The sequence below is a fragment of the Phocoena sinus genome, chromosome 12 (genome assembly GCF_008692025.1).
Source record: "Phocoena sinus isolate mPhoSin1 chromosome 12, mPhoSin1.pri, whole genome shotgun sequence".
Classification (NCBI taxonomy): domain Eukaryota; kingdom Metazoa; phylum Chordata; class Mammalia; order Artiodactyla; family Phocoenidae; genus Phocoena; species Phocoena sinus.
In genome coordinates, this window is record NC_045774.1 from 69,458,083 (window position 1) to 69,515,089 (window position 57,007).

Genomic DNA, 57,007 nt, shown 5'->3' on the forward strand with positions numbered 1-57,007 from the left:
GTTCCTTAGCAAAGTGCTTAACATCTGTAGTCAATAAACATACGCCACAGGGTGCAAGAGAAAAAAGGAACTGAATAAAACAACTTTAAAATAAATGTCAGCAGGCCTCTCATAAGATTAAATTTTTAAAGCTAAAATAAAGTTCTACTCACCACTGACTAAATATACTTTAAAATCTACAAGCAGTAGACTATAATTCACATCCACGTGTATATATATATATATATATATATATATCCATAAAATACTGAAGAAATAAAAATTAATAAAATTGGTACATTCTAAAAATTAGAATCAGTGGCTATAGGATCTGCATGAAAAACGCAGAGCCATATATGACTTGTGATCTCATTTCTGTAGGGATGAAAAATAAAAATAACTAACAGTTACCAAATACTACTTGTTTGTCAAGAAGTCTTTTCAGGCAATCAGTCTCATGTTGATGACTGAACGAGGCAAAGAAAAGGCCTGGAGATGAGACCCAAGGAGTGACTTGGTCACACCCTTCTAGAGTGTCATTCTCCCTGAGCAGCTTGCCTAAATTCCTCAGCAATAGAACAGTGAGGTTTATTCCCACAATGGTCCCATTACTTGGGGGATGCTCCCTGGCCAAAGTCCACTGAGTGTATCTGTGAGACCAGAGAGTATGAAGCCAGACCATGACTCTGGACTCCCTGGAATGGGTGACAGCAGTTGTAGCATTGTCTTTTGTGTCTTCCTGAGGCCTCTGACAAAGAGGCTGGAATTTCCTTGTATTCCAGAAAACTCAGAGATGGTATTTTGTCAAGTAGGAAGCTGTTGGCCTGAACCGACAGGGGAAACAACCATCTACTAGTGGCCACCTAACAACCTCAAGAAGAACAAAACCATATGAGAACTAGGGAAATTTATCTTTGAGATTGTAGAACCCACTTTGCTGAAAAAAAAAAATTTAAATCAAGCTGTTCCTTCACAAATGTGGACAGGACTAAGCACAAAGCAAGAATACCAGTTTGGCTAGCAGGCTACTGATGGCAGATATTACTGCCTTGGCAGTACAACATGACATGACGTCAGAAAATGATCTGTGAGCCCATTATTGCTACTTCTCCAGCCCTCGACAGTGTTATAATGCATGTACTCACTATCCTTCTACCCACTTAGCTGACTTCTCTAAGAGTAAGGACCACTACCTATTTCATGTACCAAGAACCCGAGCATCTAACACGGCACCTGGTATACAGTAGGTTGCTTCCTACTGCATGTTGAATAAACAAAATCAATAATTAATATCCCATACATCTCTATGATTTCTAGAGATGTAGATTCTTTAGAACAGATTGTAGAGCTTCTAGAGATATGTAGATTTCTAGCTGAAATGCATAACTCTATGGATACGTTCTATTATGTAATTAACTGATAATCCTTCAAATGGACCAATAATAGAAATAGCTTTCCTTGGGAATACTGAGTGGGGGGAGAGGGGATGGGAAATACTTATGCATAGAGTGATATGTCAAGGATACTACCTGGTCCTGGAGTTTGTTATGGGTCCTCAGCAGAGAGAGTCCAGTGGATCTTAAAGTCCAGTGGTAGGAAACAGACAGCCAAAGCAGATGGAAAGAGTGCTATGAGAAATAGGAAATATCACATATGGTTAAAAGTAAGGAAAGGCAGATCGCTAAACTCGAATCCTTGCTAATTTTAAGACTTAACATGCAGTTGCTATGTAGAAAAGGATAATTTGAACTTCATTCAATTCAATATTAAAGTGTTTCTATTTAGAACCAACTAGAGTAAAACCATTTGTTTTCAATCCTGCTAGCTGGAATCAGATGGTAATGCGTTGAATGCGTCTGCACTTTTCAAATGGAGTGACGATGCGGAATACCCAACCTCGATGTGCTTGAATTTTTTTTTTTTAATGTTAAACCCCACTTTACTAGAGTTAGTTTCTGGACACATTAACTCATTTTTTTTAGAGAAGAGGGACAATGAATCTCAGTTTGCTTACAAGCTAGGAGGTCACTTTGAATTCTGCATTTCTTAACTGCAAACAGATATAGCACTTGTAACAGGTTATAAATAAACTGGTTTTCAAGCACAGAGCCAGCCCCAACAGTAATAGTACACTATTTAAAAAGACCTAAGGCAATGAATTCCATTTCCAATGGAAAAAAAGAATCATATGGTCTTGGACAGACAATTCTGATGGTTTACTTAACAGTCACTTAGTAGTTCTTCCTTGTTCGTAGAACTTTATGATTTTTTTGAGGAGTGAAGCATTCCGCTTTAGTGGATAAATCCTTGTTAGGCTGAGGCAATCATTATCATATCCCTCTTTGCCATGAATTGTCTTATGAACGGTCATATCAATCTGTTTTGGCAAATAAGTAATTAGGGGAAGGCTGTTACTGTGCTTATGAGAATGATATTTTTCTCTGAAAAAAGATAAATATGCATTAGGAAAATGACCATTTGGGCTCTTTTTCTGCTTCCTCCTTGTTTCGTGAGAATATGATACTTGGTTGCCGTGAGGCAGGAGCTGAATAACGCAGGTGAAGCACTCACGCATGGCCTGGCTTCCAATAACTGGACACAAAAGGCAACGGTTTCTTCTTTCCTCTTCTGAGTGATCTCAGCCAAGCAGAAAGGAGAGCTTATTAGAGGCAGTAGAATGTCAAAACCCTCTGTTCTGTAAACAAACCTGTTTTGTCAAATAGTGTCTACATGATGTCAGTGAAAAAAAGGCCCCCAAAGCTAGAATATGCAGGCTGTAAATAGGTCAAATGGAATCAAGGTTAGAGAAAGACAGTACCAGAGTGCCTTCTTTGTCACATAAATGCCCAGTGATTACTAAATAGCCCGACCTGTGCTTTGTGACTGCTGTGGGGGTGAGGTAGCTTCTCCATCTCACCTAGGGATGCTAGGCACCTGTTTCCCAGCCCACAGGTCTCCCGTCTCTAAAAACAAGGTTCTTTTCTTGGTGGAATGACTTCTATAAAATTTAACTACAGTAATTTCTTAGGGTCCTCAAATTAAGTTCCCAGATGGCCTCCAGGAATTAACATAGCTTCCTAAATATCAGAAACCATGGGAGCTGCACAGACTCCTACTGTACAGGAAGCCTCTAAGACAACTAAGAAAAATGCACTTTAAGCTCTTTGTTTGTTTGTTATTGGCCGCGCCTCGCAGCTTACCGGATCTTAGTTCCCTGACCAGGGATCGAACTCAGGCCCCAGCAGTGAAAGCACCGAGTTCTAACCACTGGACCGCCAGGGAATTCCCTAAGCTCTTTTAAAAGTAACTTTCCAAAATGGTTACAATTTTAATAACTTGCATGGGGCTTAGTATCTAAGATCTAGAGTGGCTTTTCTAGGTATTGTACTCAGTAATTGGTACCAGGAGAGTTACTAAGTGTTCTCAAGACAAGTTATACTAAAAATTGGTTCACTCAGGGAATCTTTCTTTTTGAAAATAGCCTGACTTAGTCTCAATCAGATTTTGTTAGAAAATATAAGTGTCCCACTGAGATTTCAAAGACATACCTCACTTTCAATTTTTCACTTGACATTGCAATTCTCACCTTTGAGCTTCTGTCTCCAGAACCCGCCAGGGACTCTGCCCTTCTCGACACCTGCGTGGTGAGAGGGAGCTCTGGGTTATGCCCCTCCATAAATTCTTCCCTGGGCTCCGCATCAGGAGGGTTCCTCAAGCACATTCAGGGAAGGCTGATCAATTCTTGGCTCCCAGCCCATGCCCACTGGAAGAGCAAGGGTACTGCACAGTAATTCAGACTTGCCTGCTACAATTCCAATGTGTTTTGAAAGCAGTGCACCCCTGACGCCTACTCAGTGTTTACACAGGCACTAAATTAGGCTCTGTGCTGTAGCTGTGGAAAACACATGGCTCTGCAGTCAAACAATTTGTCATTTTTCAACAAGCGACTTTCCTTCTCTGAGTCTCAGTTTCCTAATTTTCAAAATGGGGGTAATAGGAGGCATCTTACAGGGTTGCTGTGAGATTTCAGTAAGACAAGGTTTAGTAAGGAATTTAGTGCCATAGCTGATACATAGCAGATGCTCAGTCAGTGGTCGTTGCTGTATTTTCCATTGTTTCTTTTTTTTATCCACAAGGATCATCCTTATCAGTGTCATGGAAACAAGAGACTGCTGAGGGCTTCCCTGGTGGCGCAGTGGTTAAGAATCCACCTGCCAATGCAGGGGACACTGGTTCGAGCCCTCGTCCGGGAAGACCCCACATGCCACAGAGCAACTAAGCCCATGCGCCACAACTACTGAGTCTGAGTTCTAGAGCCCGCGAGCCACAACTACTGAGCCTATGCACCTAGAGCTTGCGCTCCGCAACAAGTGAAACCACTGCAATGAGAAGCCCGCGCATCGCAACGAAGAGTAGCCCCCACTCACCGCAACTAGAGAAAGCCTGCGCGCAGCAACGAAGACCCAATGCAGCCAAAAATAAATAAATAAATAAATTTATTTTAAAAATAAAAAATAAAAGAGACTGCTGAGAGGCTCCGTACATGGGACTGTGGAAATACGAGGGAGGTCTCATTTTTAGTTTACTATCAGCTTTTTCTGCCCTTTAGAGCAGATTAGCCATTCACTTTGAACTTTAATTCTCAGGGGTATATCATCTTGGAGACATTCAAGCTAGAAAGAACTGTGCCTTGAAGTGATCAAGGTTTAGGATTTGGGTAAGAGTAAAGATACTGTTTCTTCAAATTGGCCTTGGGGCAGGCAGAGCAGAATGAGAACAGAGGACAGAAGAGGTCCCCTCCCCTCCGTGGTTCGTGCTGACTCTAGGCTCTAAGGCAAAAAGCAAGTGGGGTTCTGGGATCAGGTCAATCTGTCCTGACAGAACCCCCTGCGATCACCCCTACAACAAGAGGGCTGATTAGCACTGTGGGGAAGCAGAGGGAGGAGTCCTCTGGTGGGCAGGTCAAGCTGGGATCAGGACAGTAACAAGATCTCTAACTCTGCCCTTATCGGAAGCATCCACATTACTTTAAAAACCCTAACAGAGCTAACGTTGGGATTGGGGTGGGAGCTGAGGGTGAAGTATCAATATAAACAAGGAAAATACTAAAAACACGGATAATTTATTCCAATCTGGTTGAAGCCTGAGAAACTAGATTCCTTTTTCCAAACCAAAACTAAGTCGCCTGCTTTCTTTTTATGCTACGCACTGTATCACTGATACCAAAAGACACACCTTCACTGTGGCCATGAAGTGAATGTCTTCAGAAGATGCTTTCCTTCTGCTTTCCTTCCTTGTGCTCAGCTGCGAATCTGGTGAATGACTCCAATAACTCAGACACACAATCCTAGGTACAACTTCCTTTCACTTCTACAAGGGACAAAAACGATGCCTGACGTAGAGGACAGACCACGTCCTTCCAGTCCTCATTAGAGAAGCCACGAAGACACACACCTGCAGAGTCAACCAACCAGGCACCAAGGCCTTTACATCTGAACAAAAATAATGACGGAAGGCGTGGGCTGAAGACTGACTCTGTGGATTTGAAAATGGCTCTGACCCTTCCTCGCTGTATGACATTGAGAAAGTGACTTGACCTGTTTGTGCCTGTGTTAATGGTTCCTACCTTTCACAGCCTGCTGCGAACATGAATGAGTCCACTTGTGTACGCATGGCTGGTGCATGCTAGCACTCCCCAGTGCCAGCTGCTGTTCTTATCTATTCAAGTCTGCGAAACCCAGGTCTCTCTCATGTAACCATCTGCCTGTGCCTTGTCATATTCTGAATTCCCTCTCTGTCACTAGCTGTGTGCCCTGGAGAAAGTTACTGAATCTCCCTGAGCCTCGGTTTCCCTCCCTATAAATTGGGGGCAGTTATAATTACTTTCAAAAGTCATTGTGAGGATTAAATATTAAGGTTTTTAAAGTGCTTCCCATGTAGAGAAAAGGAAACCCTCCTACACTGTTGGGAATGTAAATTGATGCAGCCACTATGGAAACAGTATGGAGGTTCCTTAAAAAACTAAAAATACAATCACCATATGATCCAGCAATTCCACTCCTGGGCATATAACCGGAAAAGATGAAAAGCCTAATTTGAAAAGATACATGCATCCCAATGTTCACTGCAGCACTATTTACAATAGCCAAGACATGGAAACAACCCAAGTGCCCAACAACAGACAATTGGTTTAAGAAGATGTGGTATATACACAATGGAATATTACTCAGCCATAAAAAGAATGAAATATTGCCATTTGCAGCAACATGGATGGACCTAGAGAATATCATACTGAGTGAAGTCAGTCAGACAGAGAAAGACAAATATTATATGATATCACTTATATGTGGAATCTAAAAAATAATACAAATGAAGCTATATACAAAACAGAAACAGACTCACATAGAAAACAAACTTATGGTTACCACAGGGGAAAGAGGTGGGGGGAGGGATAAATTAGGAGTATGGGATTAACATATACACACTACTGTATATAAAATAAACAATAAGGAATTACCATATAGCTCAGGGAACTGTATTCAATATCTTGTAATAAACTATAATGGAAAATAATCTGAAAAAATATATATATATAACTGAATCACTTTGCTGTATACCTGAAACTAACACAATATTGTAAATCAACTATACTTCAACTTAAAAAAAGTACTTCATGCATGTAAATACGTACATAGTAGTTTTCATGTTATCATTTGTCAAAATGGGCTAACAACCCCCCCGTCCTGCTTATCCCATTGACTGCTATGAGAAGAACGTGCTGGAAAAGGCAGTGTAAAGTACTGTATAAATGTTCTGACTTCCAGCCCCTAGGCAATCGATTAGTATGGACCGCAGTAGTCCTGCAGAATCAGGAAGCTAAGCACTAGGAGAGAGTAGTCCATTATGCAGTTGTAGACAAATCACTACTTTTATCATTAGGAAATCCCAGACCAGTCAATGTAAACAAATCCACCTAAGGCCTGCTTGACAATAGCACTTTTTAATTTACTGAAAACGGCTTTCCAGGTACTTAATTTTAAAGCCACCAATATAAGTTGGTGATTAATAATTTAAGGATGCTACATTAAAGTGGATAGATTTTTGGGGGGCAGTCTTTATGGCTTGGGTTTTCTTCCATTTTAATTCAGTAGATGTTGACATTTGTTGGCCCTGAGCATTGCGGTACAGAATGCTTTTCTGCATTTTGACCTAAAAGAGATGAGTTCCAAGCACTCCTGGGCTTGGGTATAAACATAAGGGGACTCCCCATCCCTGAGGCAAGGAATCTGACCTCTAAAGACATATTTTTCTTTCACAAATGGCAAATATAAGATAGTCCTTTCTGAATTATTTTATATAGGCTTCCCAGAATTTAAGTTTTATCCTATTGAATCTGAGAAACACTGCTTTTTTTCCTACAAAGCTATTGCAGTTCACAAAATAATAATCTTTAGACTAGATTACTAGACATACTGGATTACTAGACACACCTCTCCACAACGGAAACCATCTAAGAACATGTCCCTTTACTGTTTTTTAACTGCAACAAATACTAAAATAGTTAAATGTCTGATGTAAACGTGAGTAAAGCCAGATACAGAAGTATGTTTAGACTTCCAAGAAATCTTTTTCCCTCCTAGTCAGTTTTGACCCCTCTCACTGTTATCTCTCCTCCATCAGACTTGGAACCTCAACGTAGCCTGGAATGTGCTTTTGCATATTTTGGTTTTCCATCAAAATGCTCACAGCTCACTAGTCCGCTGCACATAACCGGGGATCGATAAGTGGTTTTTGAGTGGATTTATTTAGTCTTTAGAACAATGTCTTTTGTAGTGCCATTTCAGATGAAGACTTCTAATCAAGAGTTGCTTGGCTCTCCTGAGTAATAAGACTGGAAGGTATTTTCTTTCTTTCTGGCAGAATAAAATCTGCATGTCCCGGTGAGAGCTTTGGAAACGTATAATTGATGTATTTTTGAAACGCTACCCTGGTTTCCTGTAACTCCTCCTCCAGGAAATCTTTCCAATTTGTCATGATTTCCAGTTGCTTCGCCATAGACAGCAGCTTCCCCTGAGTGCTAAGCAGTTTGTCCATCACATTTCCAAGCATGGCCTGATGTGTTTTCTCTGCTTCTTGAAGCACTTTCTGAATCTCTTCTTGCTTCTGTTTCTGAGCCATGCAATAGTAGACGTTCATTTCATGTTCTTTTTCCTTTATCAGTTGGCTCACACTGTTCTTTTGATCCTTCGTAACTGTGACACCAGCTCTCCGAAGTTCCTCCATGGCCTTTCTACAGAGAGGAACAAGGGTTGAATATTAATAGTTAGATGGATTAGCCACCAAAAAAAAAAGATTTTGTCTTTCACCGCAGATGTAGGAGAAATGCTTTCATGGTTTACATGAGTCACCAGTCTGAGACAGGCTGGTAGAGATGAGCTTTGATTAGATGTTAACAATAAAAAAATATTTTTCAGAGCAGGGAAGGTGCACATTGATTTCCCCACTGTGGGCTAGGGCGAGGCCACTAGTCTAGCGTCTAACGCTAACTTTAGGGACTCGAGTCCACTGTAGTCAGAAAAATATGAATGCAGAGTTCTAAAAAAAAATGAAGAAATAGGCTCAGATTTCCAAACCCCTAGAGAAAGTATTTCTATATATCAACCCAGCTACTCATCTATAGCCAGAGGGGAGGAAACTGTCTCACAGGGTGAGTTTAGCCCTATTCTTGATTCTATCTGAGCAATACTCTAAGACAGAAGTCTCAAACTTTTTGGTCTCAAGATCACTTTTCACTCTTAAAATGACCAAGAAACTCAAAGAACTTTTGTTCATATGGGGTTATATCTAGTGACCCTAACAGTTTTAAAAGTTAAATGTCAGACATTTAACAAACATTTATAAATTCATGTGAAGTATCGATAAATCCATTAAACATTAACATAAAACACTTACCTCGTAGGAAAAATATTTTTGCTAAATCAAAAAACTTTTGGTGAGGGCTTCCCTGGTGGCGCAGTGGTTAAGAATCTGCCTGCTAATGCAGGAGAGATGGGTTCGAGCCCTGGTCTGGGAAGATCCCACATGCCGCGGAGCAACTAAGCCCGTGAGCCACAACTACTGAGCCTGTGCGTCTGGAGCCTGTGCTCCGCAACCAGAGAGGCCACGACAGTGAGAGGCCCGTGCACCGCGATGAAGAGTGGCCCCCGCTTGCCACAACTAGAGAAAGCCCTTGCACAGAAACGAAGACCCAACCCAGCCAAAGATAAAAATAAATAAATAATAAAAATTAAAAAAATAAAAAACTTTTGGTGAGAAAAGCGGCATCATTTTACATTTGTGGCAAAACTCTTTACTGTCTGGCTTAATAGAAAAAAAAAGCTAGATTTTCGTTTCATTTCAATCTGTTGAGATATCACACATAAAACCCTGGAAAACACCACTACATACTCATGAGATAGAGTGAAAAGGCAAATCACATCTTAGTACTATTAAGAAAACAGCTTCGACCTTGGGGACCTGCTGAAAGGGTCTGGGACCATACTTTGAGAAACATTGCTGAATAAATTCATAGGCCTCTGGTTATAATGTATACAATTATATAGAATTTATAGCAGCCAACTATAAACGCAACAGTAACTCAATGGTTAATATATTAACTCAAGGGTTACTCAAACAAGTCTACGAGGCAGTTCAGTCTATGAGGCCCATTTTATAGATGAGGAACTGTGGCTCAGAGAGGTCAAGCAACTTGCTCAATCTCACTTAATTAGAAAAAGTGGCAAAACAAGTGCTACAACCCAGGCAGTCTGGGTTCAGGGCAAATCTCTTAGCCACTGAGATACACTTCTGGTGGATATCTCCTCCTGACACCTAGTTGGAATAGAACCTCTAAAGATTTGAGGATTAAAAAACCTACAAATGTTGAATTCGAGTATTTATGGTTGTTAATAAAAACCCTCCCCTCTCTGCCTCCTAGTCTAATACAGTCCTTCCAAGACTTACCCCAGCTTCTACCCTCCAAGGTGCAGTTTTCTCATTGTCTCTGATTCTTTCAACTTGACTTTCAAACCTGACAGATTTTCCCAATCTGGAGGTAAACATCATTTGTCCTGAGCCTCTCCAGCTGCTATGCTAGTTTTCTCATTCCCTCTCCCACCAACTAGGCTATATCCGTTATTAATAAAAAGGGTCACCATTTATTGAGTACTTACTGTGTCCCAGGGACTGTGCTAAGCAATTTACATGCACTATATCTCATTTAATTTTCACCCACTGAAGCCGGTTCTATTTGTATTTATTACCTCTTATTATTCCTGTGTAACAGGTGAAGAAAGTGAGGCTTGGGGAGACAGTTATTGTTCAATGTCACACAATGGAGCAAATCGGAGAGTTCCTGCCCTTCAGTAGAAAACACTGCCTGCTTCAATAGCATAAGAGATCACTATACATTTCTTATCAGGAGGGCAACACACTGAAAATAACATTTTAGAATTGTTATTCTGATAATATCAGGTAAACTGAATCCGAGTTGGGTGAAGTAGAGAGACCAATTTGTACTATTTTGTAACATTCTGAGTGTACAATGATCTAAATTAATGATGAAAGAGAAAGGGATAGGAAGAAGGAGAGAAAGGGGGAAATCCAAGAAATATTACAAAGTCACAAGTGCCAGAATCCGTTATTGCTAGGATTTAGGGGCTACAGAAAGAAGAGGAATCAAAACCAAGTTCCTGATTCTCAGCCCAGGTCACAGGACAATAGAGGCATAGATAGTGTTCAGAAGGTGCGTCTACACAACCTTAGGATTCAGGCTGATGATTTATAACTTTAGGATGTTGGTGAGATTGTGGAGATGATGATCAGAGCCCATGGGGCTTAGATCAGAAGGCACTGGAAGGCATTTCCTTGAGCCGGCCCCAAATCCCCAAGGAGGAAGTTACACCCCTTCTCCAGAACCACGGCTCCATCACAAGCAGGTGTGAGCTTCCTACTAGGTCAACCTGGTTTTCTCTGGACCCACACAGAGGAGGTGTCCATCTAAGGGGCTGACTAAAAAGCTCCACCAGAGCTGATCTCAGGTACATCTGCTCAAAGTGTACCTTAGATGACACCAGCTCCCACCCTCCATGACAGCCCCCTTTAAACTCCTTACTACCGAAATCTGTTCTCGCTTAAAGGGATCTGATATTTTTTTAAATGTCCTTTCCAACTTTCGCCAGTTATTTTCCCAGTGTCGGTACAGCAAAAACCAACACTTCATTTCTCCATAGGCAATTCCTAAGTTACGCAGGGATCTGTTTCCAAAATTCATTTGTGCATCCAATGTTTGGAGAAACACTGAACGTAGCAGATCATTTGCCAGGTGAGCCCACAATGAGCTATTTCACTTGAACTACAGGGCTCTTAGCACTATTTTAATTAGCCATAACCAGTGTGCTTATAAGGAAAATATATTCTGATGTTCCACCCGAGACGCTGGGAACCTACTGCACCTGGTCTGCGGGAGGATTAGTGCTACCCAAGCTGGGGCGGTAGACATCAGACGGGGCGGGGAGGAGAGGAGGCATCTCCAGAGTCCAACCTTCAGCAGCGCGTTTGTATCTCTGGGGTATTAATGCTCCCAACTTCCCGTAGCTCCGCCTCGTTAAACTCCCCACCTTCCCCTCCATGTGTTTGCTCATGCTGTCCCCACTCTTTTCAGTCCTTCACAAATGGGACCTCCTCCCTTCTCTCTAGGGCCCAAACCAAGACTAACTTCCTCCAAGAAACCCATCTCACCACACAGCCCACACACTCTTTGCTTGATCTTTCCAGGACCGAGAACTCCTCCAGCACCCATGTGTTCTTTGCACAAGTCCCTCTAGCCTTGCTCAAAGGGGACAGCTGTGCTTTAGTTACTTCACATAATATTGAGGCAAGAGCCTTATTCCTCAGTGCCCGAGCTCAGAACCACAGCCCCAGAAGGCACTTGAGGAACCCTGGTGAAGCGAGCAGGGTGGCGTAAGGGAAGGTCACAAGCTTCGGTATCATACACACCAGGGTTTGTATCTTCTCCAGGTGACCTTGGGCAGTTGCTTAGTCCCTCTCTAAGACTCAGTATGTTCATCCGAAGATACGAAAGATGACTGAATCCCCCAGGAAGGGATATGAGGATTCAATGAGAAGCATACAAAGGGCCTTGCATGTTCTAGTGTGGAATAAAGGGCAGCTGTCACCAGGAATTACAGCCATCACCACACACATTCCTGAGCAGCCACTTCAGTCATGCCTTTGCCTTGGGCAAGTAAATACTTAGAACCTTTCCGAGCAAGATGTTTATTTCTTTTTTCTTTTTTTTACCTTTAAGAGAAAGAGTACAGCGTCTCCTAGATAATCTGTTTAGAACTCAATCACCTCAACCCACAAAGAAAGTTTTGAGCATTTAACAAATTTGTCACAATATGTAAGTATTCTGAAGTCTTGAGTGAAAGTTTATAGCCAAGTAAGAGATCCACAGTGGAATTCTCAACAGTGGCCCTTCTCCATATATTAATTTCTGCAAATGCTCTAAAGAACACTGGAATCTAGCAATGTCTCGAAATAAGACCTGGTGTGCTGCAAAGTGGGTTCAGCTGACTGGAACAAGCTTGAACCTTTGATAACTATTTAAAGAACACCCACCATGCGCTAGGTTCTCCATCAGGCACTTGGAACACATCAATAACAAAATGGACATTCTAGATGGATATACTTAAATAACAGGCATGGCAGTTCCCTAATCTTAGTCAACTGGCTTAATGAAAGGTGGCTGTTGAACCTAACAGAGGAAAGGGCCAAAGGGGGACAAAAGCGAAAGAGGGAAGGAGGAAGCAGGAGGCTGCCGGTGTGTGTGAAGAGAGGACCCAGAGGCTTCTTCAGGATGGACAGAGCTCCTGCAGATGGAGGGTGGGAAGCAGAGGGAGAGGAGAGCCACCTTCCACTGCTTTGGACCACAACTCACACAGGAGCTACCGCCTTCTCTAACTTTCTCCTGAAATCCTCTTTCCTCTTCCTCCTCTGCCTCACAGTGACTTACAGCCTGCGTAAGAAGGGGGGACCACCGAAGAAGCCGCGGCTGCAGGCTTCATTCCTATTTATCTGCACCCCCTACAGAATTTTACCTTTGGCCCTATTCTAAACAGTTCTAACAAGGACAATTTTACCCATTAATTATATACAAATAGATTTGTTAACTCAAGTAGCAAAGCAAGAGACAAGTCCTAGCCCAGGAGGTGGAGTACAAAGGTTTCAGTTTTGGTCCTGCTGCTTCAGCTACATGAGCTTGGTCAGGTCTCTGAACACCTGGAAACCGAGGTTCTCTCTTGGCCACTAGGGCTCCGGACTGCTGTCCTGTTCAAACTGGCCAATTCCATCAAATGTTCATTACATATTATAAAATGGTTCCTTTGGTATTTTTCACACATATATATATGATCCAATTTACGTAAAAATTATTTCAGATTATGCACATATATAAGGCTGTAAATACATCAAAAGGGCACAGAAGGATACAGACCCCGTTCTTTAAAATGATTGTCTCTGGGAGACAGGGACGGGGTAGGAAGCAGTGAGTTGGGACTTCGCAATTTTTGCTCTCTATATTTCCATAAGATCAACTTCGTTTACAGCATTATGACTTGTGTAATAAGAAAAAGACCAAAAGTAACCCATCCACAGTAGTGTATGGTATGGGCTAGAGAATGTGAAGACTGACTTATATGTGTCTGTGGAAAAGTATTTCTTGATTCCTCTCTGTCCCTAAAACTGGAGATATAGAATGAAAAACACAATTTTTAGAACAGTAGTTATCTCGCAAGAGGGGGGAAAGGAAGGAAGTGTAGTTGAGGAAGAACATGGGACTTTTTAATCCCTTCAGATGGCTGGTAGGCCCTTGAGTATTCGTGTTATTTTTCTTTAAACCACACACACACACGTGCGCACACACACACACACACATTCTACAATACACTATATATTGTTCTCTATGTTTGATATATTCCATAATAAAAATGTAAGAACAGGGCTTCCTTGGTGGTGCAGTGGTTAAGAATCCGCCTGCCAATGCAGGGGACACGGGTTCGATCTCTGGCCCGCGAAGATCCCACATGACGCAGAGCAACTGAGCCCGTGTGCCACAACTACTGAGCCTGCGCTCTAGAGCCTGCAAACCACAACTACTGAAGCCCATGCGCCTAGAGCTTGTGCTCCACAAGAGAAGCCACTGCAATGAGAAGCCCACGTGCCACATTAAAGAGTAGCCCCTGCTCACCACAATCAGAGAAAGCCCGCGCACAGCAACAGAGACCCAATGCAGCCAAAAATAAAAATAAAAAATAAGTAAATTTAAAAAAAATGTAAAAACACAAAAGCTGGGAAATATCCACCTATGTGCTTCAACCTTATCCCTTTCTCCAAGTTGATTCTGACAGAGTAAGACACTGATTTGCAGAGATGCCCCCTGGAGTACCTTCTCTGGGCCTGGATCTCCTCCTGGGCTATGTGCCTCTCCTGGGCCCGGGCTTCTTCCACGGCCTGGACTTTCTCCTGGTGGCACTCCATCATGATCCTCTGGATCCTGTGGACCATGCGTTGCTCGGCAGCCAGGCGTTCTCGCTGTAGTTCTGCCTCCATGTTTTGATGCAACTCGATCTTGGTCTTAGATACCATTTCCTTAAGCAACAGAAAAACTAGGTTTAGGTGTTACAGCTTTGATGTTTAAAAACGTTATTCAAATCATAATTCATCTGCCTGATGGAATGTACGCCAGTTAAGCCTAATGATTTAAAAGAAGAGTGTATTTAAAAATGAAGCAGACTCACAGATATAGATCTAACTAATGTTTACCAGTGGGGAGAGGGAAGGGGGAGGGGCAATACAGGGGGTGGGGAAAAAAAGGGGATTATGGGGTTGTATGAAATCATGTGTGTGAAACTTCTGAATATTGTAAAGCACCATAGAATTTAGTCTTTCATTCAATAAAAAAATATTTTTTTTAAAAAAGTAAAGGAATACAGAAAAAAATGGAAAAAGAAAAAAAACTGGAATGGCATATCCATACCATGGAATATCACATGGCTATTAAAAGGAAAAAATAAAGAAGAGTGTATACTATATGGAAAAGTTTCATTTATAATGATGTTAAGTAAAATCAGAAATGCAAAAGCTAGCATAAAATACGTATATAGATAATATTGTAAAGGAATTGCAAAAAGAAGAGTAATTGGGTCACAGGTATTTTTTCTTGATTGTCCAAATATTCTATAGTGTCCTATTACCTTTATCCATGATTAGAAATACAGAACATGATACTGCTTTAGGAAGTCAGTCCTGGAAAATGGCAGAAATAATGACTATGAGAGTCTGCTGGGTAGGAGGACACCTGAGGCCCGGGCAGCAAGCACTGCACACAAACGCAGTCACAGGAAGCTGCCTGCCAGTCCCCACTGTCGTTCTGGAGCATTCCAGCTCGTTCGAGCTGAGGGGCTCTTCCTCGTTGACAAAGGGGATGGGAGCAAGGGCTCCACTGCGCCAAGGTAGAAGGACCTGTGGAGGCTTCAGCCAAGTAAAAAGAGGAGGCACTTGCCAAACCAGGACCTGAGGGAAACAGGCTCCCAAGGAAAACCCTGTATCGCTGGAAATGTCCACCGACAGCACGGTGTGACAGGCACAGTGCTAGGCCCGATGCTACAGACAGAAGGAGGCTGGAATCCGCCTCGGGACTTGCTGCCTAGCAGAGGAGACCCAGACCCCATCCTGCAACCAGTGGTTTAACAGAAACACATGCCAGAAAGGAGGGGCAATTAATTCCATCCAGGGGTTTCAAAACTTTCATTTAAAGGTCAGTTTGTATCTGTTTCAGGGATAAGAGAGAACATAAAGAAATAAAGGTGCTCAATATTCTGTGATAACCTAAATGGGAAAAGGATTTGATAAAGTACAGAAACATGTATATGTATAACTGAATCACTTTGTTGTACACCTGAAACTAACACGACATTGTAAATCAACTCTGCTCCAATATTAAACAAAAATTAAAAAAAAAAAAAAAGAATAGGGGCTTCCCTGGTGGCGCAGTGGTTGAGAGTCCGCCTGCCGATGCAGGGGACGCGGGTTCGTGCCCCGGTCCGGGAGGATCCCACGTGCCGCGGAGCAGCTGGGCCCGTGAGCCATGGCCGCTGAGCCTGCGCATCCGGAGCCTGTGCTCCGCAACGGGAGAGGCCACAGCAGTGAGAGGCCCGCGTACCGCAAAAAAAAAGAATAAAAACAAAAGAAAATAAGTTATTTCACAGAGTGAGTCAGTGGAACAAAAGCAGGATTCTCGCCCACCAGCTTCTCGCTTCATTGCTGGCTGTGATGCTGGGGTCTTTCCAGAGATTCATCAGTTTATTTTCCTTCCAGAAACGCCGTCCAGGCTTATAAGACAGTGAGGTTCCTCCCTCCCTCCTCCTCCCTATCTCCCAGAGACAATCACTGAGCAGGGAATGGAAGGTTCTGCTACAGGTAATAAGCCTGAGTCTCTATGTTGTAGTCAGAGGCCGTTGTTTAACGTCTTAGGGGATATTTTAACTTCTTAGGGATTATTTCTGGGTTTTCAAGTACATTTTCAGTAACTGAGATTGCTGAATGGTTGAACCTTAGATAGATGTATTATCATAATACATTTCTATTTGAATCACAGAATTTAAAAATGACACACCAGCCCTTTATTTTGACTGGGTTCTGAACAAGGATTCAGAGAATTAAACCCTGTCCCTCTTTTATGTAATGGTTTAGTAAAACCAAAATCATTTTACTGCCTCATACAGCATGTCCAATACCTATTTAAAGCTACGAAAAAATAATTCAATGACCTACTGTTTGGTGGTGTTCTTACTCAATGGAAAGCCTTCCAGTTAAATTACTTTTACTGAAATGCATTTTGAGTGAATCCGCCTCTACCTGGAGAGCCTCATAAAATCCATCCTCTTTACTGTGCAGATGTTTGACAGACCTTCCTTTATTACACAATGCCTCCCCCATGAGAAGTTTCTCTCAGGTATCACATGGAGGAAGATCTGGGCCATCTGAGTACCGGATTTGTTTTTACCTCATGGACATGGTGATTCATAGCACTTTCCTCTGTGCATTGACTGTCAGAAAGCTCAAGGGCCAGCTATGGTAACTGCACAGGACCTTGTGGCATACAGACATTTCTAAGTTTCGGATTCACACCTGACTTCATTCTATTTCCTACTCTCATTTTCCCTTAGCTTCCATTTTATTATTTACTTTTTAATATTATTGTATTTGAATAAGATAATATTAGCACCGTTTCAAAATCCTATCTGTCCATTGGCCAAGACCTGGAAATTTTATTTAACAGCAAACATCTGACACCCAAATTCTTAACATCACAGAAGAGCAATACCTGGTGATTTCTACGTCCCAGAATGTAATGCTGTTTGGTTCTAGAAGAACTTGGTTTTCTGCTCTCTATACGGGTAATCTCAAACTTTAATATGAGAGAATATGTGTGACTTTATATGTGCTTATATCAAACTTTAATATACGTGAGAATCACACGGGCTGCTGGTTAAATACGCTGCCAATGACTCTGTAGGTCAGGTGGAGCCCAGGAATCTGCAGGTAAGTAGGCTCTAAGGAGGTGGTTCAGAGACACCCCCTGAGGAGCAATAGCGATGTCTGTCTGGGGACCCTACAGCTGAAACAACCCTCCACATCCCTCTTAGACAAATCACTCATTCATCATCATAATAAAAAAAAAGTCCCTGAGACTTTTTTAGAATAATTTGGAAAGGTCAACCTCCCTCTTTAAACTTTCTTAGGACTTCTTCTATTTTAACACTAAGTGCATCAACTCAACCCAAAGACTATATGGGGTACCATCAAATTACCTAGAGCAAGACTAGGAGGCAAGCTTCCTTGCAACAGGCATCACATCTAAGCTACCCTTGCCTCATCACACCCTAATGCCAGGAGTGATATTTAAAATGTGGATCCTCTGGCTACAGCACAGGACAGGGTCCTAGAGGCCCACCCCATGGAAACGGTTGCCCCTTCAAATTGCTGGGCTGCGGGAGGTCCAGGGTAGTGAAGGTGTTAGGGGTCCGGGGAGTGGTGATTTATCAATTGATAGAGGAGTATTTCACTATTCAAGAACCAGTGTGGCCGTTCCAGTCCCAGCTAGCTGAGCAGCAGGCCTATCTGGACATGCTGTAAACGCTCCTCCCGTTTCAAAGTGAAATCAGGGATGGCCGAGGGAGCCAAGCAGGGAGGATCAACCATCCCTTAGGATCCCTGGGGTGGGGGTCCCTTTCCTGCCAGAAAGTTTTCTGAGGACAGTCTATTTAATCTCACCTGGTACAGAGCTGATACATGGCAGGTGCTCACGGCTGAAACGAGAGACAAAAGGGCCCATGGTCCCTGAACTGTTTATTCGTTATGTTCTTATTGAATTAGGCCAAACCTGGGTCCACACTTCTGCCACTTTCCCTCCAGCCTCTGCCCAGGAATCATCACACCTGCATCGTGCCCTGTCCTGTCCCTCCTGTGACCCACGTGTGAAAATAGTTCTGTTTTTTCCTTTGAGCAGAGTTTGGGACTGAACTGTGTAAGGAACCCCTGGGTCTCTCTGCCTGGACAGTTTACTGACTACCCAGAGTCGTGTACTGGAACAAGTTACAGGCTGGAAAGAGTTCCCCTCATTGTGTGACCTCTGGTCCTGCAGGAAATACCTGAGAAACAGAGGTCCCTCTTGGCATCGCGGTAAATGCAAACTTAGGAAAAAGGATGCAATCAGAGAGCTCAGGAGAAGGGAGAGAAGCGCCTGCTTCCTCTCTTCAGCCCGTTTTCACATTTACAAAGTCAAGGCACCATGCTGGCACCAGGACAAGGGTGGTAGCGAGGCAGACACACCTTTATGAAGGCTGCAGGCAGATGGTGATCAGATATTCAACAAGTAATCAATCCTCCAATCTACTTACTATGCCAGTGCTAGGTGGTGATGCTGTTAAAGAGGGCGGGGTGACAAGGACAGTGTATGGCTAGCAGGACAGAGCTGATCAGGTAAGGTCTCCCTTGACCAGTGATGCCTGATGTCTGATGAAGTGCAGGAAGAACATTCTGGCAAAGTTCCCAAGGTGGGAAGGAGTGTGGTGCATACAGGTTTGAGGGTCCAGAAGAAGGGGACTGAGAGGAGGAAAGAGAGCCAGTGGCAAGGGATGTAGGGTCCGGCAGGCAGGGGTGCCTCCTTCATACCTTAACCCCATAAAGGTTTGGGTTCATTATATCAAAGGCCATTCATTATGCTTCATTATGTCAAAGGGATTCTCTTGCACCCATGCATCACTGTTGCCACGGAGTCCAGCATACTTTGTGTGAAAATCCTGGGCCTCCCAACCAACCTCCATGGAACACGCCAGAGCTTTTTACTAAAGTACCGCTAAAAAGACAACAAACAAGCCACTATAAAAACCTGTAAATCTTTTTGATGTTCCTCTTTCAGAATCTGGATTTTCATTTTGTGCATGTCATTTGCTTCTTCAAGGGCTTTCTTCACTGCTTCTCTTTGGCGTTCATCTGCCTTTGAAAGAGTTCATTTATTAATATGTATCAGGTTTTCATGTTTAATGAAAACTAGCAACCACCCTGGGGCCCCTGACTACTGGCTCTGTTCCCATCTCAAACCTCCCATAGCAATCTAGACCTCAGCCAGAGATGCCCTAACACGGCCCAAACCGTGGCTAAAATCACTGTTTCAGGAATTGCTAAGGAGAGCTTTACTGCAGGCTGCTGGGTTGTCTTTTTTCTTTGGCACTTTATTTCTTGCTTGATTGACTATCAAAGTCATGTATGCTCATCGCAGAAAATCTGGAAAATACAGAGAAGTGGAAAAATGCACAAAGCCTGAAATTACTGAGAAGGGAGGCTGAGTACCATCCCAGATCCCCTGCATCAGGGTCTTCAGGAAGAGGTTTCATTATTTTATTTCAAGAGAATGCCCAGAACATTAGTCACATTTAAATTGTATATTGTTATATTTAAATTGTACATTATTCACAAAAGCATTCTCTTGTGTTAGGGTAGTTAATGACTCACAATCAATTTAAATTTTATTATTATTGATAAGGATATATGTCTAGTAAGATTTTTATTTCTATTACCCTTTGCACTGAAGCATTTTGTACTTTCGAAGTACTTTAATACCAAGCTTTTGCTGGGACTAATGCTGGGCAATTCCAACACTCTTTGCTATGATTACTTTATAGAGAAACCGAGAAATAATGTTCTAGCACTGTGGGTTGTCCCGCTCTCAAGGAGCACTAATTTTCTTTAGGAAGTCACGTATGGCATTTTCTCTCTAACTGGAAGAAGTGGGAGCTGGAGAATTGAGATTCTGCATCGCTGAAGTGTCTGGGATCTGACCATGAGCCCCAAGACCCTCAAATTGCCTCCATGGCCCTCGGCAGTCGCATGGACAAAGTGTCAAGGACTTTGGAGCGAAGGGGAGCTGGGAGAGGGGGTGAAAAGGAGCGTCAGCTATGACGCAGCATTTGGAAAAAACAGGCACTTAGGGGCATTACACACTACACAAACGAATGGTCTACTATATATTAAGCAATAATAAACAACTACAACAAGAATGTCTTTTTTTTTTTTTTAACATCTTTATTGGGGTATAATTGCTTTACAATGGTGTGTTAGTTTCTGCTTCATAACAAAGTGAATCAGCTATACATATACATATGCCCCCATGTGTCTTCCCTCTTGCGTCTCCCTCCCTCCCACTCTCCCCATCCCACCCCTCCAGGCTGTCCCAAAGCCCCGAGCTAAAATCCCTGTGCCTTGCGGCTGCTTCCCCCTAGCTATCCACCTTACTACGTTTGTTAGTGTGTATATGTCCATGACTCTCTCTCGCCCTGTCAAAACTCACCCTTCCCCCTCCCCATATCCTCAAGTCCGTTCTCCAGTAGGTCTGTGCCTCTATTCCTGTCTTATCCCTAGGTTCTTCATGACATTTCTTTCCCTTAAATTCCATATATATGTGTTAGCATACGGTATTTGTCTTTTTCTTTCTGACTTACTTCACTCTGTATGACAGACTCTAGGTCTATCCATCTCATTACAAATAGCTCAATTTCATTTCTTTTTAAGGCTGAGTAATATTCCATTGTGTATATGTGCCACATCTTCTTTATCCATTCGTCCGATGATGGGTGCTTAGGTTCTTTCCATCTCCGGGCTATTGTAAATAGAGCTGCAATGAACATTTTGGTACATGACTCTTTTTGAATTTTGGTTTTCTCAGGGTATATGCCCAGTAGTGGGATTGCTGGGTCATATGGTAATTCTATTTGTAGTTTTTTAAGGAACCTCCATACTGTTCTCCATAGTGGCTGAACCAATTCACATTCCCACCAGCAGTGCAAGAGTGTCCCCTTTTCTCCACACCCTCTCCAGCATTTATTGTTTCTAGATTTTTTGATGATGGCCATTCTGACTGGTGTGAGATGATATCTCATTGTAGTTTTTTTTTTGCGGTACGCGGGCCTCTCACCATCGCGGCCCCTCCCGCTGCGGAGCACAGGCTCTGGACGCACAGGCCCAGCAGCCATGGCTCACGGGCCCAGCCGCTCCGCGGCATGTGGGATCCTCGTGGACCGGGGCACGAACCCGTGTCCCCCCAATCGGCAGGCGGACCCTCAACCACTGCACCACCAGGGAAGCCCTCATTGTAGGTTTGATTTGCATTTCTCTAATGATTAATGATGTTGAGCATTCTTTCATGTGTTTGTTGGCATTCTTTATATCTTCTTTGGAGAAATGTCTGTTTAGGTCTTCTGCCCATTTTTGGATGGGGTTGTTTGTTTTTTTGTTATTGAGCTGCATGAGCTGCTTGTAAATTTTGGAGATTAATCCTTTGTCAGCTGCTTCATTAAAGATGATACAAATAGATGGAGAGATATACCATGTTCTTGGATGGGAAGAATCAACATTGTGAAAATGACTCTACTACCCAAAGCAATCTACAGATTCAATGCAATCCCTATCAAACTACCACTGGCATTTTTCACAGAACTAGAACAAAAAATTTCGCAATTTGTATGGAAACACAAAAGACCCCGAATAGCCAAAGCAATCTTGAGAACGAAAAAAGGAGCTGGAGGAATCAGGCTCCCTGACTTCAGACTATACTACAAAGCAACAGTAATCAAGACAGTATGGTACTGGCACAAAAACAGAAAGATAGATCAGTGGAACAGGATAGAAAGCCCAGAGATAAACCCACGCACATATGGACAACTTATCTTTGATAAAGGAGGCAGGAATGTACAGTGGAGAAAGGACAGCCTCTTCAATAAATGGTGCTGGGAAAACTGGACAGGTACATGTAAAAGTATGAGATTAGATCACTCCCTAACACCATACACAAAAATAAGCTCAAAATGGATTAAAGACCTAAATGTAAGGCCAGAAACTATCAAACTCTTAGAAGAAAACATAGGAAGAACACTCTATGACATAAATCACAGCAAGATCCTTTCTGACCCACCTCCTAGAGTAATGGAAATAAAAACAAAAATAAACAAATGGGACCTAATGAAACTTCAAAGCTTTTGCACAGCAAAGGAAACCATAATCAAGACCAAAAGACAACCCTCAGAATGGGAGAAAACATTTGCAAAAGAATGTCTTTTTAAGATTTTTTTTTTTTTTTTTTTTTTTTTTTAATGCGTTACGCGGGCCTCTCACTGTTGTGGCCTCTCCCGTTGCGGAGGACAGGCTCCGGACGCGCAGGCTCAGCGGCCATGGCTCACGGGCCCAGCCGCTCCGCGGCATGTGGGATCTTCCCAGACCGGGGCACGAACCCGTGTCCCCTGCATCGGCAGGCGGACTCTCAACCACTGCGCCACCAGGGAAGCCCAAGAATGTCTTTTTAAAAAGGTTTTAATCCCATGAGAATAAAGGGAGCAGGCAGGAGTCATCCACACAGAGGGGCAATTTAGACAGAAGGAAGCGCCTGATGATTTCTACTTCTTACTTAGCACCTACTGTGTGCCGGGCACGTTATTTCATTGAACTCTCTCAATAATCCTACAGAGTATTACCGTTCCTCTTTTACATTTGAAGACGCCAAGACTACGGAATTGAAGAACTTGCTACCCTGGTCCCACAGACACCAGCATTCAAGTCGGTTCTGCCTGACTCCACTCTTTCATACAAATCCAAAACGTGAAAGAACCACAAAGATGCATTCAGGTTGATTTCCAACTTCCTTTACCTTAGCCCATATGTCAGCTTCTGCTTTTGCAATACGTTCTTTGAGTACAGCTTCTTGAAACTGCTCTCCTTTATTCAGAATATCTGTCCCAATATCTGTGTGTTTGAAGAGAAAAAAGAAATCACAAATATCCACAGACTGTTTCTTGGCTTTCCTTTTCACTGTTATCGAGTTATTTATTAGAGTTATCTAAGAAATATATCCTTTCAGGAAATGTCAGTCTTTAAAGATACCCATGAAAGGGGTAAGTTCTTCCCTAACTGATTAAGAGGGAACTCACAGCACTGTGTATTAGATCCAGTCCACAGGGAGGCAACTGGGGAAGTAAAATAAAAAGTAAAAAAAAAAAGTAAAATAAAACTACACACCAAAGAAAAAAAGTACATGTAAGGTTTGCACCTGAATTAACAGTATTGATCCAACACCAATTTCCTGGTTTTGACAGTGTAGCAGCATTATGTAAGGCATCAATGAGAGAAGCTGGATGGGAACTCTCTGTTCTATTTTTAAAACTTATCAGTCTTCAACTATTTCCAAATAAAAAACTATTAAAATATGTAAAAAATATTTTAAAACTTAAAAGAAAACCCCACAAGCTGAGGGCTGCTTCTGAAGGTTCTAATTTACTGGGCTTGTGTTGGATTAGTATTGTAATAGGGAAGAACAAATCTGACTCCATATTAGATCTGTTTCTTTTACTTTAACCTTTGTATTCTATTGTTTTGCTTAGAGTTAAGAATGTTGCCTATAGCCTGAAATTTACAGGATAGCCCATTCTCAAGGTTCTGACCTTTAAAGGTGTTAACACTTCCCCATTCATATAGAGATAAAAAGTTGCAAAACAGAGAATAAAATTTGTCTTGCTGGAGGTTACAGTAACATCATGACCTGACCTACCCAGACAGCTGCAAGAACAAAGGATTCCTGCACCAAGAAGTCTGCAACAACCAACCACCCCCCCCCTTTTAATATAAAAGAAGCCTGATTTCTGAATGGGGTACCATGGTTCTCTAGGACATTAGTCTGCAATCTTCTGGGTCTGCTGGCTTTCCAAATAAAGTCCTTATTCCTTGCCCTGAGTCTCCTGATTTACTGGCCTGTTGTATGGTGAGCAGAACAGGTTTGGACTCGGTAACAGTATTTTTTTTTAATGGGTAAATTTGCTTTATCAGATAAATTCACAGTTAATGCAGAATTTCACTTTCTTAATTTATATTAAAGATTAAAGATAATGTATCTTTATTATACATTCTAAGATTTCAATTATTTTAAAACCCACTAATTCATTTAATATTGCAATTTGCATGGCAATAAACAATGAGTTCTAACTTTCTTAAAGGTGTCTATAGCAATTTAAAATACCATGAGTCTTCTTTTCAGTTTGTAGCACCTGACTTAAGACCTTTATAAAAACAGATTTTAAATTCATTTAATGTACTCATTAAGATTCATTGTCACTGTTTCTCTTGTAAGGAAAACAAATTTCAATTGCTATTTCCCAGACTATATTGAGCAATGGTGTATATTATTTTCAAATGGTTAGAATTTTACTCACATAAATTTATAGCCAGAAAAAGAACTCAGCCTCTCTGAATGCCTATCCACTCAAAACAATAATGAAAATCATGTATAAAATGGATTTGAGGGTCTGACCTCCTTTTTAACACTATCAAACACATTCCAAGTATTCCTAGAAAATATTTTAAAATATATGCAAATATTCTACCATATGACAAACCATCATTTCTTTAACCATTTCCCAATTGTTCATCTTTATCATTTGTAATTTTTTTACATCATGAGTAGCACTTTGAAGAACACCCTCAACCACCGTTTTAAGCCAGACATTATATCTTTAGGATAATGTCAAGAAGTGGGTCATGGGCTTCCCTGGTGGCGCAGTGATTGGGAGTCCGCCTGCTGATGCAGGGGATGTGGGTTCGTGCCCCAGTCCGGGAGGATCCCACATGCAGTGCCCATGAGCCATGGCCGCTGAGCCTGCACATCCGGAGCCTGTGCTCCGCAACGGGAGAGGCCACAACAGTGAGAGGCCCGCATACCGCAAAAAAAAAAAAAGAAAAAAGAAGAAAGAAAACTTCAGTACCAAATGACCAAAATTTTTTATTTGACTAAATTCTATTTCATGCACAAGCATGACACCCTCTCCTGTTTATTAGACTTTGGAAAAAAAAAAAAAAAAAAAACAGCCTTGTACAGAACAGTGAAAACGCCAGGGGTGAGGGTAGGCTACAGTTTTACTGTAGGATAAATATATATATATATATATATATATATATATATAATATATACAAATATATATATATTTTAGAGACCTCTTTCCCTTTGGCCATATCAACAATCAGTTCAGATCATTAAATACAGACAAATTTTCAAAATCACTTCTTCACTTCTCCACGATCTTCAATGCTATCATCATCCACTTCTGGCCATTTTTCCTGAATGACATCACTTATGTCATCTGTAAAGTCTCCCTGAATGCTGATTTCATCCTCCCCTATTACTGAGGCACCCAGGAGAATTTCTGAGCAAAAATACTTTGTGCTTCTTCAAGATCGATTTCAAAAGTTGCAAGGCCACACACTCTTGTTACATATTTCTTCTTTGCTCTGGGAATTTTGGCTATCTAACCTTCTGTAGTACAGTCTTCTTTTTTTGTTTTGTTTGACCCCTTCCACCTCTCTTTTGTTTCTTCTCTTCCTCTTCCCCTGCTGTTCCTTGACCCTCACTTCTTGTTCCAGCTCGTTCGGGTGAATTTTCTATAGTAAGTTTTGCAAACTCATTTGAAAAATTCTTCTCTAACCATTGTCGACATTTAGCAACATCAGACATATATTCACAGTACTCTGTTGGTAATGAACAGACTCCGCAGTAAAGGATTCGAAGTGGGTAATCTGCATCTAACTTGGTATTGCTCCTCGGGTCTCCTTTGCAATCATGCCCACCGGATTCAGAAATGTCAGCAGCCATTTCAAAACCGGGTGGTCACACAGTCTCCGCCATCTCCGCGCTCGCCACCACCGCCAGCTGAACTGACACATGAGACTCGTCTTCCCCGGCCAGAGCCGCCCAAGAGCTCGGTAACAGTATTAAATCCAATGAGTCTGTGTTTGGATTTAAAAGTTCTGTAGGACACTGCCAGGGTTGAGAACTACCCTATGCAATACTCATTAGCATTTATACAGACATTTCAATATGCTTTAATTTATTCACTTAATGTTTGGATTCAGATATCCTAGGAGGCATAAGGAATCAACCAATAAAAGCATATTAAGAATAGATATCCACTGCTCTGGGTGTAAAAGGTCAAATCATTATAGAGATAATAATTAATAAGTCATACTAAACAGTTACTAAAAGTTAAAATCAGTTATCAGTTTTGGTATTGATATTTTTAGAGGATGATCCCAATTTGATCTCCCGCTACATTTTAGCTTTTTCAAAACACCGTCTATTTTCTAGCTTCTTACATGTTCAAAGATCAGGAGTGAAATTTAATCACCACTGATTTAACATATTAAGGAAGAGAGGATATGAGAAGTATTTTGAGAGTTCTTAGGAAAACACTTTTAAGGCTTAAAGTCAGACTGAAAAATCTGACGGAGATGAGAAGGAAACCTGTAATTACAACTTGATTTGCTTACTAGAAGTGATATGGGGGGAGGGATAAATTGGGAATTTGGGATTAACAGATACACACTACTATATATAAAATAGATAAACAAGGACCTACTGTATAGCACAAGGAATTATATTCAATATCTTGTAATAACCTATGATGGAAAACAATCTGAAAAAGAACATATATTTATATAAAAGAATATATATTTTATATAAAATACATTTATATAAATTTTTATATATATATATATAAAATGAATCACTTTGCTATATACCTGAAACATGGTAAATCAACTATATTTCAATAAAAATTTTTTAAAAATACAAAAGGATTTAAAAGAGGAAGAAAAATAAGTGTATATATAGTACATATTCTGTTACCCAGATCTACCTACTTTTATGTCACCAGCTACTAATATAGTTTTACCATATGCTAACGCATATCTATGGAATCTAAAAAAAAATGGTTCTGATGCACCTAGTGTCAGGACAGGAATAAAGACGCAGACATAGAGAATGGACTTCAGGGCGGGGGCGGGGAGGGGGAAGGGTAAGCTGGGACGAGGTGAGAGAGTGGGATGGACGGATATATACTACCAAATGTAAAATAGATAACTAGTGGGAAGCAGCCGCATAGCACAGGGAGGTCAGCTCGGTGCTTTGTGACCACCTAGAGGGGTGGGATAGGGAGGGTGGGAGGGAGACGCAAGAGGGAGGGGATATAGGGATATAAGTATACGTACAGCTGATTCACTTTGTTATACAGCAGGAACTAACACACCATTGTGAAGCATTATACTCCGATAAAGATGTATTAAAAAAAAGAATATAGTTTCTTTCACCCATGTATTAAGGTATTACTTAGAGATATTTCCTCTCCTATGTGTATGGAAGGTGCCCAATTATGAGGAAGGGCAAAAAGAACTTTCAGTTACTATTATGTGCCAGGCTTTAGAATAGGTACAAATATTTCATTAAAGCCTCAAGACAAATCTGCAAGATAAGTATTAACATACCTATTTACATATAAGGAGACAGACTGAGAGACTAAGCATACTGTCAAGGCACACAACTGGGAAATGGAGAACTGGATTTCAACCCACATTCTTCTCATGCCAAACAGACACCCCTGCAGGACAAGCAACTTTGATCAGGAGGGCTGATCAAAGTCTACACATCAGGAAGAATGTCATATAATGCTATGAAACATGAGAACAAAGAAAAACAGCAAAGTCACTTACCCAGTATATCTTTGTGAGTGTAAAAGCGTGTCTTAAATGGCTTGTACTCATGGATCCGTTTGAAGATTTCCCCATAGGGGGCTGGTGGAATTATCTTATTACATACAGCACAGCAAACGAAGTTTGTGTAATTCGGATTTCTGATCATAATTAAATTTGTCTTTTACTACGTACAGTCAAAACACTCTCAGGATCAGAAAAAGTAATTTTAAGAGAAGCTAGATGTTTGAGAAAGCTGGAGGAGGTTCAAGGTTTGAAGATAATGCTAGAGGCTTGCAAGGATTAAATGATTTGCCATGATTAGGTAGTGGTTATGTGCCTAATGGTAAAGAACGGTAATGAAAGCCTCTGCCATATAAGGTCTGGGCACTGGATTTGGGAAGATTTAAGCAGTTGCTCCCTCCTAGACTCTAGATTAAACTGTTAACTTACTTAGCAACTGTTGCTAGGTAAGACAAGCTTTGCTCATAAAAGCGACTAGAAATAATGACTAAAGGGAACATGGTACAGCTGTTCATTTCCCAGATACCTTCTGTATTAGTTTCCTTCTGGGGGTGTAACAAATTACCACATATTTAGTAGCTTAAAACCACACAAGTTTATTCTCTTGCACTTCCGGAGGTCAGAAGTCCAAAATGAGTCTTATGGGGCTAAAATTAAGATGTTAGCAGCACTGGTCCTTCTGGAGGCTTTAGGGGAGCATCTGTTTTCTTGCCTTTTCCAGCTTCCAGAGGTTACCCACGTTCCTTGGCCCATGGACTCACATCAATATAGCCTTTTCTTCTTCCTCTGATCATCTGCCTCTCTCTTATAAGGACTTCTGTGATTCTATCAAGCCCACCCAGATAATAAAGGATAATTTCCCCATCTCAAAATCCTGAACTTAAATCACATTTGTCAAGACCCTTCTGCCATATAATGGAACATATTCACAGGTTCTAGGGATTAGGATCCAAACATCTCTGGGGTGGCTGGGGGAAAAGGAGTATTATTCAGCCTGCTATACTTTCTATTAAATGGTTTGTTTTAAAGAATTGACTTTTGGGGCTTCCCTGGTGGCGCAGTGGTTGAGAGTCTACCTGCCAATTCAGGGGACACAGGTTCGTGCCCCGGTCCGGGAAGATCCCACATGCCGCAGAGCGGCTGGGCCCGTGAGCCATGGCTGCTGAGCCTGCGCGTCCGGAGCCTGTGCCCCGCAGCAGGAGAGGCCCGCGTACCAAAAAAAAACCAAAAGAAGTGATTTTTTTAGGCCAGAAAAGGAGGGAGTTTAATTTTTTTCAGGTTATCTATAAATATGTTTTTGTGCCATGGCAATAAAACTGGGAAATATCACAAGTATCTTAAAGGAAAATTTACTTTCATTAAGCAAGCACTCAAAATTACTAAGCTTGGTTTTAAAAATCAGAGTTAACTAATTTGTTGTCCTTGTTTTAAAATGGAAAGTGCTACATCTTAAGAACCCCCTCGAAGCCTGGCAAACTGGGACAGATTGGTCACCCGATAAGGGTATAAAATAATAAGTAACTTCACTGTTTACGTCAGGAAATTCTTATCAACTTGTCAGTTGAACTGCTCGCTCCTCTGGGCAAATAGCTCTTCTATCAGAAGAGATTGCTTCCCTGGGCAAAGAGGTCGCTTACACCTTATCAAAGGTTCACTTACCAAGACTTGCTTCAAGACTGAATCTCTTATGTTACTGAGTTTGCCCAATCTCAACCAGATTCCTGCACTGGAAAACATTCCTCCTACCACTTGAACCCAGACTACAAAAGGCTGTAATTATCTTGCCCTGAGCATCCCCTCCTTAGACAACTGACTCTGTCAAAGTGGCATTTTCCTTTAGAGAAGGAATGAAAACATCAACACACAGCCAGGCAGCCTTTGACACTGCACACAGAAAGACTGTGCTACAGAACTTGTAACCACCCTGTAAATAGTATCACAGTTACTTGCTCCTAAAATTTAATGGGATTCTTCCCTTGCACTACTTTTCACAGCTGTGTGCCTTGCAGAATCTACTGCTACCCTGGTTCATTCACACACGTCACATGGCTTAAGGCCGCCCTCTGTCCAGTTCTGGATGCCCTTCTTTGCTGCAATATCTCCTGATAGCTCACTCAACTAATACCTCCCTCACCAAATAGCAACTTATTTTGTTGACTACTAGAACTCTAAAGACGATGTGACATTAAATGCGTAAGTTGAAAACAGAAGAATTCTAGTTCTTTAATAACCAACAGAAGATAATACTTTAAATTAAAAGGCATTTTATACCTCCTAAGTGCATTTTAAACTACTTTAAGTGTACTATACAGAGACACCTAGCAAAGAAATATTTAGGGCTCAGTAGTAAAGATTTAATTTAGTTGCATGTAGATAATTAGCTAAGCTCTTTAATATTTACAAATCAGACATAATTACATTTTCATGTATCTTGCAAAACCACAATAATGCACTGGAAATTAAATATTACATTATGATGATAAACTCTGCCTATGCAATTATTTTACTTGTTAATAATAAATGAAACAAAATTTCAGAGATGAGATTTATTACTGAGCTCCAATTCCAATGATTTGGAGAATGTGGTAAATATCTAGAAATGAAACAGGTCTAGAACACTCATTAGAAAGGTGTATATATATATATATAAGGTAAACCCATGTTCTTATGGTTATTTTAAAACTAGACCTTCTTTTCTTATCTATTGAGTAGTTCTAGTTTTTAAATAACTGTAAGAACATTTGGTCTACATTTATAATATCACTGTAACATTTACAAAAGCCAAAACAGATAACGGTTATAGTCAAATAAAAACATCATACTCAGTATAACATACTTTCTTTTTAAAAAAAGAAAAACTCCAATTACTTTGGGTTATTCTCTCATTTAATCTTTATTTTAGTAGTTGAATGGGAGTATCTTTTCAATTAAAATTCTGGACCAAAATTAGCTGAAATGGAAAATCGAAATATAAGACCCATCTGTGACTCTGTCAAAACTATTTGTTTTTAACTGCAGGCTTTACGATAATTTACAATTGTTTTTTTCTTTACAAATATAGGTTCTATGCCAGGTAGAAAATGAACACTGTCCTTGCAAACAGCAAAACAAACTAAACACTCACAACAGTTGTAAATGCACAATTCCCCTTAAAATGTTAAAAATACCATGTAAATTTAAGAGCATCGGTACTTTTTATTACACAGAACTTAATTCACAAAAGTGACTTCCATTCTCATGGCACTTTTACAAGAGGATTTAGTCAAGAAAAAATATTGAGCAGCTCTTTCTGTGGAAAAAGAATGCGATAATGGCTACAGTTTTGAAAGGACAACTTTCACTATAGTGGCCTGGCTGCAACCGTCATCCTTCTTCCTCAGTAGCATCTTCTAGAACAAGAAACAAGATACTGTTTGGTGCTAATCTTCACCTGAAGATTTCAGAGTCCCCAGTAAAGCTCCATCTGCAGTAACCAGCACTGTTAATCCCACTTAGATGTTTTCCTCCTCATATAACTGTGTCCCTCACTATCAATAGCTTCATAGAGGTCCTTCTTATTCTCCTGTGTCGCATGTAGATAACCGATATAAGCCACACAAAGTGAAAGGGTTATTAATCCGAAAGCCATTACAGGTTTGTTCTGTCAAAGGAAAAAAATTATAAGACCTCATTAAGACTCATCATTTGAGGAGACTCAAGTATCTCTTGCACTTTTCTCTTGACATGCCAAGGCTTTAGTACCACACCACATTCCTATGGTATTAATTTCATTTATAAAAATTTACCCAGTTCTTTATTCAATTAACTCAACTCCTGATAGTTTAGAGACTACAGAAGACTCTTGCTTCTTCTCTCCACAGCTGGGACATCTCCAACCTTCACCTTTAGGAAGGTGAGGCTGGAAGAGGTGCAAGGGAAACGAGAGGCATGAAAACTGGTCCAGTGCTCAGAGTTTTCAGTGTTATCTGTGTGATGTTGGAAAAGTTGCTTAACTTCTCTGGGCCCAAGCTTCCCACTTGCAAACCTTAAATTAGTTAATTTTATTAGGAAGTGAGGAACGAAGTATACATGCTATTCTTCTCACCTGAGTTCATGGATAACTGGCAGAAACCCTTTCATGTCATATACCAGGTACAGCAAAATATACACGCTCTTCTCTGGGAACTTATTCTATTACCTCAAGAAATTTAGTGATTGGAAGAGAAATGCTATTACAATAACCTTGATTTGCTGCTGTAAAATCCAAGACCCTAAGAGGCAAAGTGATGCAGCTTTGAATTTTTTAAAAAAAGCTTTCTAAATTTGTATTTTCTGCTTCTGTCACCATACCTGTTGTACTACTATTATTTCAAATCTTAATCATCAAAAAAAATAAAGGTCAAACCTCAGAGCAGTTTAAATTTACAATTCTTTTAAAAATATTTCTTATTTTATTTATTCATGCATTCATTCATTCATGGCTGCGTTGGGTCTTTGTTGCTGCGTGCGGGCTTTCTCTAGTTGTGGCGAGGGCTACTCTTTGTTGCGATGTGTGGGCTTCTCACTGCGGTGGCTTCTCTTGTTGTGGAGCACGGGCTGCAGGCGCATGGGCTTCAGTACTTGTGGCACATGGGCTCAGCAGTTGTGGTTCGCGGGCTCTCGAGCGCAGGCTCAGTAGTTGTGGCACACAGGCTCAGTTGCTCCGCAGCATGTGGGATCTTCCCGGACCAGGGCTCGAACCCGTGTTCCCTGCCCTGGCAGGCGGATTCTTAACCACTGCACCACCAGGGAAGCCCTAAATTTACAATTCTTGACATGTATTTGGCAATTAAAAGAATACATTAGGGACTTCCCTGGTGGCGCAGTGGTTAAGAATCCACCTGCCAATACAGGGGACATGGGTTCGAGCCCTGGTCCGGGAAGATCCCACATGCTGCGGAGCAACTGAGCCCATGCGCCACAACTACTGAGCCTGCGCTCTAGAGCCCGCGAGCTACAACTACTGAGCCTGTGCTCTAGAGCCTAGGAGCCACAACTACTGAGCCTGTGTGCCACAACTACTGAAGCCCGTGCACCTAGAGCCCGTGCTCCACAACAAGAGAAGCCACCGCAATGAGAAGCACAGGCACGGCAACGAAGAGTAGCCCACGAACCGCAACGAAGAGTAGCCCCCGCTCCCTGCAACTAGAGAAAGTCCACGTGCAGCAACGAAGACCCAACGCAGCCAATAAATAAGTAAATAAATAAATAAATATATAAAAGAATACATTAGTTCAACATTTTTAAAACATTCTACTTTGATTTAATGATTTGATTGTTAAATTGACCTATTTAACTTTCAAACAGCTTATACTGGCAACTATGTTATTAAAATTCTAATTACATTCAATACATTTAAGTACATTGTATGATTTGAGTTTTAAAAAAGTAAAATTTATCATATCAAATATATTCAATAACTTGCTACAAAAATATGAATGATTAGCTAACTCCCTAACAGTGTACAAATGCATGTTTTGAAATTTTTCAAGATATGTTTGCACTATCCCCCTAGGTTAAAATATTAATAAAGCCTGGAATTGTAGACTATAAGAATGATCAGATTTTCAGTCTGTTTTCTTTGTTTCAATGGAAGATCTTATTTACTTAATAATACTTGATCAAACAATAAAAATTTCCTTAAAATTAATGCAGATATTAAAATAAAATTTTAAACGGGAATTTGAAAAGTCAATCCATTAAAATCCAACCATTTTCCATTAAAATTCTCCAAATGTGCTCAAAATAATTAGTTTTATATGTGTATTAAGTGAAACAGCATTTAAGATCTCCCTTCCACCTGCTTTTTATTCACAGAGAGGTCTTCCAAGATAAAATCAAATAATAAGACCTTTCTATTTCTGACAGCCTAGTTAAATTGAACATAAAGTCTTATCCTGGGAACTTCCCTCGTGGTCTAGTGGCTGGGACTCCGCACTCCCAGTGCAGGGGGCCTGGTTCGATCCCTGGTTGGGGAGCTGAATCCCACATGCAGCAACTAAAGGTCCCACATGCTGCAACTGGGACCCAGCGCAGCCAGATAAATAAATAAATATTAAAAAAAAAAAGTCTTATCATGGATGTATTTCTTACAGGTTTAATGAAGAGCTCTGGATTCACAGCTCGAAATAAGGTTGTGGTGCGGACCCCTCTGAGCCCTGGGTTTCCCAGGTCTTTTTCCTTGGGTGGCTCCTTTTTAAAGGCTGGAGGCTCAGGAGCTGAAGACATCTTGACTAATGATGATTTAGTACCTAAAAATAAAATGAGAGACTTTTTTTCCCTTCCAGATTATGTTCTTTTGATAATGCTCTTTAAGAAACGGATTCCGTATTCATTCTTTTTTGAATTCCAGTCCACTTTTCCACCAAAAGTGATGGTCAATTATTTTCTTCCTTTGTATAACACATACTTTGTAAGTGGAACTTCAGGTCTTGCTTGGCAAAATGGCTATTTTATTTTTCATCTCTTAGACCAAACTAGTGAGGGTATGCAAAAATTGTCTTCCTACTTTTCCAGGAGGCTAGATCATTTGTTGATCTGAGTCACACTGTATCTTGTTATATGAAGGGGGTGCTAAGGGTGGAAGTGGCCTGTGGGTTATCCACACCTTCTTAATTTCCTTCCATTTTCACTCTTCCTCACCTTCCAATAGCCCTTCAGGACAGGAGCATTCCATTGCTCCACTGCTCCCACCCCCTCTGCCTTCCTCCACCGGCCACCCCAGCACCAGCACCAGACAGAAGGGTGAGCAGCTGTCAGTCCTCACTCCCTCTCTGCCTATCAGCCACTCTCTGGAAACAACCACTATGCTACCTCCTTAATCTGAATACCCTTTTTTCTCTTAATTACTCAGAATTTATCCTATTAGATCCGAGTATGTCTTTTGGCTTCTGGTTCTCCCAGCTGGAATGTCATCATTTTGTGAATATTTTTCTCTTCTAGATTCTATTAGGCAAAAGCTTATTCCTACCATTCCTGCCAAGGAATGCTTGGGGGCGGGGGCAGAGTTGCAAGGGAGAAGGTAGGGAAAGACACCTTCCAAAGAAAGGCTGAACTTGATGACAATATAATAAAATTCTTCAGGGAAAATGTTGAACCCTCTCATATAGTAAATGTTATGAAATGAGAGTCAAACACTCACATTTAAACACTCATTGGGGCTTTGTTTATTCAAGTATTCTTTAAGTCTTCCATTTTATGGTCTTTATAAAAGAAATATTTTTGCAACTTTATTACTTATGGAGAAAGTTAGTTCAGTTTTTTCAAAACATACCGATTATTCAATGGGAAAGCTCAACACATGGGTGATCCAAACACAGGAGTGTGCTATAGGCACAGCAGGTGGCCATTAGCAAGAGGATCTTGGTTTCTACCCCTTCCATCCCTTTGCTAACCATTCTCAGCCATTCATTAAATAAACCTCCCATACTTTGGGCATGTGTATTGGTTTCATAATCACTGGGGAGCAAATAAACATTTCTGCAGTCCTGGGGGTGAGCTGACTTGCCAATGACAAGTGGTCTCATTTCTTCTGACCATGATGCATTACAGCAGAATAGAGCAATCATCAACCTCTGTTTACCTCTTCTGCGAAGTCTACCTTGGACACGAAGTATATGAGGTAACAACTCGTAAAAGACTGATTTCATCAGCATTTAAAACGTCATTCAAGCTGTAACAAGCAATTTTTTTAAAATTTCAACTGCATTCAAGTTTACTAGTTTTCTCTACTGAACAGTGTTTTTTTCACTACAGACAACTTCTGAATCATTCCATAACATGCCTGAAATTTTTTCAGCCAGCACACACTTGCTTGAAACTCATCATGCCCAAGGTTGGCAAAAAAATCCAACATTTTCTGCAGAACCAGGGGTCCACTCATATGCCCGACTCTTAAGTGAACTTCTTGAAACTCTCAAGTGAAGAAAAACGCGCAAGCTACAAGTTGCAAGTTAAGTTTTATTTGGGGACCTTACTGAGGACTATAACCTGGAAGACAGCCTCTCAAGCCTCTCAGATATATTAATATTTATATATATACACATGCAAGATTCTTTGGTCTCCTCTTTCCTAAGCCGAACCTACATTTGCTTTGTGACGAATCGAGCAAGTAAGCAATCAAGGTCGTATTTATTATACTGCAACCTCTAGACATCCACATTCTGTTTATGTTAAACTCTTTGCCAGAAATGACAATTAAAGAACACCTGGGCTAGAAACCACTGCAAATGTTTATTGAAAAGGCCTTTTACAATTTAAATTACCTACTACACTATATTTAAAAAGATTTAATATGCCACAATTTTCATTGTGATACTTTGGGGAACGTATGAAAATAATATTTTCCATTATATATCATTCTTTTACTAGGCCTGGAATAAGACAGCTCAGTTCTATAGCTGCTTCTCCTTTAATGAGCCACAGTCACTGAAGATGTTACAATAGTTCTCCCCAAACTGCATAACTTGTTTATGCCACTGATCAAACTAATAAAGAATTTTAACAACCTTCTGTACTTTAAGTAAAAAGAAACAGATTACTGAGGCCAAAAAGGGCCTTAGTAGGTAAGAATTTGTGATATATAAGAACAGAACAAAGCAGAACATTTTTTTCATGTAAGAGAAGGTTCTTCTGCATCTCCTCACATGCCCAGCACACAGAGCTGTAGGAATATGCCTGGGGCAGAAATTCAAGATGTGGTGGTTGAATAAATAAAGTATGTAAGATGCAAAACCTTAGCTGTTTCTTCACAGATGTGTTAATTGTCAGTGCAGAGCTAATATAATTCCATTTTAAAAAGCTGCTGCACCGTAAGTTCAAAGCACAGCAACAACCTATTCCAACATTACCACCTGAATCAGCAGTACCTAAGACAACAGTTAACATCTAGCACATGTCCATAAGAACTTCCTAAGTCTCTCCGTCACTTTCTCCCACTTCTTCCCTTACTCTTCTTTTCCCACTGCAGGTAACTAGCACTTTCTTATTTGTACATGATACTGACGAATCTCTAGATACACTTGCTTTCAAGGTATGTTTATTTGTAAGCTAGGAACCTCATTTATTGCATTAAAAGAGGAATCTCCGGACTTCCCTGGTGGTCCAGCAGTTAAGACTCCGCGCTTCCAATGCAAGGGCCCTGGGTTCGATAACTGGTCAGGGAACTAGATTCCACATGCCACAAGCAAGACCCAGCAGCCAAATAAATAAATATTACACACACGCACGCACACGCAAACACACACACACACACATGCACACACTAGCAAGGATGATGGGAACCTGGCACTGAACTGCTCCCGGCTAAGTAATTTGGTGATTAGTTTCTGTGTGGGCCCACCTGTAAAACGCTCAATAAATCAGGTAACCCAGGGCCACCACCTGGCTCTGCAATCTGTCCAGGTGCCCCCATTCTTATTTCTTCTTCATTTTTCCATCACCCATTTGTTGTTCCCTTAACAACTCATGAAAAGAAACTGTTGTATATAATTTTTTTTAAATAGAAGAGAGGAGAATTTTTCATACCTGCCTGTAAAAAAAGCTCTAAACTAAACTGTATTTACTTCATATGTCCCTCCTGGAGAAAAGACAGTCTCTTCAATAAGTAGTGCTGGGAAAACTGGACAGCTACATGTAAAAGAATGAAATCAGAACATTCTCTAACAACATACACAAAAATAAATTCAAAATGGATTAAAGACCTAAATGTAAGGCTGAATACTATAAAACTCTTAGAGGAAAACACAGGCAAAACACTCTTTGACATAAATCACAGCAATATCTTTTTGAATCCAAAAGGATCAACCTCCTAGAGTAATGAAAATAAAAACAAAAATAAACAAATGCGACCTAATTAAACTTAGCTTTTGCACAGCAAAGGAAACCATAAACAAAATGAAAAGATAACCTACAGAATGGGAGAAAATATTTGCAAACGATGCAATTGACAAGAGATTAATCTCCAAAATATACAAGCAGCCCATGCAGCTCAATATCAAAAAGACAAACAACCCAATCCAAAAATGGGTGGAAGACCTAAATAGACATTCCTCCAAAAAAGACATACACATGGCCCATAGGCACATGAAAAGATGTTCAACATAGCTAATCATCAGAGAAATGCAAATCAAAGCTACAATGAGGTATCAGCTCACGCTTGTCAGAATGGCCATCATGAAAAAGTCTACAAACAATAAATACTGGAGAGGGTGTGGAGAAAAGGGAACCTTCCTACACTGCTGGTGGGAATGTAAATTGGTACAGCCACTATGGAGAACGGTATGGAGTTTCCTTAAAAAACTAAAAATAGGGGCTTCCCTGGTGAAACAGTTGTTGAGAGTCCGCCTGCCGATGCAGGGGAGACGGGTTCGTGCCCTGGTCTGGGAAGATCCCACATGCTGCGGAGCAGCTGGGCCCACGAGCCATGGCCGCTGAGCCTGCGCGTCCGGAGCCTGTGCTCCGCAACAGGAGAGGCCACAGCAGTGAGAGGCCCGTGTACCGCAAAAAAAAAAAAAAAAACCTTAAAAATAGAGCTACCATATGATCCAGCAATCCCATTCCTGGGCATATATCTGGAGAAAACAATAATTTGAAAAGATACATGCACCCCAATGTTCATTGCAGCACTATTTACAATAGCCAAGACACGGAAGCAACCTAAATGTCCATCGACAGGTGAATGGATAAAGAAGATGTGGTATATATACACAATGGAATATTACTCAGCCACAAAAAAGAATGAAATAATGCCAATTGCAGTAACATGGATGGACCTAGAGCTTATCATACTAAGCGAAGTAAGTCAGAAAGAGAAAGACAAACACCATATGATATCACTTATATGTGGAATCTAAAAAAAATGATACAAATCAACTTATTTACAAAATAGAAACAGACTCACAGACATAGAAAACGAACTTAGGGTTACCAAAGGGAAAAGGTGGGAGTGTGGATAAATTAGGAGTTTGGGATTAAGATACACACAATACTATATATAAAATAGATAATCAACCAGGACCTCTAGTAGCACAGGGAACTCTACTCAATATTCTGTAATAACCTATAAGGGAAAAGAATCTGAAAAAGAATGGATATATGTATTTGTATAACCAAATGACTTTGCTGTACACCTGAAACTAACACAACATTGTAAATCAACTATACTCCAATATAAAATAAAAATTTTTTAAAAAAGATCTAAACTAAGCTGTGTTTACTTCATATGTCCCTCCTGGTAAAAAGTTCTTTACCTTTTTCTTCTGCCCACCCTCTGTTGAAGGCAATATGTGATACGAAAAGGAAGCAGCAGAGGTAAAGGACTGACTCTTTGCACCAATGCCATAAGGGTCATTCACACCCTAAAGTGTGAGTGAGAATGGTGCTCCCCTGGAATGAATAATGCACACTGTGCAAAGCTATACAAAGATGTTCCTAAGCCAAGACAGGAACAGTCATTTTTGAATGATTTTCTCTCCTTTAGTAAAATTCTTACTCTGCAGGATGATCCAGAATATATTTGGCAACTGACATTAAACAATTCAGTGAAATAAAATTGGCATGACATGAAAATTAGACCAAGATATAAAGAATCTGAGTTACTTTGGGGGAAAACCTTTATCTTCAGATATTCATTTTTGAAATAAGTATCTCAGTAGAAGATAAATTTAGAAAATTATCAGAATCATAGAACATTAGTGAAAGGCATGTCAGCAATAATCAAAGCCAATGGACAAAATACTTTAATGAGATATAAATGTACTTGTTATTTTAGTTCCACATACCACACTATTTTAATATTTAAGAAAATCACTTGAAGTCTGGGGCAGGACACCTTAAAAATAATTTGAGGGGCTTCCCTGGTGGCGCAGTGGTTGAGGGTCCGCCTGCCGATGCAGGGGACACGGGTTCGTGCCCCGGTCCGGGAGGATCCCACATGCCGCGGAGCGGCTGGGCCCGTGAGCCATGGCCGCTGAGCCTGCACGTCCGGAGCCTGTGCTCCGCAACGGGAGAGGCCGCAGCAGTGAGAGGCCCACGTAGAGGGGGAAAAAAAAAAAAAAAATTGAATTAGAATAAGCAAGTTTGGGACAGAATCAGAGGACTTCTGTCTTGAGGGAGTGTAGAATAGCCTCAAATTCCAACTTTGCTACAGATTAGGTGTATGTTTTTGAGTGACAACCTCTCTAAGCCTCAGTCTGCACCTTTATAAAAGGGATAATATTATCTAATGCATAGAATTACTATGTGGATTAAATGAGGTAACATTTTTTATAGGACAAAACAGATGTTCAATAACGTAGCTACTGTCATCTTCACCATCGAATCCAGTCCCCTTTTTTTAAACAAAGAAATCTAAACCCACAGAGATTGCCTTTGCCCAAGGGAGAGGGAGATAATCCGGTCTCTCAATTTCCAGCCCACCCCTAGTCCACCACTTCACCCCACCTTACTCCTAAATTGAGAAGACTCTGCATTTGTAAGTTATTTATTACAAGATTTAAGAAACATAAAATTATAATCACTTAAATTTTAAAGATGAATTCTGTATTTGCTGTTTTTAAGGTAAAAAACGCTATTAAAAAATCTCTTTCCATCTCTTGAAATTTACTGTACCTAGAAAAAGGAGAAAGATGTTGACAACGGTTGTTGCCTACAATCTGAGGGGTGTGAAGTACTACCTGGGTCCGCTGCCCTCCCCATAGTGTGGTACCTACACTACATCTGGCCCTACTCAAAGACTGATACCTTTGAAGCCTCCAGAAAAAAACAAAACAAAACAACTGCATTCAGTTAAGTTCCAGACATTGTCTTGCTGAGGGAACACACGACTTAACAGTTAAAAAGGAAAGAGGCACCTCATGTGAAAACAGTTACAAAACCACTTTCCCCTAATTAGGAAGTTTGGTGAGCTGGGATACCAAGAAACTGTCCAGGAAATGGCAGGGTTCCGGCGGTGGAAGTGTCCACGGATGGGGCGGGACACGCAGAGATCTCCAAGACCCGGCTCAGGGCGCCCACCGAGTAGCGAGGATTCGGGGGCCCTGAGAGAACGCCGCCGAGTCCACGCACCTGGGAGCGAGGCCCGCATGGCGGCCGGGCCCTCCAAGGCCAGAGTCGAGTGCGCTGTAGCGCGGCCGCCCTGTCCCCACCCGCCGGCCCTCCGCCCAGCCACCCCAGCCCCGCCGCTGCCCACCTGCCGCGGGGTCACCTCCGCTCCGCGCCCGCTGCGCTCCGCCTCTCCTGCTGCGCCTCGTCTCTCCCTGCAGGAGAGAGCGGCCCAGCGCGCTCGGCAAGCTCGGCGCCGCAGCGGCCCCTACAGCCCGGAGGCTGAGGCGCAGGGGCGCGGGAACGGAGGGGTACCAGTCTAGCGCCTCTCCTCCACCTCCCAAGCCCTACAGCCCGCCCGCGGGATGGAGTTTGCAAAGGGCGTTTTTGGTTTCTTCCTTTTTTACCTTAAGTTTTCAGCCTACTGGGTTCAAATAACTTTCCAGTTTCGCGTGTGTGTTTTGTAAAAATAAAAGGAGACATCACCTAGAATTACATAAATTTATTAACGGAAGGGGAAAGCTTTCTGATTTGGGAAAGAAGGCTCGGATCTGGTCTCCTCCTAGCCCCATTTCAGGGACACAGTCATTTAAATGTACGGTTGGGCTTCCCTGGTGGCGCAGTGGTTGAGAGTCCGCCTGCCAATGCAGGGGACACGGGTTCGTGCCCCGGTCCGGGAGGATCCCACATGCCGTGGAGCGGCTGGGCCCGTGAGCCATGGCCGCTGAGCCTGCGCGTCCGGAGTCTGTGCTCCGCAACGGGAGAGGCCACAGCAGTGAGAGGCCCGCGTACTGCAAAAAAATAAAAAATAAAAAAAAAAAATAAAATAAATGTACGGTTAATCCTCTGACATTCTGTTAGTTCCCTGAGATTCTAAGATGCAAGATACATGTGGCTATGGTTGTGATAAGAATAGATATGGATGCCGGTGTGCACGTACTTTGCTGATTTGAACTTTGTTGGGATAAAAGCTGTGTTAAAACAAACAAAATAGAATATCAGGTGCCCAGATTTTAGCATGGATTTATGTACAGTTTTGGCAAATGGATTTTGAATTTAAAACTTGTTCTCTCAAGCCAAATTGACTTTAATTTGAGGTTTAATTTTTAAAAGTTCACTGACATCTGGTATTAGTAGGCAATCTTCTGACAAATAAGTTAAATTTTAATGAAAAAGCTGTTTGTAACATGAAAAGGTGCTCAACATCACTAATCATTAGGGAAATGCAAAACCACAGTGAGATATCGCCTCACGCCTGTTAGAAGGGCTATCATCAAAAAGACAACAGGGGGCTTCCCTGGTGGCGCAGTGGTTGAGAGTCCACCTGCCGATGCAGGGGACGTGGGTTCGTGCCCCGGTCCGGGAGGATCCCACGTGCCGCGGAGCAACTGGGCCCGTGAGCCATGGCTGCTGGGCCTGCGCGTCCAGAGCCTGTGCTCCGCGGCGGGAGAGGCCGCGGCAGTGAGAGGCCGGTGTACCACAAAAAAAAAAAGACAAGAGGGACTTCCACGGTGGCACAGTGTTTAAGAATCCACCTGCCAATTCAGGGGACACGGGTTTGAGCCCTGGTCCTGGAATATCCCACATGCCACGAAGCAACTAAGCCCATGCGCCACAACTACTGAGCTTGGCTCTAGAGCCCGCCAGCCACAGCTACTGAAGCCCGCATGCCTAGAGCACGTGCTCCGCAACAAGAGAAGCCACCGCAATGAGAAGCCCACGCACCGCATTAAAGATAGCCCCTGCTCACCGCAACTAGAGAAAGCCCGCGCTCAGCAAAGAAGACCAACACAGCCAAAGATAAAAAATAATTAATTAATTTTAAAAAGTAATAAGGTAGCACCATCAATATTTAATAATATTTAACAGGACATTGGTATTTGCTAGAATTAGGAGCTTTTCTATTTGATGGGATTGGCTGCATAAAACAAAGTTTCATCTGTGTGAAAATGCATTCAGATTTATGAAAGACAACTATTGTAATCAGAAGTTCCCAAAGTCTGCTCTAGGGACAATACTGGTGGTCTGTGAGCCTTCTCAAGGGAAGGGTACTTTTTTTTCAGGCAAGAATTAATAGAATTAATCTTTGCACGGGGTCTAGGCATGCAGGCTTCAGTAGTCGTGGCACATGAGCTTAGTTGCTCCGCAGCATGTGGGATCTTCCCAGACCAGGGCTCGACCTGTGTCCCCTGCATTGGCAGGTCCAGATTCTTCACCACATTGTTGCGGTAACTTTTATAAAATGACTGCTGGATTCTTTTCCCTAGCATCACGCCAAGTCAAAGTAGGTGACATAATTAATGTGGGTTCAGCATACAACTGTTATTTCAGCTGCAAATAACTGAAAGTAACTTGAGTGCAAAAGGATCTGTATTACCCCATGTAATTAAGTACAGGGAGGGGACTGATTTGGGGAACAGTGAGATATGGGACATCCATAGATGCCAACAGGGCTCCCTTGTCTCATTTCTCTATGCGCTTCTCAGGTACACTCACTGCATGTCTTGGGTACATCCCTGCTGGCAGTTCCAGCATCCTACCACGTTAAGGTACATCCAAGTGGAAAGGGAGCTTTTCTAATCATCCATATATCAAATCTCATAAAAGAATTGTGATTGGCTTTCATGACCTTTGGGTCATGTACCCTTTTTCAGGACAAATTGTTGTGGACAGGAGGAAGGGATAGTAGGGCTGGCCCAGCCTGGGTCAAGGTCATGTTATCCCAGTTGTGGTGGAGACATTCTCTGGGGGTTGGGAGGGGGTAGAGGTGCTAGGAAGACAAAACAAGCAGACGTCCACCCCACAGGTAGACCTGCTTCCTGAGAAGTTACACAGAACTCCTGAAAAGCAGCAGCTGGCAGGGACCATAGAATAGAGCTTTTCCACTGAGGGGTGCTGCTTTCCCATGCTCTCATGGTGGTGAAGGGATGCCTTCTACTCACGGTGGGTGACTAAATGAGGTGGCCAGAGTGGAGAAAATGGGTGGGCCTGGTGCTGAATGCACAGGAGAGACTCCTGAGGGACTTGAACAAATAGTGTCGTTACCTGCCGTCATATAATTTATTTATTTATTGTCTTTCTTCTCCTTTAGCGTGTAAGTTCCATGAAGGTATGACTATGCCATGAAAGCTCCACGGAGCTTCATGTAAGCTGCATGAAGGCTCTACGTTTTGCCCGTAGCTATATTTCCAGACACATGAAGAGCTCCAGAAATATTCATAGAAGGGATGTTAAGTGGACAAGTGAGATGCTAAGGAGGAGGTACCATGATGAAGAGCGGGCAACCAACGCATAGGGGCCTCTGGACCATGAGAGACGCTTTCCCACAATGGAGTGAAAGTGAGATATTGTGAAAGGGGTCCTAGTGCAGGAGGTTAGAGCTGCCACGATGGGCCTGCAGGCCCCACTTGTGAGAGGAAAATCTAAATGGAGTTGGTATTGCTAAGAGAGCTCTCTCACGTCGAGCCTGGAGGCCATCGAGAAAGTGTGACTTACGCATGTCTCAGCCTGGATGGAACCTGACCTTTGATCACTTACCATCTAAAGCAGGCATTCAGAACATCTGCCCAGTGCTCCAGAAACTCAAGATACGTGTTGGACGCTTACCCTAAAATAACCAGTGACAGCCTATCCCTTATGGACAAATATTTCCTTTCCTGTATCAGAGTCAGTCATAATTCTTGAACAATCCTGTAGCTTTTGCTTTTATAAGCCCCTGACTCTTTCTCTTCCCCGGAACAGGCTTTTAGTTTTACCTGATTCTGTGTCACCCAAATTGCAATTTTTTAAGACCCCCCCCTAAAAAAGTTCTTTGTTCTTTGCAGCCTCGATACTGATTATTGTTGGACATCAATTCTGTAACTGCCTCTGACGGCACCCAGGGCTGCAGAAACAACTTCTCTCAACTGAGGCACAGATCTTTTATTCCTTTATCAACTTGTTCCCCTCATTGGATAAAAACACACAAAAAAACCCCAAGCCCACCCTTTTTCTTACTCTTCCACCTTTGCCCAAACCCAATTTCCAGAGAGGAGGGGAGCCCTCTGAGGTAGAAGGGGCCCAAGCAAGGCTTTGTGGCCAGCCCGTTGTCAATAGCCACGCCCTGGGGTGTGGAGGGCATAGGCCCTGAGGTTTGCCTGTAGGCAAATAAGTCAGTGAAATGTCAGTATCAATGTTCAAGTGACCTTATTTTTATCCAGATGCTAGAGAAAGTTAGGGATATTTGGGTTGTACCACTGAATAGAAACCGCTGTTCACTGTACATACCTTTGAAATAAAACAATTTTAATGTAGATGTAAAATGCAGTGTATTACCAAATTTACAAACGTTTAGAGAGAAGTCCCAGAGACTAACAGATGAACTCACAAGATGGCTTAGTGTTTCTGAAGTCTTGCCAGTTGGTCTGACATTCACATACCCTCGGCATTATCCTACATCGAGGGTTGGCAAACTTGAGCATGCGTCAGACTCACCTTTGCTAAAACACCAATTACAGGACCCCAACTCCAGCGTATTTCAGAAAGTAGGTCTGGGGTGGGGCCTGAGAGATTCCATTGCTGCCACTGCTGCTCCTTGGACCTCACCTTGAGAACCACTGACATTCATGATGGGTCACTTTCCTTCTTCATTTGCCAGATAAGACATAACTGCTTTTTTTTTTTTTTTTTTTTTTTTTTGCGGTACGCAGGCCTCTCACTGTTGTGGCCTCTCCCGCTGCGGAGCACAGGCACCGGACGTGCAGGCTCAGCGGCCATGGCTCACGGGCCCAGCCGCTCCGCGGCATGTGGGATCTTCCCGGACCCGTATCCCCTGCATCGGCAGGCGGACTCTCAACCACTGCGCCACCAGGGAAGCCCCATAACTGCTTTTCATTATATAGTTTCTACCCTGGGGAGAGAGATGTGTCACATCTTAACTCATCTTAAGAAATTCCTCTGAAGATTTAAATGTCTGACCCAATGAAGGCTCCAGCAAATCAGACAAAACAATCATTTCAGACGGTGGAGACTTAAATGCAGTTAGTGTTGATCATAGGTTGCATGGTTTGGGATCAGTGCAAATCTAATCAAGTGAGTAGGACAATTTTATTTGGAGGCAATGACATTTATCCTGAGAAGGTGCTTCCTAAGTTTCAAAAATTGCAAAGATTTGGACCTACTGCCTAGTACAGGGAACTATACTCAGTATTTTGTAATAACCTATAAGGGAAATGAATCTGGAAAAAAATATGTATGTATGCATAGCTGAATCACTTTGCTGTACACCTGAAACTAATACAACGTTGTAAATCAACTATAATCCAATATAAATAAATAAATAAATAGAGATTTTTAGGAAGATTAGAAACTCTATTCTAATTATTTTTAATGCCTTCCTTTTAGGGCATAAAACAAATAACTGAGTTACTTAGATGCATAAAATGTAATAAAGTTCTTTATTGTAACGGTCCTAAAAGGATGTTGTGTCATGGCTTAAACAAAAATGAAACGTCTCTTTAAGTTCAAATAAGAAAGATTCCCTTGTCTTCTATTTTCTTTAATTTCTTTCTTTTTTCTTCTGTTCTTTCTTTAGTTTGAAAAAACTTGGAGCTTTTCCTCAGGTCATGTTGAAATCGTTACACAGCAAATGACACACAGGGCAGATTATTTGTGGCTTACAGTAAGTGTTTTTATTCTCAGGAAAGCTGTGAATGTGCTAAATTAAGGTTACCTGGTGACAAGCTAAGTGCTTTTCCGGATTAATGAGAACAGTTGTAAAAATCCACGGTGAAAAGGCAAATCTCCAGAAGAGGACAGCCTCCCTGTGAACAGGCATCAGGGTTTTCTAATCTGAGCCAGAGGCTCGCTCTATTTCTCTTTTAGATCAGTCAGCCTCCACCTCTCACTCCAAGCAACCAAGAGTGTCTGTCTCTCTTCCAGCCATGCAGATGTAAAATGGAGCCTATTATAGATCTTACAAACATTTAGGGAGAGACCCCAGAGTCTAACAGAACAGCATATTGTACAATGTTTGTTTGTTTGAAGAAAGGGTGTAGAGCTTTGATCAATACAATTGGATGGGCAGGCAGGGAAAGCATGCTCTGCCATTAGGCCCTGGAGGCCTGATGGAGTAAAAGCAAAGTGACACAGGCACAGAATAACAGAAAGCAGGTGAAACAAGGCAAGCAGGGTTACAGGATTGTGTAACTATGAGGAATTATTTTCTTTTGTTCAGATTTTCTTTAATATTGTTGTTGTACTTACTTTCAATACCAATTATTTAATATAACCTGGTGCTAGAATTTAAGCCTTTCCTTTACTCACCTCTATTTTTTAAGTAATCTTTTTGTTCAATTGAAGCATTTGTTTAATTGAAGGAAAGTATACAAATTCTAAGTGACCAGCTTGATGGATACTCACAGAATGTACACACTCAAGTGACCACCACCCAGAATAGGAGCTAGAATATCCCAGAAGAGCATCCCAGAACCACACCACACCTCCTCTCCGTCACTCTCCAACCCCTTCCCTGGCAACCACTATTTCAACTCCTATCACCATATATTAATTTTTTAACTATTATGTTTTAAAATTCATTCATATTGATGCATTTATCAGTCTGTGGTCCATTTCCATTGCTATATAGTATTGCATTGTCCTGAGAAGTGAGATTTCCTGCCTCAGCATGAACTTAACTGATGGGACTGATAGCTGAGATTAGCCAGATTAGGAAGATACAATAGCAGATTAATACAGAAGTTTACTGTTTGCATCAGGAAATTTTTGCCAACCGATTTCTATAAGCAAACAGTTTTCCAATCTGGGTAAACAACTCACTTATCAGGACAATTGTTTTCTCTTCATAAAACTCATCTGCAGAATGTTGCTTTGCTATGACCACCAATCCTAAAATATAGTGCCATGAACTTGACCTAGTCCCAACCAGTTTCCTACCTTGAAAGACCTGGCATAAACCTTGTGAGCCCAGAATCCCAAACCCTACAAATACTCTTCCCTAATTTCCCCACTTAGAGACACTACCAAGACTGTAAGCTGTGCTTGATCAACAAGGAGGTTGACAATATGAATACATCACAATTCATGTACCCATTCTTGTGTTGGTGGCCATTTGGGTGTTTCCAGTTTGAGACTATGATAAATAATGCTGTTATGAATATTAGTGTATTTTGATGCACATATGTATACAGCTGGGATTGGAATTGCTGAGTCATCAGTGGGTGTATGTTCAATTTTATTACATTTAACAGTTTCCAAAGTGATTGCACCAATTTATACTCTCACCAGCAGTATACGCACATTCCTACCAAAACTTAATATTGTCCGTCTTTTTAATTTGAGTCATTTTGGCGGGCGTGTAGTGGTACTCCCCCAACAATTTTTCTTCTCGTTCTCAAATGCCTGACAGAGGTCATTACACATGCTGGGTTTCCTTTTCAGATTTTCCGAAAGGCTGGAGATGCTGAACAGTCCCTGGGGTTCAGGCTGTGGCTGTGAAGCATTGGCTCTGGGTGCCATAGTCTTACTTCTATGTACAACCATATGCAGGCTGTGTGTAAAATTAACTGTGTTTATTATACTGCAAGGAGCACAAGGGAAGCATACGTAGGCATCAAAACTTAGAACGGTTGTCAGTCCACAGACGTTAAGCCCTGAATGGAATTTAAAGTGTGTACTTCTCTGAAGCACAAAAAAATATGTCCAAGGTACTTTTTAATCTGCGTTGGGTTTTGTTGTGATTTTTTTTTAAGTTTAGTCAAGCACTGGAGGAAGTATTTGACCTAATTATTTCATCTTCTATAGTTATGTATGTTTGTCTTAATATTTTTACCCATCTATTCAATTGAAATAACCAACAGCTCCTACTTTTAACCTACTGAGATCCCCTTTCATGCGGGAATCTCAAATCGTTTCATCAACTATTATTCATTACTTGCCTTTTCAATCCTAAATTTAACTAACATTTATTAAATGCCTATTACATGTCAGACACTGTTACCCAATACTTGCACACTGCTGCGAGATAATCGAGCTAACAATTACAAGCACATAATGAAGTCACAGTTGCAATGAGTATTCCAGCCACCGTGGAGTGGGAGATCCTTACTCATGTATGTATTTATTTCTATTTCATATTATTAATCTCTAGGGTACATTTACAGATTTCTATAGATTTTCTATACACAATGGGATTTTGTTGCCTATATTTGTGCCTCCAATCTAAAATTTAACTATTAAAATAATGTTATTTTTTGGAAGGGTGGGGAGACATGCAAATGATTAAATTAGGAACTATTTGGCAAAAATTGATGGAGAAGATACACATTTGTTGCTTATTCTCCAACATCTGCATTAACGTTTACATGCACACAAAGCCATTCATATTATTTTTTTTCTTAAAGAAAATTCAAATAATAAGGGAAGAGAGATGAAAACCTAGGCTTATCTGGCATACAAGTGTAATATTTGTTTAGAGGACATACCTTGATTAACTTAGAGCCCCCTCAAACCCTGAAAGCTTTGAAAGCCTGGTGGCTAGACTGATGCTAGGGAATATGTGACTTTCTTTCTCTTAGGAAAAACAAGATCTCAAACATTTCCTGGACGTGCAAAATGCTTAGAAAATATTTGATGCTTTAAGTGCAAATATTGAAAATGCGAGTGCTTTCAGTGACCTGGGGGGAGATGCGGTGCCTAGATGGGGCCGGGAGCTGTGTCTCTGCTGATGGCCGCCTGGTGTGGGACAAGCCCATCGTGCAGCTGGGTCCAGAAAGGGCTGATTTAGGAGTGGTTACAATCAGGAAATGATGCTCACATTTTCCTTTGAAAAATGTTGAAAACTCATTTTAGGTATAGAAATGGGACCTTTCTGACGCCTCGGCTATTCTGTACCCACAAAGCATTTTTCCTCAATCCTTCCCTACATCAGTCAGAAGTTAAGACGAAGCACCAGGGTAAGAGGCAGCCACAGAACCCTTCAGCTCATTCTCACCAGAATGTGAAACCACAGAAGCACTTGATATTGCTCCCATCAACCATTACTGAGAAATATTTAGGGAGGGGACAGATAAATTAGGAGTATGGGATTAACATATACACACTACTATATGTAAAACAGATAAGCAACAAGGACCTACTGTTTAGCACAGGGAGCTATACTCAATATTTTTTAATAACCTATAAGGGAAAAGAATCTGAAAAAAATACGTATGTATAACTGAATCAGTGTGCTGTACACCTGAAACTAACACAATATTGTAAATCAACTATACTCTAATAAATAAATACATAAGAAATATTTATTGTGTTCCTGGAGTTGTTCTAGTTGCTAAAAACTCCCATGAGCTCCTGGTATAACTGAGAATTGCCATGTTAGAAAGAGATGAGTAGGGACTTCCCTGGTGGTCCAGTGGTTAAGACTCTGCGCTTCCACTGCAGGGGGCGCAGGTTCAATCCCTGGTCAGGGAAATAACATCCCACCTTATAAGAATGAAATTAGAGGTGACTCTCTCCCTGAGTCGGCCCGTGTGTCTCTCTACATGTACCCCTTTTCCTCCTAATAAGCACTTGATTTTAAAAAAGAAAAAAAAAAAAAGAACCAAATTAGAACACTCCCTAACACCATACACAAAAATAAACTCAAAGTGGATTAAAGACCTAAATGTAAGGCCAGATACTATAAAACTCTTAGAGGAAAACATGGGCAGAACACTCTCTGACATAAATCGCAGCAATATCTTTTTTGACCCACCTCCTAAAGTAATGAAAATAGAAACAAAAATAAACAAATGGGACCTACTTAAACTCAAATGCTTTTACCCAGCAAAGGAAACCATAAACAAAATGAAAAGACAACCAACAGAATGGGAGAAAATACTTGCAAACAAAGTGACTGACAAGGGATTAATTTCCAAACTGTACAAACAGCTCATGCAGCTCAATAACAAAAAAACAAACAACCCAATCAAAAAATGGGCAGAAGATCTAAATAAACATTTCTCCAAAGAAGAAATACAAATGGCCAAAAATCACATGAAAAGTTGCTCAATATTACTAATTATTAGAGAAATACAAATCAAAACTACAATGAGGTATCATCTCACACCAGTCAGAACGGCCATCATCAAAAAATCTACAAACAATAAATGCTGGAGAGGGTGTGGAGAAAAGGGAACCCTCTTGCATTGTTGGTGGGAATGTAAATTGATACAGTCACTATGGAGAACAGTATGGAAGTTCCTTAAAAGACTAAAAATAGAACTACCATATGACCCAGCAATCTCACTACTGGGCGTATACCCTGAGAAAACCATAATTCAAAAAGACATATGTACCAGTGTTCATTGCAGCACTATTTACCATAGCCAGGACATGGAAGCAACCCAAATGTCCATCGACAGAGGAATAGATAAAGAAGATGTGGTACCTATATACAATGGGATATTAGCCGTGAAAAAGAACGAAATAATGCCATTTGCAGCAACATGGATGGACCTAGATATTGTCATACTGAGTGAAGTAAGTCAGAGAAGGACAAATATCGTATTATATTGCTTACATGTGGAATCTAAAAAAATGGTACAAATGAACTTATTTACAAAACAGAAATAGAGTTACAGATGTAAAAAACAATCTTATGGTTACCAGTGGGGGAAGAGGGGAGGGATAAATTGGGAATTGGGACTGACATATACCCACCATTATATATAAAATAGATAACTAATAAGGACCTACTGTATAGCACAAGGAACTCATTACTTCGTAACGACCTATATGGGAAAAGAATCTAAAAAAGACTGGATATACGTATGTGTATAACTGATTCACTTTGCTGTACAGCAGAAACTAACACAACATTTTAAGTCAACTATACTCCAATAAAAATTTTAAAAAAGAAAAAAAAAGGGATGGGTACTACTTCTTCATGTAAGTATCTTGTGTTCACAAATTGTACTGGAAAGCAATTGTTCGGAGATGCAGAGGGAGTTCTCCCTATATGTGCTTTGCTGCCCAGTGCAAAAGGTAATTTTTTTTTGTTTTTCGAGTCTATGCATACTTCTCTCATTTCTGGTCCCATTTTGTTTTTACAGGAAATCTCACAACCCAAAGTCAGCATTGCTTTCAGTGGACACAGATAACAACAGCTACTATTTATTGAGCAGTTATTATTTCATTTAAGCATTATAAGGAAACCAAAAAAGGGAATGCCTTTCCCATTTTGCAGACAAGGAAATTGAGGCTCAGAAAACTCAAGCACCTTGAGCAACTTCGTGAAGTTAAGTAAAAAACAGGTTCGGATTCCAACCCTGGTTTGTCTGAACTCCAGTCTGTGGGATCTGTACTGTTGCAAAAAAACATTTTAATAGAGAATTGACACAAATTCTGATAAGTAACCCCCTTGAACCTTGCCTCTCCAGGCTAAATACCTCCAATCCATATTTTCAAGACTCATTTAGAGACACCCTTTCCACTTTGGTCACTGTCTTCTAGACCTACTTGAGCTTGTCAAGGGTCTTACGGAGGCCGGAAAAAAACGCGGTGTTCCAGCTCTGTTTAAAGTGAGGAGAAAAGACTCCTGACCTCCCTTGGAAGAGACATTATGCTAAGAAACAATAAAGGTCAAGTTCAGAGCACAGTAGTCTGTGCGTGAGTGTCCCCAATGGACAGGAGTGCTTATACGTCCATCACTGCCGCCAGCTGTGATGTTAACGCTTAGACCTTGGTCATGTTCTTCTCATATGGCTCTGCATTCGACACACCTCTGTTGTCTTTATTAACACAGCGATCCTCAAGCAGGTTTTCCTGCAGCGTCCACCCCTGTGTGGTTCATCCAGGGGGCCACGCTGGACATTTGAAGGCTCTGACTTGTACTCCCTCCATGTTCTGGGCTCTGCTCATGCTGACGTCCTGCAGGGACACATTCTCACAGTGAAGAGAAAGCAGAGGAGAACAAGGTGAACAAACAGCATTCATTCCATTCTCTTTCCAGCTCCGGCTTCTCTTACCTCTCCCCACCCTTAGCTTTCTGACTTCAAGATGGTGTTATTTCTACTACAACACGTCACTCCTTTTGCAGTCCTTATTATGTTTGCTTCTTCCAAACAAAAAATGGAGGGGGGAGAATGAAATCTCTTTGTCAAAAACACTGAAAGCATCGTGAGCATAACTGAGAAGGTGTCAGGTTCATCGGAGGCACTGTTTCCAGGACACACCCATGTAAGAACAAGCCTCTTGCTCCACAAAGATACAACCCATATCCTCTTCTTCTATAGAACCTCTCCTGATAGCCCCCTAAGCCCAGCAATTTCTCCCTCCCCTAGCTGGTGTGCAAGATGCTACATGATCCTTGAGGACAGGGACCTTCGTCTAGAAAACTACACCTCTGCCATACTGGGTCATCGTATGCTACCTTTGTTTGGGTTAGTGCTGACGTTACTGGAAGGCTGGGATCTTCTGAATCATTAGTGCTTGGTGATTCAGTAAGGCCACCCTGAAGGTTGCCCTAACAACAAACCACCTCAGACCAATTATTCCTGGCAGAAGTTGTCTCAGTACAATCAGGTAACGTTTTTAAGGTCATGGATGAAGTTTGATAAGTGCTAAACAAAGGAATGGGAACTAAAAGGGATGATCAATTCCAGAGATAAGGCTTTGGGATCTTACCGTGATATCAACTCTTTGGAAACTGGGTCAGTATTCTAGGATCCTGGGATCTCTCTGTTAAAACAAAACCAAATCAAACAAGATTTGCTTTATTGGGTATGGAAGAGGTTTATCCAGTAATTATCCAGTAATATAATTAATAATGTAGATCAATGTTTTTTCAAAATAAACTGCAGTCCTCTTTGAATTTTGGATTAAATATATGAATATATGGAATAATTATAAAGGTCACGAATGTTAAGAGCAGTAAGAGAGAACTGAAATCCACCTGGTCTGTGGAGGTGGCTATGACAGTGCAAAAGTCTGGGACTTGGGTTGCCTGCCCAGCTCTTTTCTACACCTCATATACTGGCTCTGGGACCTGCAACAGGCTGCTCTCAGTGGTTCTGTTTTCTCATCTCTAAAATGAAGGCATTCAATTTCATGACATCCAATATCATTTCCAACCGTAAAATTCTGTTTCTAAGTTATTCTTATTCCAAGAGAAAAAGGATTTCATTTTCATTTCTGCACGTCTTTAATTTTAGCTAAACTCATGCCTAGAAATGGCTCCATAAAAAGATAAAAGTACTTTTTCTTTCTCTCTGTTTGTTATATACATAGAAAATGTCTGTTATCAATGCTTCCTGTGTTTAGAAAAGTGATTTTTACTATGCCTTTTACTTTCTGGTTTTCTAAGATTATGACCCATGAAGTGAAGTTAAAATAAGCTCATCAAGGATAGATTGACTTAAATTGTTCTTTTGCCTATTTTTTCCCGTAGATGGCTTTTGATAAATAACCTTGGGAAATCATTTAAAGAGATGAAACGTCCTCCCTTATTGTCCCAGCTTCTTTGTTTAGATGATGACAAGGTTTTATAAAAAGGCATGTTCAATGAACTGCGTGTACGTCAGTGGCTTTGAATTGGTTTTTCAGTTTCACTTCTCTTTTAACATATATTTTAAACAGCAGAGACATAAGAATTCACATCAAAGTTATGAGCTAAAACAAATGATCAGGTTACACCTGTTCTGCTTACACTACCTTGGAAACCACTGGACTCCATTTTCCTCAGCTTAAAACACCAGTTCGCTCTCAGGGAAATGATATAATAAACTCATGTTTTTTTAAATGGAATGAGCAGCGGACTGGATTTCTTTTTAATCTTCACATCTGTGTCAAGAGGTAAGTTAAGCTTATTTCTCTTATGGTAGGATTTGTTTATTTAATGGGAAAATGCCATTTCTTGTAATTGGGTAGTCATTACCTCTTTCCCAAAAGTTTCCCTCAGGGAAGGAATCCTAATTATGACACACTTAGACATACTGCTTTTCAGTTTTGTGCCTCATCACAGATGCCCTTTCTGGATGAGCTGCCACTAAGTAAAGTTGCCCATTTGGAACGTGTGGATGACAAGGTCTTCGGGAGCCTGTGACCAGGGCAGAAGCCTGGCCTGAGCACAGGGTGTGGACTGATGTAAGTGAGGTGATGGGAGCACAGAGGCACAGCCTAGGACCCTTCAGTGGCCTTTTCTGTGTGGCCTGAGGACAACCTTTGCACTGTTCCTAAGAGGGGGTCCTCTGAAAATGGCAACACCTTTATTCACACAGGAAAATGAAATACCAGGCACGTGGTACATATGGACACGTGTCAGCCTGGGTGGGTACTGTTCTACTCAGCACTGCTTATGGACCCTCAGTATCGACAATTCAAGTTTTAATATACTGTTATTGATATGTATAAAACATAAAATTAAGCGTCAAATAATTTTACATCTACAGGCTAATCTTTAGACTTATGGCTTTTATGGGGCTATATTTACAAAAGAAAAACCAAACGTTGTGAAACCAATAAATTTAAACTAATTAAAGTTTAGCAGACAAAAGATGTCGTTTTGCTGAAATGAAATCGCTACTCATGGCGAGAATGAGATTCCGACTGCAGAGCCCTCGTGATGGGCCAGCTTGACGCGCCGGGCTGGTCCTGGCTGCTTCTTCCACCACCCGTCCCCGTTCCAGCCACCAGCACCTTGGCTCCCGCGGCTCTCCCTGTGGCTTCGTGTGGCTTTTTCCTGAGCACAACCCATCCTGTGCTGCTGCTCACAGGCCTAGGTGATTAAAGTTCTGCAACTTGGCTGCAAGATGCTTTTAAATATGATTTATATATCAGAGGCCAATAAACATTTTCTGCAGAAGGCCTGATAGTTAATATTTTAGGCTTTGAGAGCAGCTTTATCTCTATTGCAACTACTCAACTCTGCTGTTTGGGCATAAAAGCTGCTCAAAGACAATCGTAAATGAATGAGCATGGCTGTGTCCCAAAAAACTTTATTTACAAAACAGGTGGTGGGCTGGATTTGGCCTGAAGGCTGTGTAGTTTGCCAAACACGTAGATATGAGTGCTGAAATCCTGAGGCTGCCCTTGTTATGAGCTGGTCATTCAGCGGTGCTTCTGTTTGCTTGTTTGAAGATCCTAGACCAAGAGCACACACACGTACTCTTCTCATAGACCCTTGAGAATCCAACAACAGCCCTTCAGGAGCCACAGGTCCTGGGTTGAGAAACTTTCTGCTTTGGGCATTTCCCAAATAGGCCATCTCTAAAAATGAAAATGCCTTAAAATCGAACAAGGGGTTAAAGTGTTCACACGTGTCAGCATGTTCTATGGGTCTCAGAGATGGAAAGAGGTCCCCAAGAGGAAACTGTTTTCTTTGGGGGTTAAATGATTTGTGTGCAAGGTTGGACAGAAATTAGCTCCAGGGGGAGCTGGAGACCCATCCTGCAGGACCTGGCTTCTGCTGCTGGATTTTCTACTGATTATTGTGCGTTGTGGACAAGCCACTTCCCTGAGTTTTGGTTTCTTCGTCAGTGCATTAAGGTTCCTACCACTCACTGCCTACTACAGAAGATGGGGTGGGGGTCAGATGAGAGGCTGTGAGATGTTTTGGAAACGGTCAAGCACCATCCAGGGATAATAATATCCAAGGTATTATTATTACTGAGAAGCAAAAGAAGCTGGGTATGGAGGCTGATGGCTTTTTCAGGGCTTGTCACCAGTGGTGTGTGTGGCATTCGATATCTGGTGCCTCTCTAATGCAAGTTTCAAAACAGCACTCCTTGGTAACGACAGAGCAGGTCCCCTGCTC

At 41.4% G+C, this 57,007-nt stretch overlaps 1 protein-coding gene and 1 pseudogene across 3 annotated transcripts; both read right to left on the reverse strand.

Annotated features, from left to right (window-relative positions):
• Positions 1 to 7,485: 7,485 nt before the first annotated feature.
• LOC116763678 (small integral membrane protein 8) lies at positions 7,486 to 41,431 on the reverse strand. 3 transcript variants are annotated; one of them, XM_032651727.1, is made up of 5 exons: positions 41,369 to 41,431; positions 34,273 to 34,430; positions 19,472 to 19,579; positions 14,465 to 14,667; positions 7,486 to 8,269 (listed from the first exon to the last, which is right to left on the reverse strand). In XM_032651727.1, the coding sequence occupies exons 2-5, from the start codon at positions 34,405 to 34,407 to the stop codon at positions 7,834 to 7,836; spliced, it is 882 nt and encodes a 293-aa protein (XP_032507618.1). In that variant the 5' UTR covers positions 34,408 to 34,430; positions 41,369 to 41,431; the 3' UTR covers positions 7,486 to 7,833. The 3 variants fall into 3 exon arrangements, with proteins under 3 accessions (XP_032507618.1, XP_032507620.1, XP_032507619.1); XM_032651729.1 differs by lacking the exons at positions 34,273 to 34,430; positions 41,369 to 41,431 and adding exons at positions 23,279 to 23,373; positions 28,159 to 28,470; XM_032651728.1 differs by lacking the exons at positions 7,486 to 8,269; positions 14,465 to 14,667; positions 19,472 to 19,579 and adding an exon at positions 31,341 to 31,801.
• On the reverse strand, positions 25,501 to 26,521 carry LOC116763679 (annotated as a pseudogene).
• Positions 41,432 to 57,007: the final 15,576 nt, after the last annotated feature.

Coding starts and splice junctions, on each gene's coding strand:
- LOC116763678 (XM_032651729.1), bottom strand. CDS start 28,306: ATGATCAGAAATCCGAATTACACAAACTTCGTTTGCTGTGCTGTATGT. Junction 23,374..28,158: donor CACTCACAAAGATATACTGG/GTAAGTGACTTT, acceptor TCAAACACACAG/ATATTGGGACAGATATTCTG. Junction 19,580..23,278: donor AAGCTGACATATGGGCTAAG/GTAAAGGAAGTT, acceptor ACTCTTTCAAAG/GCAGATGAACGCCAAAGAGA.